At 39.3% G+C, this 72,089-nt stretch overlaps 2 pseudogenes; one reads left to right on the forward strand and one right to left on the reverse strand.

The window, feature by feature from the left end:
- Positions 1 to 9,914: 9,914 nt before the first annotated feature.
- LOC147004637 (AP-1 complex subunit sigma-3 pseudogene) lies at positions 9,915 to 11,192 on the reverse strand (annotated as a pseudogene).
- A 30,932-nt stretch (positions 11,193 to 42,124) lies between these two features.
- On the forward strand, positions 42,125 to 43,576 carry LOC110286295 (histone H3.3A-like; annotated as a pseudogene).
- The last annotated feature ends 28,513 nt before the right edge of the window (positions 43,577 to 72,089 follow it).

Genomic DNA, 72,089 nt, shown 5'->3' on the forward strand with positions numbered 1-72,089 from the left:
TCAGCAAATAGTGAAAACAGTCAGGTGCAGGCTGCTTTTCAATGGACCTCATTATGTTTGGGCCACTCACTTGAAGATGTCCACTCTGAATATGGATCTTCCCTCTTTGGTTAATTCTCCTTGAAAATCCCCTCACAGACATTCCCAGTCATACATCCTCTATGTGAGTTTTACTCAGTCAAGTTATCACTAAGACTATCACATAGTTGGAATTTGAATTTAAGTCAAACTCCAGAACCTAGCTCTTTTACCTATGTTCTGAACTTTTTCTTTGAAAAAAGTGAGGCTAACTATATCATTTCTGCATTCCTCAGAACTATTAAAGAAAAGTCTGCATTTATAGATGTGGAAAGAGCTACATAAATTTAAAAGCAGTGTCTAGACAGATGCTACATTGTTTCCATTGTCAGTTTTAGCATCCGTTTAGGCTTTTTCCATTGTACTCCCCTGCTGTATTCTAATCTAACACCTAGAAGTACAGTATATTATGGTTAAGAAAATGAACTCTGGGCTGGAGAGATGGCTCAACAGTTAAGAATGCTTACTACTTTTGAAAAATACCCGTTTGTTTTCCAGCATCTATATAGGGTGACTCTAACTCCAGGAGATCCAATAAAATTTTCTGACCTCCACAGTTACTTGTGCTCAAATGCACATACCCCCACACAAACATACACATATACAAGTAATTTTAATATAAAATAAATCTTTTTAAAAACTCAAAAATTGGATCAGATTTGCCCCAGTTTGGATTTCTGCTATGCTCCTCAGGCTGTCCTCACAAATAAAAAGAAGGACAAAATGTCTTATGCACTTCAAATATGTCTGACACAGACTACTTTGAGAAATCAGTGTCTTATGCTGTCTCCACCACTCAACCTAGATTAACATAAGTTAAAAAAAAAGAAGAAGATGGTGATGGTAAGCGGGGAAATGTGGTTAGATATATGGTCAGAGATGAGATAGCATGATGCTCAGCATTATATTCAAGCCAAACACTTTCAGAATCTGCAGTCTGGGAAAGAGTATATTGTTAATTTAGTCATTCTCACCTCCCTACCTTGGCTTTCTACTTTGAAGTAACTGTCTCTTCTCTTGTAGAAGATAGGTTTGAGATGAGACTCATCAGAGGCATTTATCTGTGATAAGTCTGTGAGCCTGGAACAAGCCATTAAGTTGAAGGTAGTTTAAACCCTATATGGTATAGATACCTGAGTTTGGAGGGCAGACAAATATAGATTTGAACATCTGCCATTCATCACTTTAGTGAGCTTACAAGATCCCTTTAACTCTTGTTGCCCTCATTTGAAAAGATGAAATAATACTGGTAAGTTCCATACTGGTAGGTTGACTAACAAATTGTAGGTATTCAGGACATGCTAACTCTTCATTTCTACTATAACTTGTCCTTTTCACCTCAAAACTGAAGTAATCAAGTACTAATATGTTTATAAGCATAGAACTCTTGGGGTCATTAGATTTAGGGATACAGCAGAGCAGACAATGATACCGTTGTCTTGGAGTTTGACCAACATTTAGGATTTAATATGAATGTTGCCTCTATTAGCTTTCCCACCATGGCTCTCTGCAAGCCTGTATTTTCTTTATTTTTGTAGAAAGTTAGGATGAAGGGATGCCCCTGGAACATGCATATTATGTTCACATCCTAGTTGTTTGAGATACCAAGACAGTATATAAGCTTGTAATTAAACAAGGTACATAGGTAGAAAACAGACCACCAAGAGACTGCTGGTAACAAGAAAATATTTTAAGCCTGAGTCTTGCTTTTTAATATTTTTTTTTAACATTGAGAAGAAGAAACTATGGGACTTTTGAAAATGGTCTTCAAGTACAGAATGAATGTGCATTTCTCCAGAGGCTAGATCAAAAGACCAATCACTGTTTTTAATATTAAAGATTTGAAATAAATATAAGGCAATGTTTCTTGGCCCGGTTCTTAGTAAAGATTTTTAGTATTATCTGATCACATTGAACTTGATTGAAAGAATGAAAGTACTTTTGCCCAAAGGTTCTTTCATTCTTTTCTAAAAAATCCAGAATTTTAGCCTAATCTTTAAGTATGTATTATGATCAAGGAGACAATTTCTCTAAGCATGTTGCTCAAATAGCAGGAGATAATATTCTCCATTCCTGGTGAGAGAATGCATAAGATGTTTAGATTTTTTAAAAGTACATTACTATCTGTGTCTTATAAATACATAGCATTGTGACTATACAGAACACACACAGTTACTTTGTGTGTTTTTGCTACATGGACTCATGTTGTATTATTTTTTGGGAGCCTCATAACCATACTTACTTAATGGTTCAGTTTTTAGTAGTATGGATCAGTCTATTAGTACTCATTTGCTAGGCACCTTCTGAATAGGGAGCATTGGATTGAAATTCAACTTCATGACAGAATACAAATAGTATAAGTTCATAACCCTCAAAGAAGGGAAAAATGAAAGTAGACATGACCAGAGAACATTTTTGAAAAATATTGTTGAGAGGGGACTAATTTCTGCACCCTCAAGTTTCACAAAATAGCTTTCCTAGTTAATGAAAAACATTATCTTTTATTTTTATTTCCTACTACAGGATAATTGTCCACAGGAAAAAAAGGACAGAACATCCATTAGAGAAAATTGAAGCACTCTCATCTAATTTGAAAGTATATGGAGGTCACTCTGGTAGTTTCTGGTTGAAAATTTCAAAATGGAAGGTTTCAGTGAGGTACTGTGTACAATATTAACCTCAAACTAGCTGGCTCAGGCAGGTTGTGTGGTATACTGGAGACTCAGATCACAGCAGACTTTGAATAACAAAAAGTACTGGCTCTTTCTTCAGCAAGAGGTTCAGAAAACTTCTTTCTTCTGCATATGGGGTTTTCTTCTAATTTATTCATTGTTCTAATTCTCAACCCATGAATGTTTCCTGCAATATAAGTTTTTAAAACACACATCACAGACCACATGAAGCTCAAGAAGACAGAGGACTAAAGTGTGGATGTCCTTCTTAGAAGGGGGAACAAAATACTCACAGAAGAAAATACTGAGACAAAGTGTGGAAACTGAAGGAAAGGCCATCCAGAGACTGCCCCACCTGTGGATCCATCCCATATACAGTTACCAAACCCAGTCACTATTGCTGATGCCAAGAAGTTCTTGCTGACAGAAGCCTGATATGACTGCCTCCTGAGAGGCTCTGCCAGTGCCTGACAAATACAGAGGCAGATGCTCGAAGCCAACCATTGGACTGAGCACAGGGTCCCCAATGGAGGAGTTAGAGAAAGGACTGAAGGAGCTGAAGGGGTTTGCAACCCCATAGGAAAAACAACAATATCAACCAACCAGCACCACCACCACCCCAGATTTCCCAGGGACTAAACCACCAACCAAAGAGTACACATGGAGGGATCCATGGCTCCAGCCATATATGTAGCAGAGGAGACACCCTTGGGCCTGTGAAGGCTCGATGCCCCAATGTAGGGGAATGCCAGGGCACTGAGGCAGGAGTGGATGTGTGGGTGAGGGGAACACCCTCATAGAAGCAGGGAGAGAGGGGCTTGGGGGGACCGAGAAAGGGGATAATATTTGAAATGTAAATAAAGAAAATATCCAATAAAAAATTGAAGAAAAAAAGAAAAATTTGTTACCAGACATTCTTATTTTTTGTAAAAATACTTAGAAGAAGATTGATCTCCAGTCCCCCACCCAAGCCCATCACCTGCTGAGGATCAAACCCAGGGCTTTTAGGCATGCTAGAAAATCTTTTTATAAAACAATGTTACTATTAGAGTCACAACGCAGCATATATCTCTTGAATTTTATTCTCCACATCCAAGTAAATTTTTATATACCTTTACTATTCTCTTACTAAATACTCTCCTCACTCTTAGTTAAAGCTCTGTAGAATGACCAAAATATACAGCTCTCACTTCAAGAGGAATAAAAGATACTTTATTCTGAAGACAAGTATGAGTGATCATGGTCTGGAATACAGATTTAGGTTACCCCAAATATTGTGTCCTAACATGACAATAATCTTACAATATTTTTTATAGTAACAGAACAAAGAACAGTAAACCAACATGCTTTTCTTTTCTTTTTTGTCTTTTAATTATGTTTTTGTTTGCACTCCAGATTTTATTCCCCCCTCCTGGTCCACCCTCCGACTGTTCCACATCCCATAGCTCCTTATCATCCCATATCTCCATGAGGATGTCCCCACACTCCACCCCCTACCCAACCAGACCTCGAAACTCCCCAGGGCCTCCAGTCTCTTGAGGAATCTTCTCTGACTGAACAGAGACAGACCCGGCTGTCCTCTGCTTTATATGTGTTGGAGGCCTCATATCAGCTGCTGTACGCTGTCTGTTTGGTGGTCCAGTGTCTGAGAGATCTTGGAGGTCCAGGTAAATTGAAACTACTGGTCCTACTACAGGGTTGCTCTCCTCCTCAACTTCTTCCAGCCTTTCCTTAATTCAGCCACAGGGGTCAGCTGCTTTTGTCCATTGGTTGGGTGCAAATATCTGCATCTGACTCTTTCAGCTGCCTGTTGGGTCTTCTGGAATGCAGTCATGATAGGTCCCTTTTTGTGAGCACTCCATAGCCTCAGTAATAGTGTCAGGCCTTGGGACATCTCCTTGAGTTGGATCCCACTTTGGGCCTGTCACTGGACCTTCTTTTCCTCAGGTTCCTCTCTATTTCCATCTCTGTAATTCTTTCAGACAGGAACAATTATGGGTCAGAGATGTGACTGTGGGATGGCAACCCCCTCCCTCACTTGATGTCCTGTCTTCCTGCTGGAGGTTGGCTCTATAAGTTCCCTCTCCTTACTGTCTGGCATTTCATCTAAGGTCCCTCCCTTTGAGTCCTGAGAGTCTCTCACCTCCTAGATCTCTGGTGCATATGGGGGGTGTCCCCCCAATGCATGTTTCCATTCTTTCTGCTGGCCCTCAAGGCTTCAGTCCTTGTCTTTCACCCAATACCAAATCAGGTTCCCCTCTCCATCTCCACACCCCCTGTCTACTTTCTCTCTCATGTCCCTACCTCCCTCCAGACTTGTGATTGCTTTCTTCTCCCTCTGAACTGGGTCTGTGGCATCCTCACTTGGGTCCTTCAGCTTGTTGACCTTTTTGAGTTTGTGGACTATATCTTGGGTATTCTGTACTTTCTTAAAAAAAAAAAAACCAATATCCACTTATTAGTAAGTACATACCATAAATGTCCTTTTGGGTGTGAGTTACCTCACTTCGGATCATATTTTCTAGTTCCATCCATTTGCCTGCAAAACTCAGGATGCCCTCGTTCTTAATAGCTGAGTAGTACTCCACTGTGTAAATGAATCATATTTTCTGTATCCATTCCTCTGTTGAGGGACATCTGGGTTCTTTCCAGCTTCTTCCTATTATAATGAAGGCTGTTATGAATATAGTGGAGCATATGTCCTTCTTACAAGTTGAAACATCTTCTGGGTATATGCCCAGGAGTGGTATAGCTGGGTCCTTGGGTAGTACTATGTTCAATATTCTGAGGAACCACCAGACTGATTTCCAGAGTGGTTGTTCCAGTTTGCAATCCCACCAGCAATGGTGGAGTGTTCTCTTTCTCCATGTCCTCGCCATTATGTGTTGTCACCTGAGGTATTGATTTTAGCTTTTCTAAAACATTAGTGGGCACATTGGGTAGGTGGGTTACAGCAAAGTCAAGATAACCTTTCTATAGTCTTCAGATAATGTCTGAGGACATTATTTGCTTTGAGTTTGGTGGAAACTAGGGGTTTGTTCCTACATTCCAATGGGTTTACCTAGTGGTCAGAAAGATGTTAGGGAATACACAGAGGGCAACAATAGCTATTTATAGGCCTCACAATGCCCATGGTAATTTGTAAGTAGACATTAATATTCCTATCTTGCAATATTCCTATCTTGACACAATCATTAAAGGTCTAGTCAACCTTTATAGGATGCACAATATAGATGTGTTTTCTTTCTGGAAACTGTAGTTCTCAGTGCTCCCTGATATCCAAGCATCATATTGTGAATGCAGAGGCTAAAATTAATTTTTAAATATTATTTAATGTTTCTCATTGCTAGAAATGGGCATATTCCTACTGTAGAGGAATTTTAATACAGCAACATGGCTACTCTGATCACATCTAAAGACGTTCTAGGTCTGTGTGATCTGGCTGGAATGCAGATATGCCACACACCTTTAATCCCTCTGGCTGGAATACCGGCATGTTTTTGATACGCACCTTTCATCCCAAACAATGAAAGTAAGGTTAGTTTATAGAAGGAAGCATATTTAAAAGTGACTTCTAGGGCTGGTGAGATGGCTCAGTGGGTAAGAGCACCCGACTGCTCTTCCGAAGGTCTGAGGTTCAAATCCCAGCAACCACATGGTGGCTCACAACCATCCGTAACGAGATCTGGCGCCCTCTTCTGGAGTGTCTGAAGACAGCTGCAGTGTACTTACATATAATAAAAATAAATAAATCTTTAAAAAAAAAAGTGACTTCTAATTTATGGGTAAACAAAGTAACAAGTCAAAGATGTGACAAAATAGAATACATTCAACTCTCAGGATAATAGCACAGGAAAGAGAGGCAACTTAAGACAGAGCAGTGTAGAGAGTTCAGTAGAGAAGAGAGCACAGTAGAGTTCAATAAAGTAGAGTACAGTACAGGCAGTTCAGTGCACTTCAGTTGAGTGCAGTTGAGTTCACATGAGTTCCAGTAGTTTGGTGCAGTTCAGTTTGTGAAGTTCAGAAGCAAAGCAATTCAGAAGAAGCCAGAGGAAGCCAGTTTAAATCCCTCAGCTTGGAGAGGAGTTTTGAGCCAGAACAGCTGAGTTTAACCAGCCAGCCAGAGTTCAGAAAGAGCTAGAAAGGGTGAGCTTATTCAGCAATAAGCCTCCAAGACAACAATTAAGTCAGGCAAATAAAAATTATTTTTATGTGGCTGGAGAGATGCCTTGGCAGTTAAGAGCACTATCTGCTCTTCCAGAGGTTCTGAGTTCAATTCCCAGCAACCACATGGTGATTCACAACCATCTATAATGGGATCTGACACCCTCTTCTGGGGTGTCTGAAGACAACTACAGTGTACATAAAATACATACATAAAATACATAAAATAAATAGATCTTTAAAAATTATTTTTACACATAGAATCTAATATAGATGAATCTGAATAGACAGGAAACAGTCTTTAGAAAAAAAAATAGTTGCTTGGGCCACCAAAGAAAAAACTCCCAGATCATATCAAATCCATTAGTCATCATTGCACGGCTTGCCTTGTAATTTATTCTGTGTTTCTTCTCTACATCTGGACAGCATTTACATGTATCATGTAATAGATGTAGTACTTCTAAATCAAAAAAAAAGCTTTCTGGCCTAATGAAGTAAAAGTAGCTGATTAAGGAACTAGATAAATAGAGCCAGGTTAAATATTATGTTGCTTTTAAAATAAATGAACTAGATGGTCTCCCTGTATCCAGAGTTGCTTGCCTTCTGTGAGATACTCTTGTTTTATATTTTTAGTATGTAAAACATTCCATTATCTTTTAATTTTGTTTTTTTATTTTTTGGTCCAGCTTGGTCTTATAGTCAGAGCATAATATAGAGTGGCTAGCTCTAATTCCAAGGAAACAATGGTCTTTTATGTATCATTTATTATCACTGTTATTTGTAAATACTGACCTGATCTATTTTATTATCTTGGTATTAATAATTAACAATAATTTAGTGGTATTTTAGTTTAGGAATAGAAATTTAAAAGTCAAAATATGTAAAAATTTAGATAACAATATAGTATTTAAAAAAAAAAAGCTTAGAAAACCCGGTCTGATCAGGGGCACAAGTCCCTTCTGGTCGCCTCCAGCACCAGGGTAGCTTGGAGGTGGAGTCTGTGGACACCCTCTAGGTACCCACAGGACCCTCTACGGGATCTTAAGACCTCTGTGAATGGATCACAACTTCTGCCAGGAGGCAGGTTCGAAAATGAGATATCTTGGCACCTTTCCTGCAAGAGGAGACCTTGCCTGCAGAGAGTACTCTGAACACTGAAACTCAGGAGAGAGCTAGTCTCCCAGGTCTGCTGATAGAGGCTAAAATAATCACCTGAGGAACAAGCTCTAACCAGAGACAACTACAACAACTAACTCCAGAGATTACCAGATGGTGAAAGGCAACTTAAGAATCTTACTAACAGAAACCAAGACCACTCAAAATCATCAGAACATAGCACTCCCACCCCACTCAGTCCTGGGCACCCCAACACAACCGAAAAACTACACCCGGATTTAAAAGCATATCTCATGATGATGGTAGAAGACATCAAGAAGGACTTTAATAACTCACTTAAAGAAATGCAGGAGAACACAGCTGAACAGGTAGAAGACCTTAAAGAGGAAGCACAAAAATCCCTTAAAGAATTGCAGAATACAAGAGATGGAAGAGAGAATCTCAGGTACAGAAGATTCCATAGAGAACATTGGCACAACAATCAAACAATCAAAGAAAATCAAAGAAAATACAAAATGCAAAATGATCCTAACTCAAAACATCCAGGAAATCCAGGACACAATGAGAAGACCAAACCTACGGATAATAGGAGTAGATGAGAATGAAGATTTTCTTTTTTTTTTTTTTTATGTTTAACCTTTTATTTGGGTGTTTTATACAAATTCACTATTGTTTTTTTTTCCTTTCACTTGGTAATTTTTCTTAGAATCTTATAATAATAGAGAAAACATGCATAATGGTTTTCCACTAAAACCCATGTAAGCTGTTCCCCAAATCCCCTGAACTTACTCACACAAGTATGATCACTTTCTATGAGTACATTGACAGGAAGAATTCTTGTGCAACCTAGACAAGATCAAATATGGAATTATCCAGAATATAAGCAGCACATTTAATGAAGCTCAAAAGACACTTTCCTTCGAAGACAACGGGAAGGAGCTGGAAAACCTCTGAAGTTACAGAAAGTTCAGTTTTACAAAGATGTTTGAAAAGCAAAGACTTTTACCAAACTTTTTAAAAAAGTTAATGTACAAAACTGAAGACTGCTGAAACAAAGATGTTCAGAAAGAACAAACCACCAAAATTATATTAATTTGAAGATAAATCAGCTATTAAACGCCCAGTTATTAGCTCATATGCAATCTGAATTATTGCTTTTAAACAAATGGTTATACTACGGAATGGGTCCATCTGTCTGTCTGTTCTTGTGCTCTCGTCTTGCCATCTTCCCTTAAGTATGTCTGATGAGATGAACCAAAGATGACAACCACATTCTCTAAGGGTCCACTGTATGAGATCTCCCTATTGTCTTAACCACAGGATTCCTAGCACTCAGGTACAACGGCCACCAAACCTCACCACTTACATGGAGAACACATATACAAAACTGCAGCCAGAGACACCTCAAAGAAATGCTACAATACAGGCAGCTTCCTACTTCATGTCTGAGCAGACTCAGTACCCAGCTATGCAGAACTTCTGTTTTGGAAGCATGAAGGTGACATGGTCACAGTGATTAGTCAGCAAAAATATTTTTCTGGGAAAGAGGAGGAGGAGGAGGAGAGAGAGAGAGAGAGAGAGAGAGAGAGAGAGAGAGAGAGAGAGAGAGAGAGAGAGAGAGAGTCACCTCCCATGAAGAGTATAATGAAATACACACAACCTAAGGAAGCCTTAAAGATTCATCTTACATTAAAATATTTTTTAAAGGCTCACAGGAATGAGATATCTGACAATAAAATATCTAAACTATCACAAGGAGTAATTGGAACATGAGATACAAAATAGTAGTAGAGATCACAATTATTACTATATAAATGTTGCCATAGCGCTTCCTCTCAGGATTATGGTAAAAGCAGGAGATGCTGTAACATTTCTTCGCCAGATCTCTGGAAACCTTAATAAATATATAGTTTGTAGAAACCACAACCTTACTGAAATGTCCCTTATATTTAATTGAAAGTAAAAAACTTGATCTAGCACCTTCTAAGACATCAAAATCTCTTATGAAGTTTTACCCCAATTCTTAAAAAAAAAAAAATAAGTTGAATTCAAGACATTAAAGTCATATACATTGTATCTGACCTGAAATTATAGTAGCATTGAACATGTTAAAAATATCTAAGCATCGTGTATGAAATCTGAGCTATTAACATAAACTTAATTTATGTACATTTTTAAACATTTAGGAAAGGCATTCATTATATAAAATATACTTTACATTCAAAATTGTGTGTTATTACAAAGCAGTTGTCAGTCTACAGGTAGAAGATCAAATGGCAACAAAAATGATAATATTGCAACCAATATTTGAAAGTACCTTAAAAATACCACAAGGGCTTAAAACACAGCAAGGAGCTATTCAATCTGCAGCAATTATGTGAAACACCTAGAGCCCCAGCAAGTATTGATACACAGTATAATACAGACATGTAGCAACCATAAGGACATATGCTAACAACTTTAAGTTTTGCTAGCTAACACAGAATCCCTTTAAGTAGTTTTTTGGCGTGGTGCCAGAGGCCGTGTGGAGACTGGATGCAAGAAGTTGCTTGTTTGTAGGTTCACAGCATGGAGCGCTCAGAATCTTCAAGTAGACTGTACACTTAAAACGTGGGCTTGTTCATGTATTCTTCCATGGTCTCTTGTAACATATCAGAGTCTTCAATGGCTTTGACTGCTGTTTTCTTGGATGTTTCCTGAATTTCTCCACCTATTATAAACTCATCAAGGATAAAATATGCCTTTTCAAAATTAAAGATAATATCCAGCTCACAGACATTTCCAAAGTATTTATCCAGCAACTCCACATAACGATGAACAATCTCTAGTGTCAAGAGCTCATTGTCTTGATTTTCTATTGCACAGCAAAAATATAAACTAGCATACCTTTTATAAACAAGTTTCAGCTCCTTCCAGTCAATGAAGCTGCTGGTCCTGTGCCCACGAGAGAGGACAGTCTGGATGATGTCTCAGGTGATCTTCTTCCTCTCCTTATCAGGGAGCGTGGTGTACCATTTCTGCAGCCGCAGCTTCCCTTGTCGACTGAAGAGCAAGATGAAATGTATCATGGTCCCGGGTCCCCACAGCAGCGATCGCCTGGGATGCGAGGGCCAGAAGAGACTGTAGCAGCCTGGGCGGCTGACAGGTGAGGCGCTAGCCTCAGACCATCGAGAATGAAGATTTTCAACTTAAAGGGCCAGCAAATATCTTCAATATCTTCAATATCTTCAATAAAATCATAGAAGAAAACTTCCCAAACCTAAAGAACATACAAGAACCCTACAGAACTCCAAATAGACTGGACCAGAAAAGAAATTCCTCCCGACACATAATAATCAGAACAACAAATGCACTAAATAAAGATAGAATATTAAAACCAGTAAGGGAAAAGGTCAAGTAACATATAGAGGCAGGCCTATCAGAATTAAAACAGACTGTTCACCAGAGACTAGAAAGCCAGAAGATCCTGGACAGATGTTATACAGACCCTAAGAGAACACAAATGCCAGCCCAGGCTACTATACCCAGCCAAACTTTCCATTACTGTAGACGGAGAAACCAAAGCATGCCATGACCGAACCAAATTCACACGTTATTTTTCCATGAATCCAGCCCTTCAAAGGATAATAACAGAAAAAAAAAAAAAAAAAAAAAACAATACAGGACGGAAGCAACATCCTAGAAAAAGCAAGAAGGTAATCCCTCAACAAAGCTAAAAGAAGACAGCCACAAGAACAGAATGCCAACTCTAACAACAAAAATAAAAGGAAGCAACAATTACTTTTCCTTAATATCTCTTAATATCAATGGTCTCAACTCCCCAATAAAAAGACATAGACTAACAGACTGGCTACACAAACAGGACCCAACATTCTGCTGCTTACGGGAAACTCATCTCAGGGAAAAAGACAGACACTACCTCAGAATGAAAGGCTGGAAAACAATTTTCCAAGCAAATGGTCTAAAGAAACAAGCTGGAGTAGCTATTCTGATATCGAATAAATTCGACTTCCAACCCAAAGTTATCAAAAAAGACAAGGAGGGACACTTCATACTCATCAAAGGTAAAATCCTTCAAGAGGAACTCTCAATTCTGAATGTCTATGCCCCAAATGCAAGGGCAGCCACATTCATTGAAGACACTTTAGTAAAGTTCAAAGCACACATTGCACCTCACACAATAACAGTGAGAGACTTCAACACAACAATTTCATCAATGGACAAATCGTGGAAACAGAAACTAAACAGGGACACAGTGAAACTAACAGAAGTTATGAAACAAATGGACTTAACAGATATCTACAGAACATTTTATACTAAAACAAAAGGATAAACCTTCTTCTCAGCACCTCATGGTACCTTCTCCAAAATTGACCACATAATTTGTCACAAAACAGGCCTCCACAGATACAAAAATATTGAAATTGTCCCATGCATCCTATCAAACCACCAAGGATTAAGGCTGATCTTCAATAACAACATAAAAAAAAGGAAAGCCAACATTCACGTGGAAACTGAACAACACTCTTCTCAATGATACCTTGGTCAAGAAAGGAATAAAGAAAGTAATTAACGACTTCTTAGAGTTTAATGAAAATGAAGCCACAACATACGCAAACTTATCAGTCACTATGAAAGCATTTCTAAGAGGGAAATTCATAGCTCTGAGTGCCTCCAAAAAGAAACTAGAGAGAGCACACACTAGCAGCTTGACAACACACCTAAAAGCTCTAGAAAAAAAAGGAAGCAAATTCACCCAAGAGGAGTAGACGGCAGGAAATAATCAAACTCAGGGGCAAAATCAACCAAGTGGAAACAAGAGGAACTATTCAAAGAATCAACCAAACAAGGAGCTGGTTCTTTGAGAAAATCAAAAAGATAGATTAACCCTTAGCCAGACTCATTAGAGGGCACAGGGACAGCATCCTAATTAACAAAATCAGAAATGAAAAGGGAGACATAACAACAGATCCTGAAGAAATCCAAAACACCATCAGATCCTTCTACAAAAGGCTATACTCAACAAAACTTGAAAACCTGGATGAAATGGACAAATTTCAGGACAGATACCAGGTACCAAAATTAAACCAGGATCAAGTTAACAATCTAAACAGTCCCATATCCCCTAAAGAAATAGAAGCAGTCATTAATTGTCTCCCAACCAAAAAAAGCCCAGGACCAGATGGGTTTACTGCAGAGTTCTATCAGAACTTCAAAGAAGATCTAATCCCAGTTCTTCACAAAATATTCCACAAAATAGAAACAGAAGGTACTCTACCCAACTCATTCTATGAAGCCACAATTACTCTGATACCTAAACCACAGAAAGATCCAACAAAGATAGAGAACTTCAGACCAATTTCCCTTATGAATATCAATGCAAAAATACTCAATAAAATTCTAGCTAACTGAATCCAAGAATACATTAAAACAAACATCCATCCTGACCAAATAGGTTTTAATAAGGATGCAGGGATGGTTCAATGTACGGAAATCCATCAACGTAATCCAGTATATGAACACACTCAATGAGAAAAACCACATGATCATCTTCTTAGATGCGGAGAAAGCATTTGACAAAATCCAACACCCATTCATGATAAAATTCTTGGAAAGATCAGGAATTCAAGGCCCATACCTAAACCTGATAAAAAGCAATCTACAGCAAAACAGTAGCCAACATCAAAGTAAATGGTGAGAACCTGGAAGCAATCCCACTAAAATCAGGGACTAGACAAGGCTGTCCACTTTCTCCATACCTATTCAACATTGTACTTGAAGTCCTAGCCAGAGCATTTCGACAACAAAAGGAGATCAAGGGGATACAAATTGAAAAAGAAGAAGTCAAAATATCACTTTTTGCAGATGATATGATAGTATATATAAGTGACCCTAAAAATTCCAACAGAGAACTCTGTAAACCTGATAAACAGCTTCGGTGAAGTAGCTGAATATAAAATTAACTCAAACAAGTCAATGGCCTTTCTCTACACAAAGAATAAACAGGCTGAGAAAGATATTAGGGAAACAACACCCTTCTCAATAGTCACAAATAATATAAAATACCTTGGCATGACTCTAACTAAGGAAGTGAAAGATCTGTAGGATAAGAACTTCAAGTGTCTGAAGAAAGAAATTAAAGAAGATCTCAGAAGATGGAAAGATCTCCCATGCTCATGGATTGGCAGGATCAACATTGTAAAAATGGCTATCTTGCCAAAAGCAATCTACAGATTCAATGCAATTCCCATCAAAATTCCAACTCAATTCTTCAACAAATTAGAAAGGGCAATCGGCAGATTCATCTGGAACAACAAAAAACCTAGGATAGCAAAAACTCTTCTCAAGGATAAAAGAACCTCTGGTGGAATCACCATGCCTGACCTAAAGCTGTACTACAGAGCAATTGTGATAAAAACTGCATGGTACTGGTATAGTGACAGAGAAGTAGACCAATGGAATAGAATTGAAGACCCAGAAATGAACCCACACACCTATGGTCACTTGATCTTCGACAAGGGAGCTAAAACCATCCAGTGGAAGAAAGACAACATTTTCAACAAATGGTGCTGGCACAACTGGTGGCTATCATGTAGAAGAATGCGAATCTATCCATTCCTATCTCCTTGTACTAAGGTCAAATCTAAGTGGATTAAGGAACTCCACATAAAACCAGAGACACTGAAACTTACAGAGGAGAAAGTAGGGAAAAGCCTCGAAGATATGGGTACAGGAGAAAAATTCCTGAATAGAACAGCAATGGCTTGTGCTGTAAGATCGAGAATTGACAAATGGGACCTCATGAAACTGCAAAGCTTCTACAAGGCAAAAGACACGGTCAATAAGACAAAAAGACCACCAACAGATTGGGAAAGGATCTTTACCTATCCTAAACCAGATAGGGGACTAATTTCCAATATATATAAAGAACTCAAGAAGGTGGAGTCCAGAAAATCAAATAACCCCATTAAAAATGGGGCTCAGAGCTAAACAAAGAATTCTCACCTAAGGAATACCAAATGGCTGAGAAGCACTTGAAAAAATGTTCAACATCCTTAATCATCAGGGAAATGCAAATCAAAATAACCCTGAGATTCCATCTCACACCAGTCAGAATGGCTTAGATCAAAAATTCAGGTGACAGCAGATGCTGGCGAGGATGTGGAGAAAGAGGAACACTCCTCCATTGTTGGTGGGATTGCAAGCTTGTACAACCACTCTGGAAATCAGTCTGGCGTTTCCTCAGAAAATTGGACATAGTACTACCGGAGGATTCCGCAATACCTCTCCTGGGCATATATCCAGAAGATGTTCCAACTAGTAAGAAAGAAACTTGCTCCACTATGTTCATAGAAGCCTTATTTATAATAGTCAGAAACTGGAAAGAACTCAGATGCCCCTCGACAGAAGAATGGATACAAAAAATGTGGTACATTTACACAATTGTGTACTACTCAGCTATTAAAAAGAATGAATTTATGAAATTCTTAGGCAAATGGTTGGACCTGGAGGGCATTATCCCGAGTGATATAACCCAATCACAAAAGAACTCAAATGATATGTGCTCAGTGATAAGTGGATATTAGCACAGAAACTTAGAATACCCAAGATATAAGTTACAATTTGCAAAACACATGAAACTCAAGAAGAACGAAGACCAAAGTGTGGACACTTTGCCCCTTCTTAGAATTGGGAACAAAACACCCATGGAAGGAGTTACAGAGACAAAGTTTGGAGCTGAGACAAAAGGATGGACCATCTAGAGACTGCCATATCCAGGGATCCATCCCATAATCAGCCTCCAAACACTGACACCATTGCATACACTAGCAAGATTTTGCTGAAAGGTCCCTGATATAGATGACTCTTTTGAGACTATGCCAGGGCCTAGCAAACACAGAAGTGGATGCTCACAGTCAGCTATTGGATGGATCACAGGGTCCCCAATGGAGGAGCTAGAGAAAGTACCCAAGGAGCTAAAGGGATCTGCAACCCTATAGGTGCAACAACAATATGAACTAACCAGTAACCCCCAGAGCTCTTGACTCTATCTGCATATGTATCAAAAGATGGCCTAGTCGTCTATCACTGGAAAGAGAGGCCCATAGGACTTGCAAACTTTATATGCCCCAGTACAGGGGAATTCCAGGGCCAAAAATTGGGAGTGGGTGGTTAGGGGAGTGGACGGGAGGGTATGGGGGACTTTTGGGATAGCTTTGGAAATGTAAATGAGGAAAATATATAATTAAAATATATAAAAAATAAAAGCTTTCTCTTCTCATTTACCAAATATTACAGATATCAATGTTAGAAACAATAAATCAAATGTTTTGGATAGAAACAAGAAGTGAAATGTTGTAGAAATCAGAATGTCACAGGACTTTCCAGTACAACTAGATATTATATTTTAATTTTAACAGTCCTAAATGGAAATGGGATTCTATTAGAAGTCATTCAAATGTTGACCATTTTTTGTTAGCAGAATAAAAATACTACCTGTTAATTTTTTCCAGTCCTGAGTACTTACATATAAGACACTGAAAATGATCATCTAATCAGAAAATATCTGCTTTTAAGATATAATGTTCCATGAATATTTTTAGCACTAGAGATCAATGTCTTTTGTATAATCTGGATAAGTAGAATTAACTAACATCTCTGAGTATCTTTAATACAAATGAATAGAATTAAACTTAAATTATTTCATGTTTCTTATAGTTCATTGTTTACTGTTTTAGAGGTGGTGGCACCTGGGAGAATGGAGCCCATAGAGGTAAAGTCTCATGTAATAGCCAACTTTATTTGGAGCATCAGACAATGTATACACTGAAGGTTAAAAGGAGTCACATGAATAAATTATACAATCACAAGGGCAAGCTGCATTTGGTAGACAACCCATATGCAACAGAAAATGTTTTTCCATAAAGGCATGTAAACAAATAATAATGCCAGTTGTAATGAATAATATGAAGTAAACTCACTCCTATCTGCTACACTTTGGAGGGGCATGAGAACATATTCCAAGAACAATTCTTCTTCTTTTTCTTCTTCTTCTTCTTCTTCTTCTTCTTCTTCTTCTTCTTCTTCTTCTTCTTCTTCTTCTTCTTCTTCTTCTTCTTCTTCTTCCTCTTCCTCTTCCTCTTCCTCTTCTTCTTCTTCTTCTTCTTCTCTTAGTTTCCTGGAGAAGTCTCACAATCATTTAAAAACCTCACATGACTGAATTCTTAGACTTTGTTCCAGCATCTCACCATTTTTAATATTGATAAAAATCTAATATTCCAATTGTCTAGAACTAGAAATTTTTCTTCCCTTTTTTCATAGTAGGAAGGAAGGAATTTGTTTTGGCTGATAGTTTCATTTAAAATGGATGGAACTCAGAATGAAGTTTCCTTCAGAAGATATAAAATAATTTTTAACAACTTAAAACCTGGGTTGTCTCTGAGTCTTTTGCTTTTACTGGTTGCCTTGTCCATCCTTAATGTGATGGAAGGTCCCTAGTCATGTGGCAATTAGATATGCCATGTTTGGTAGATATCCCTGGGAGGCCTGCCCTTTTCTAAAGGGAAATGAAGGGAGTAGATGGGAGGGGAGGAGAGGGGAGGGGAGGGGAGGAGAGGGGGTGGAGGGAGGGACTGGAAGGAGATAATATAGGGGAAACTAGTTGGGATGTAATATATGAGAGTAAAATTAACAAAAAGTAAAAACTTAAAATTAAGTGGAAAAGGGGGAGAATTTGATAGAGAAGAGAAAAAGAAAAAAGGAAACCCTCTCTCTCTCTCTCTCTCTCTCTCTCTCTCTCTCTCTCTCTCTCTCTCTCTCTCTCTCTCTCCCCCCCCCCCGCCTCATGTGTGTGAGTGTTTCATGTTTGTGTTTGAAGATGTGATCTTTCAGCTGCCTGCACATCATGCCTCCTTCAACAACAGAAAAGTTAATGTGAAGCCCATATCCAGTTTAGAACATCACTGGGAAAAGGCATAGAGAGCTTCCTGCATGTCCTGATCTCCCTCCCTGTTTCTTGTGTGTGGGTGAAATGTGATCAGCCAGCTTTCTACTCCTGTTTCCATGTCCTATCTCCACTACCATGAGAACTCTATCCCTCTATAGCTGTAACTCAGTATAAACTTTTTCTTCCTTTAAGCCCATTTTGGTCATGTTTCTTTAAATATAGCAAACTAATACTCAGTGTTTCAACTTAGATTAGAAGAGTTCGTATAAATCTTTAGCTATTCCTAACTATAGTAAATAGAGGTAAAATTAGAAATGTAGTGACTTAATCATTTGCTCCCATTTTTTGTGGTGTGTGTGTCTGTGTGTGTGTGTAGAAATGAACCTTACAAATATAAAAATTTTGTTTAAATAAAGTAGGAGATATGAGTGGGTAGATAGCCCTATCAAGAATATGATTAATGGAAGCACACAATATCTTTAACTATAGACTTGGGGAATCCAAAATCCCAGTTTTTGAAGGTAGAATCTGGAGAATCAGAAGTTCAAGGTCATCCTTGACTACATAGAGAATTCAGGGCCAGCCTGGGCAATGTAAGATCCCGTTTCAGATGAGCATAAAAAGGAAAGAAAAGAAACACTAAGAACACCTTTATCATTTGAGGCTGGAGAGATGATTTAGTGGTTAAGAGCTCTTCTAGAAGACCTGGATTCAATTCCAGCACCCACATCTAGTGGCTCACAACCACCTGCAACTCTAGCTCTGGGGGATCTAATACCATCTTCTGACTTCTATGGGCACATCACTCAATGATACACACACACACACACAGTGAAGGGGGAGAGAAATAAGAATGAGAAATAAAATAGAAACAGGATTATTACTACTTTAATCAATTATAATATACCACAAAAATTCCAAATATCTTTAAGCCAAACAGGATTTAATTAATTTATGAGTACAATCTTTCCCTCAGGACTAGGTAGAATCTTCCCTTACTTAATAAAATCATTTAGTCATCTTCATTTTCCAGGAATTTAATGTTGAAAAACTCATTATTTATTATTGGTAGTGTATTTAATCATCAATCTAGAGGACTTAAGGCACAATATAATCATGTATTCATAAAGGTAAATTTTATAATTATTAGAAAAATTGTAATTGTCATACAATTCAGTACGGGTGTATCAGGTAGGAATAATTCTTTACATAGAAAGTTTTTTTTTTTTTACTGTTAATGCAGTGGCTATCTAGCAGGTTAATGTTTAATCAACAGTAAAACATATATTCTTGTTCTCAATGCAAATTTCATAAATATTATTTAGAGTGAAATCAACAGTCATAAAATCTTGTTGTAACCAGAAAATTACACATCAGTTGGAGTGTTGAATTTTGACTTTATGAGGTTTAACCTTGAATCATCAAACATAAATTTTAATAACCCTAGTGGTTGAACATGCATATAATCTTTAGGTTTTATACCTCACAAACCTTGAGCAACTTACTTGAATCTTCTACAATGTAGATATTACAACCCTCATCTACTTACTGGTTCCCTTTTACCTTATTTTCTCTTTTATATAGAAAACTGAAAACATATTCATGATTAGCATTATATTCTTTTTCTTCAACTATGGGCAGACAAGCAAGCAAATCATGTAGACTTACGTACAAGAAGCTTTGTTGCCAATAGAAATGCTTGATAGGCTCTTACCATCTAAAAGTAAGCAACTTGATAAAGAAGTTGTTTAACACATTTTCCCAGAATACAACAGAGAATTCTTTCTTATTAATTTTGTTCTTTGGTTATTTCACACACATATATAGTGCATTCTGATTATTGCCTCTCATCATCATCATCTTATCCCCATTATCCCCATTATCTTACTCCCATTCTAATTCCATCCTCATTATCCCTACCAGTCCTTCCCCAGCTTTCTGATTTAGGCTATATTTTGTGACCTGTTTAGTTTAATTGGGGCCACCTGTGTGAGCATTTGATTGGAACTATCTGTGTAAGCCTGGTGCTGTCAATAGCAGGTAGACAACTGCAAGCAATGGCCCCCTTATCTTTTTTAATACCATGAGACATAGAAGCATAACCAAATATAATTACTTTATTGAAAGATTAAAAGTTAATTACACACATGGCGTAACTTAACAAATTGAGGTTATCAGGTTTTATTCTGTTAAATGGTCTGGACTTTGTATGTCTCAGGTAAACTCTTTTCCACTTGGAATTTTAAAAGGACTCTTCTAAGCCCCTTGTCTTCTTTTTCTTTTAACCTCATCAAAGTATGATAGTTTTAGGATACACATTCTAATAAGAGTTGTAAAATAAGGGAGCTTCTAACTAACCTTTGAGAATAATTTATCTGGTTGCCAGAAAGGCAGAAGAAATGACATATTAACCCTGTGATTTCAGGGTTGAGCCCAAAGGCATTTGTTCTCCTGTGAAACCGTAGATCGCTAATGACTACTCATTACTCTTCAAAGGAGCAAGGGAAGTGTACTGGCTGGTTTTGTGTGTCAACTTGACACAGCTGGAGTTATCACAGAGAAAGGAGCTTCAGTTGAGGAAATGCCTCCATGAGATACAACTGTAAGGCATTTTCTCAATTAGTGATCAAGGGGGAAAGGCCCCTTGTAGGTGGGACCATCCCTGGGCTGGTAGTCTTGGGTTCTATAAGAGAGTAGGCTGAGCAAGCCAGGGGAGGCAAGCCAGTAAAGAACATCCCTCCATGGCCTCTGCATCAGCTCCTGCTTTCTGACCTGCTTGAGTTCCAGTCCTGACTTCCTTTGGTGATGAACAGCAGTATGGAAACGTAAGCTGAATAAATCCTTTCCTCCCCAACTTGCTTCTTGGTCATGATGTTTGTGCAGGAATGGAAACCCTGACTAAGACAGGAAGATAGTGAAAAGGATTTCAGAAATATAAAAATAGGTGAGTTATTTTCCTTTATTCTCAACAGAGTGATTTTGTTTTAGTTGATGAAATAATCCAGTTAACTTTATTTTCTAGAAACTCTGGAAATAATAAAATTCTTTGTTATTCAGATGTTTTGGAATTAATATGTCTTTTTAATGATAAATTACACCAAAAGGTAAGATATGAAACCTCTTTTTAATAATAGCATGGTTCTGGCTAATGCACAAAAGGACACCAGTCTTGAACAGATAACCATGAAAATTTTACCAGCTTATGTAGGCATTAGGCTTATATATTTTACATACACATTTAAGAACAGCATCCTTAAATCTCCTTCAGGTCTAAGACCCAGGTTACACTTTGAAATATGAAACAGAGACACCATCCCACAAAGATACTTGCTCAACTATATTCATAGCAGCTTTATTCATAAAAGCCAGAAACTGGAAACAACCTAGATGTCCCTCAACTGAAGAATAAAGAATATGTAGTACATTTACACAATGGATTACTAGTCAGCTAATAAGAATAAGGACGTTTGCAAGCAAATAGTTGGAACTAGAAAATATCATCCTGAGTGAGGTAACTCAGACCCAAAAGGACTTGCATGGTATGTACTCACTTATAAATGGATATTAGCCATAAAATACAGGATGCTTACACTACACATGCCCAAAGAAGCTAAACAAGTAGAAAACCACAAGCAAAGATGCTTGAATCTCACTTAGAAGGGGGAATAAAATAGTCATAAGAGGCAGATGGAGGGAGGGAACTGGGTGGGAGATGAGATAGGGAGGAGAATGCTGGGAAGTTCAGGATCAGATATGGGGTGGGACAGGAAAGATGACCAGATAACCATGAAAATGAATGGAAATCTGCATCTTATGGTGTTGGGGGGTTTGGGGAGTTGGGGAGCATCTCTAGGAAGAGACAGACTGGGATAAGGGAGGCACCCAAGAATCAATGAGGGTTACCTTAGCTGTAACTCAAAGCATTGGGAATTTGAAACTTGAAGAGGCCACCTCCTGTAGCCAGGCAAGAACTCCAGTGGAACGATAGGGACCCCAACCCACCCACAATACTTTAAAACCAATATTTGTCCTGTCTACAAGAAATCCAGAGACTGGGAGATGGAGCAGAGACTGAGGGAATGCCCAACCAATAACTGGCCCAACTTGAGACCCATCCCACGGGCAAGCACTAACCCCTGACACTATTAATGATATTCTGTTATGCTTGCAGACAAGAGCCTAGCATGGCTGTTCGCTGACAGGCTCCACCCAGCAGCTGACTCAGACAGATTCAGACACACACAGCCAAACAATAGATGGAGCTCGGGGACTCTTATGGAAGAATAGGAGGAAGGATTGCAGGCCCTGAAGGGGTTAGAAACTCCACAGGAAGACCAACAGAGTCAACTAACCTGCACCCTTGGGACTCTCAGAGACTGAACTACCAACACAGGCTGGACCTAGGTCTCCCTCACGTAAGTAACAGATATGCAGCTTGGTCTTCATGTAGGTTCCGAACAACTAGAGCAAGGGCTATCCCAAAAGCTATTGCCTGTCCGTGGGATATATTCTTTTAGCTGGGATGCCTTGTCTGGCCTCAGTAGGAGAGGATGCACCTAGCCCCACAGAGGCTTGATGTGCAGGGGGGGTTAGGGGGGAGGATTATATCAGGGGAGTCCACCCACTCAGAGGAAAAGTGGAGGGAGGATGGGGGAAAGAATTGTGGGAGGTGACCAGGAAGAGGACAATAAGCAGGATGTAAAGTGAATAAGTAAAATTAAACTAACAAACAAACAAACAGAGACAGAAGACTGCAAGTCTGGCCACTTGACTAGATAGGAAATTTATGAAGCAAAGATGATGTCAGAATTATTTTTAAGTACATCAATGCTGTTCTTTATGAATAGCTGTTACCCAGGTTCATCTTGACCACCTACAGAATTATGCTTTTCCTGATAAGAGCACAGAAGTTTTAATGGCAGACCAGAACTTAATGACAGTTGTGATCCTGTGCTGCCTACTTTAGTGGCTCATTAGAGGCAAGTTCTTTTATGTAGGAATGGGCCTAATGGCTGTTTGTGAGTCAGGGTTGTCTCCTCGTGTTATGAAAATAGAGCTTAATTGGGAATCAATCTTGGTGAACAAACATTAGCAGAAGCTGTTTCTCAGCAACCCTAAACTTCAATTACTGTACAAAATTTTCTTTCCTACAATTTCTAACAAGCCTGGTCAGCATGCTACTTATCTTACACTTGTATTGGAGGCAGTGCTCCTATAGCTAAACTCTACTTTATGTAAGTTAATAATTCCTAAGCAGTTTATTAGTAAATCCTTTGACCTACTAATCAATTTAATAAATCAATTTTGTTTCTCCTATATCACAAAAGTATTTCTGGTGAATATTTCCAATCAAACGTGCATTTATATCATTATACCTCCCCTTTTTTTGAGACAGGATAACACTATGTAGCCCTGGCTGGTCTGGATCCACCTACCTTTAATCCAACCTTCTAAATGCCATACTTCTTTTTATATTTACTTGGTTTGTTTTTAAAATCCTGAAAACAACTTTATGTGAATAAGATAATTATATTTAAATGAAAGTTCATATGCAAGAAACCTGTGCATTGTGTCACAAAACTCTTGTCTGTAATACAGGTAAGAGAAATGCATTTATGATATAATTTTAAAGTATTTGGCATGTGTATACATTCTCATGCATATGCACTTGTCAGCATGTATATATCTTAAGTATAACAGGAATGGTATTATCTGCATGAGATATTTTATGCAGCAGTCATAAGTCTTATTATTTAGATCACATTTTATCACATAAAATGACAAGATACATAGAACAGCTCAAATAACAAGCTGGCCAAGCAACAGATGATTAAGTATGATAGTCACGTACATTTTAACAACCCTGAAATAACACTGGCTGAAGTACAAATTGTTGGAGCTTGTGGCTGAGAGCTGTGCAGGGATTTGAGCAGATGGAAGAGAGGGGTGCAGCTTTAGGGTGGGGGATAAAAGGGTAAAGGGGAACTCACTGTTGTAGAAAAGGCAATCCTTGATGAGTCTGGGCAGAAGCAGTGGAAACAGTGATGGGAACAGTGGCAGGTTTAACATTCTGGAGAGACTTGAGACTGACTCTCAAAGGCAGCCATGCTCCCTACGCCCAATTGGCTGGTGGGAGGAACACAAGCCATGTCCTGAAGGTAGTGGATAGGGTGGTGGTGGTGGCTGCAAAGCAGAATAGTTTCTGGGTTTAAAATCAAGGGATCGAATGAAACACATATCTTTTTTTTTTTAATACATGCCCAGCCGATTTCCTGTTTTTAATTAGATACTTTCTTTATTTACATTTCAAATGTTATTACCCTTTCCTAGTTTCCCCTCTGAAGACGCCCCTCCCCTCTCCCCTCCCCCTGCTTCCCAACCCACCCAGTCCTGCTTCCTGGCCCTGGCATTCCTACACTGGGGCATAGAACCTTCACAGAACCTCTCCTCCCATTGATGACCAACTAGGCCATCCTCTACTACATATGTGGCTAGAGCCATGAGTCCCTCCATGTGTAGTCTTTGGCTGGTGGTTCAGTCCCAGGGAGTTCTGGAGGTATTGGTTAGTTCACATTGTTGTTCCTCCTATAGTGCTGCAAACTCCTTCAGCTCCTTGGGTACAAGAGGAATTGTAAACACGTTTTAGTTAGGAGGGCCCTAGACCAAAAAAGAAAAAAAATAGTTTGGAAGAGGGTGGAGTGCTAATGGATTTAGCAATCCTGAGGGGAAGGGAAAAGAAAAGACCAAATATCACTGAGGACCATATTTGCCTTTGAGATTTTGAGAGCCAGGGCTAACAGATCAGCATTCTGAAATACCAGTGCATCTGGGGAGAGCCCAGAAACTGATCCAGTATTGTTTAAAGAGGTGATAGATTTAGGCAGACCCAGGAAAGGCAGAGCAGATATACCAGATGTAGGAAGGGGTGAAACTGGGGAAGCCTGGAGGCCAACAGAGCAAAACTGTCCAAGAGGAAATATTCAGAGTACAAGTTTGAAATGGGTAGGGTTCTCAAAGGCTAACAGCAAATTGCTAGAGGTGGAATTTTCTATGTTAAAGCCTAGGAGAAAGATAAAGCCAGAAGGAAGTGTGGGGTCATCAGAAAGAAGCCCAGAAGGATGAGATAACCTAGGCAGAGAATCAGATCAGATGGAAAGGGGGCAGAAGCAGATGCTCTGAGAGGCTGTCAGTACTCCAGTTAGCCTAGCAAGAGTGAGAAACAGAAGCACTGGCAAGACAATTTCTATTAGCGTATTTTTCTGTTTCTCAGGTGTAACATCAAATGTTAGAAATGTCATAAGAAAGAAATGTAGTGATTTCATGGAAAGGAGCTGAGAGGTTACAGAAGGTCTTCAGTACCTGATCATAAGGATGCCAAAGAGTAGAGGGAGCAAGGGAAACAAACACCCATGGCAGGTTCCTCTGATCACAACAAACAACCCATTCCTGGCTCCGAAGGAACTTTATTTGCTCTCTAGTGAAGATACATCAGAGGTTGTTCCCCCAGGGTCTTGCATGCCCTCAGGGTTGGATAAACATACAACATAACCCCCCAAGACCCAGTGAGAGAAGCCAGGGTGAGAGTGAAAACTGAGAGAGTTGATGCCAAGGGCAGTACATCAACCCAACCTGACACACACATACCCTACCTACCTAGCATAGATAGGCAAGTTTTTATAAATGGAAACAATGGGGAACAAGGTTTTCAAATAGAGACATCTGGAGATAAACTGCCATGTGGAGTTAAGCTGGCTTTATATGTGATAATTACTGACTTTCAACTTGCAAGTATTTGGGACAGAATGGGGAGATACAACTAAAGATAACCTGGCTTTCCCTCAATGAGGAACACTCACTAATTCCAAACTGCTTTTTTTTTTTTTACTGTTGTTGTTTTGTTTTGAGTTTAACAAAAAACTAGGTAACAAAATTTTTACAAATCAAAAATAGGTGAGATGCTTTAATTAAAATATAAAATGATTTGGAAAGAATAGCAAAATTGGCAATTCATAATAATAAAGAGCTCTAAAAACCCTACACATGAGTTCAAAGGAGATGCTAAAATAAAAAGTTTAAATTAATCAAAATTAAAGTGAAATGCTATAATAACTCCCTATTTATCTCTTTCTCTGACCTTGCTTCTTTATGTAACTCTCATGGGTACATTGTCTTTATTTTACAAATTAGTCCTTAAATTCCTTTTAGCCTTAAAGCCCAAAAATCTCAGTTTGGCTGCAGTGCAGGTCCCTGACACTTAGGGGAACTCCTTATACTGTTAGGGATAACCAAGTGAGGGAAGATCCACGTACCCCATGTACCCTAGCCAACATTTCGGCAATTTATACTGAGACCCATCCTAACTCACTGTTAGGGAGTTTCCCTGTCTGTCATGTATGATCATCCTGTTTAACATGGGTTCTCTGCCCTTTTCTTTCTTTTTTTCTGATCAGAGACCCACTAAATGTTTGAGTGCCACTTGGAGCCAATGTTTTGATACATTGTGGGTTATTCTTTCTTCACCTTTCTCTACCCCCTTCTCCCACCCTTTCAATCCTCTAACACTAAATATGAGGGGAAAAAGATAGCAGGGGGGGGAAAGGGGGAGTGACATTATAGTTAGAATCCTTCCTGCTGATTAGGGACATCAAGTTCCTTGGGACAAGCTTGATCTTCACCATCAGGATACCTAATCAATGCTTGTGAATTCTTCTTTGCATACTTCTTAACAAACCACAACCAACAGCAATCAACACCAACCAACAGCAACCCACAGCAACCAAACAACAACCCAATCCACCTCTCAGGGTCCTAGCATTTATACACCCTCTGAAAGTCGCCAGAATTCTACATGTCACACTGTTAGTCATAATCAGCTGTTGTGGACAATCTGAAGCAGCCCTGTAGCAAGAACGTTGGTTATTTTGGAAAACACAGAAATATTATGGAAATATGTTTTAATTTTAATCCCAGGTGTGGAATATGGGCAGGTGAGTATGATTTGCCTCTTGTTCTGACAAGGGTGTGGTTTTGCTACCTGCAGAGACTTTATGCTACTGTGTGATGTTTGGAGTTCTGGTAATTTTCAAAGAATATATAAATGCTAGGGTCCCAAGAGTGGAGGAACTATTGGCTGATTGGATGCTGTTTGTTTTAGTTTGTCAAGCAGTCTTGTGCAAAGAGACAAAAGAAGAAATTTGATATCCTGACAGTCAAGTTCAAACTTGGCCCAAAGAACTCAAAGCCCCTAATCAGTACAAAATAATCTAATGATATCATTGCCCCCTTTCTTACCCTGAAATTTCTTTGGGGATTTCTTTCTCTCTCCCCTCTCTATCCTTCCTTTTCTACCTGGTGTTAGGGGATTTAAAGGGAAGAAGTAAGGGAGTGGAAAGGGATAAAAGAAAGGAAAACCCACAAAGTTGTAAAAGTAACTTTTATTTTCCTCCTGTAATTGTCATCTCATATGCTTACTGCTGAATAAGCTCACCCTTTGCAGTTCTAACTCTGGATGGCGGGTTCAACTCAACTGTTCTGGCTCAAAACTCCTCTCCAAGCTAACTGATTCAATCTGGCTTCTCTCGGCTTCTCATTGAATTATTTCACTTGTCTTCAAACTAACTCTAGCAATCTGTTCTAATCTTCTGTCTTCCTCTGTCTAGCTTGTTTTCTCTGCAAACTGTCTCTGTAGAACTGTTCTGGTAAAGCCTGCCTCTGAATTTCATGAACTGAACCTGCCACCATCTGAACTGCCATGAACTCAACCCTACTTCACTCCTCTCCACTGACTTAATATTCAATCATAGCTGCTTCGTTCTACAAACTAACTTTACCTATATTGTTAGGGATTCAAGGTGTGTACGAAGAGCATGTCTGTATTACAGCCAGATCATACTGTGATGCAAATTGTGTCTGAATTCCAGCTGGATCACATAGACCTAGAAGGTCTTTGTATGTGATCCCTTGCCAAAGTAGCCATGTTGCTGGATTAAAATTCCTCTACAAAAAGTAGCCAAAGGCTAGCTACATAGCCCTGTATCCCCAGAAATCCAGAAATATGTAATTCCTAAACTTTTCCATACTCCCTTCCTGAGTCATACACCACAACATATGGCTTTTCTGGTGAATACCATTAAAACAGTTCTCCTGCATATCCAATGCCAGTTTCTTAGTGTTAATCCTACCAGGTGGGAGTAAGATCCCTACCACAATTTTTAAGCCAAATTTAAAGCAAGTTTTATTAAACCCTGGCCAGAACAATGGACACTGGCCAGGTCCTTATCTAGGATTCCCAGAGTAAGCCATCACATTACATTTGTCAAAGGCTTATAAAGGCAAAACTCTCAAGGTTATATACTCTCCACCTTCGTCTAATCAGAGGCAAGCATACATCCTGCCATACTTCCTGCCTACTGACCACCCTGCCTATGTGTGAGCAAAGCACACATCCTGTGCCATTGGGACAACCAAGCTTGTTTACAGAAGTAAAAAACTATGGCTGTTATCTTACATGAACAACAGGCCTCAGAATTCCCGGGAGTTATCTGTCCTTGGGCAAGTGGGGCTTACAGATCAGAGGCGTTTTTGTTTTATAAATCTCTTAAGCACAGTAATCTCAACTTAAAACCTAACTTTAGCCCTTACATTACCTACATTACTATCTAGAAAACAGACTGAGACATGGTAGAAAACTACTTTCCCCTCAACCATTTAGCTAGAGAGAGAGAGAGAGAGAGAGAGAGAGAGAGAGAGAGAGAGAGAGAGAATAATCTTAATTCTCTGTGATAAATTTCACCTTTTGATCTGTTGTGCTACTAAGCCTTTCTTAAAGACATAGCCATATAAACTTTCTACCTTCTCCCTGACCCCCACCAACAAATAGGTGCACCTAGAGTTCATATAACATGTCATGTGTGCCTCTAATAATTGTTTTAGTATGTTTGTTTGTCATCATTTTCATTTGTTGTTTATGTAAAAATAACTTCAAAAAAGTATGGACAACTAGTTTTTTAATTCATTTTGTTGTGTGTTTAAAAAATTTTGACATGCCTTATTAGAATACACAAGCAAATGTATAAATTTGAGTATTGTGATAGTATATTAAAAGGACTTATAAATACATAATTCCTTATAAATTTAGATAATATAAACATTATTAACCTATTAAAATTATATCTTTGGGTATATTAATATTTCATGAAACCTTAGAATGCTAATTGTTAGTTTATACCAACAATTCATTTGAACAACATTCATTTGAGAGTATCAAGATAAAGATTTCACTAAGCTATAAAATATATATTTATATATGTATATATATGTATATATATACAGAATTTATCTCACCTACATATTATGTAACATAAGATTTATATGATTTTCTTTTCCAAGTTATATTTAACATAAAGCTATTAAGCACAAAATATTGCTAAGACAAAACTGTATATAAATTAATACACATGTAAATTTAATAGAAGTCTCTATGTTAAGTTTTCCTTTCAGAATGAGGATTATGAGAAGTATAGTCTCAATGAAAAATTACATTTAAAATGTGCTTTATAAATAAATATATGTCATATATGACTAGGTAGATAGATTGATAGATAGATACCGATAGATACACTACATATGATTATTTTTCTGCTTTGATTTTACACAGTGTACTTAGTAACAATTTGGGTTATAAGTATGTGCTCATGTAACTAAAGTTGTTAACATGGCTCAGCTTTCTTCTCTTTTCCTCCTTTGCCTCATAGCAAAATTAAATTTTAAGGAAAAAATAAAAACAAAGGACAAAAAGAATACATTTAATCAATATAACCACAAAAATAAAAACAGAGATGGCTAATGGTACTAGATCTTTCTTTCAGACAATTTTCATGAAGGTTTATATATTTTTAAAATCTTTTTATACAGTCCAGTCACTTTATATTTTATTCTAATGTTTAAGTCTATTTTTAAGGACACACACACACATATATCTATATATCTATCTACATAGATATATCTAGATATCTAGATATATAGATACAATTATAATTCTGTTCAAGATGTTGTCTCCTTTCTCCCTATCCCAATTCTGGTTCTTCAGCATGGTTCCTATTGCTTAAAGGTATAAATTAATTTTAAGTGATGATTCCTTCTATAATCAGCTCTTAAAATTCAGAGATAATTAACTTTAATCATTAGACAAGTGCCTTCCTTTAAAATACTGTTTATATCAAACATTAAAAAGATAATTTATAAAAAAAATAAGCCGGGCAGTGGTGGCATACGCCTTTAATCCCAGCACTCGGGAGGCAGAGGCAGGGGGATTTCTGAGTTCGAGTCCAGCCTGGTCTACAAAGTGAGTTCCAGGACAGCTTGGGCTATACAGAGAAACCCTGTCTCAACAAAAACCAAACAAAAACCAAACAAACAAAGAAGATAACTTATGTTTGTATTTTTAGATGATGTATGTGAATATATATATTGTGGTTTCTTCTTTTTATCACTCTTTATCCTCCTGGTTTCACCCCCTATCACTAGATAGGAGAGAAAGAAGGAGAGAGAGAGAGCCTTGAATCTAATATCTTCCTTTTTGTTTCTTCTTTGACTATGGTTACTAACAAACTCTAACAAACTGCAACAAACCTCCCTGAATGATTAATAACCACTGACCCCACCTCTCGGGGACCTAGCATGCATATATAATATATAATTTTTTTCTAAAAAGTTCCCAGATTTCCAAAGGTCACACAATCACAGAAAGTATCTGCAGTTGACAAAACCACACCCCTGCTAGAGCACCGGCAAACCGTAGTCATCTACTGCAGACAGTCCAAAGCAGCCCTATATCTCCATACCTGGGATTAAAACAAAAATATATTCTTATAATATTTCTGTGTTTTTTTTTTAGAGAAACCAAAATTTCAGAATTTTCTAACATGTCACTACACAAACAAAAAATTAAACCCTTCATTTTATGTTTTTACTAAATTTAAAACCTGTGATCAGATTCTAGTTTTATGAGTTGTCCTATCAGACAAAGCCTTTGCTTTTGAGATAGTCAATTATTGCTTTAACCAAAAGGAAAAATTATATTTATTTATGTCTATTTAGAATATTCCTGGTAAATTGCATACTGACAATGAAACTCATATTAACATTTTTGGTTTACTTTTTAAAGATTTATATTTTTTTATTTTTTATGTACACAAGTACACTGTAGCTGTCTTCAGACACACCAGAAGAGGGCGTCGGATCCCATTACAGGTGGTTGGGAGCTATTATAATCCCAATGTGAGGGAGGAGGTGATATGCATGTCTCAAGCTCACTGCCCAGCCTGTGGTTTCTGGGATTTGAACTCAGGACCTCTGGAAGAGTAGTCAGTGCTCTTAACTGCTGAGCCATCTCTTCAACCTGTGAAACTCATTTTAACAAACATTTAAAGCTATTTACAAATTTTGGTATACTAAATAAATAACAAATAGTATCATAAAAGATTTTATAAATATGTTAACTAAAATTCAAGATTAGTTACATAGTCTTCATCAAAGGATAAAGCAAACAACATGATTCTATCAATGAGGAATGCTTTCAGGGAGTTTGGAGTTGTGAATAATGACTTTCAGTACTTAATCCGTTCTCTCTCTCTCTCTCTCTCTCTGTCTCTCTCTCTCTCTGTCTCTGTGTGTGTGTGTGTGTGTGTGTGTGTGTGTGTGTGTGTGTGTGCGTGTGTGTGTAATCCTGTGCATTTGTGCTGCTGTGCATGTGCTTGTTATTCCTCAGCAGCTAAACTGGCCAAGTGGGCTGGGCAGGCTGGGCAGTGAACTTGAGACATGCATATCACCTCCTCCCTCACATTGGGATTATAATAGTCAGGCAACATGCCCTGTTTTTAAGTAGACACTGGGGATCAAGTAAACTCAGGTGCTCATGTTTTCACAGCAAGCATTTTATGACTGAATCATCTGCCACACCCCTAAATTAAAATTCTTAAATGCTTTTATTTTAGGAACATGGTCTTACTATGTAGTCCAAGCTGACCTGGAACTCATAAGACTCATGCTTCACCCTCTCTAGTATTAGAATTATTGGCTTGTACCACCAGCCACAGCTCTTGACTGAACTTTCTACTTAACGATGACTTCATGGGATTTAATCAGGTGTGGCCCCATTATAAATCAGTAGCACTATGTTGTATTCATGCTTTCCTAGGCGCTGTTAGCAGAGGGTCAGTGAGAATTTTGTTCCAGGTGTTTGATAGTTTAAGTAACTTAATTTCCCAGCTCACAATTCTGAGGAACCTCAACATCCCTCCCTATAATTGTCTCACTTTTCCTGTTTGAATAAAAAACCCAAAGGGACTATTAAAAATGGTTAGGGATATGCAAAAAGTCTTTAAGCCAGTTAAACCATTCTGTGAACAGCCACTAAACCTGCTCAACTGATTTGAGGGGAGGTTATAATACAGGGCTCAGCATAAAATTTGACCCAAGTATTGAAGGGAGGTGGTGGTAGTAAGACACATTCAAGTCCATTTAATCTAGAGAACTTTAAACTCAGAAACCCCAGACATCTAAGTGTACTCAGAAAGTAATGGTACCAGGTTCTTCTTTTCCTCCTCCTTTTAAAAAAAAGCTCCTCTATGCTATTATAGCTGAAAGATAAAGGGTATTCAGGGCACAGGTGTGAACTTTGTGAAGCAAAGGAGTCTTGAGGACATAAACAATGAAAAGCAATCCTCAAGAAATGAGGCGAAAAGCATGCATTATGACGCAGTGCCCTGCCTTAGTTGCAGCAGCATCTCATTAGCACTGGTAATTCATCCCTTGAATCCCTGTCGCTATCTGTGCTTTTCCAGTATTTGGATCCCAGGCTGTTCTAAATCCACATGAGCTTTCCAGGTCTAGTATTTCAAAGTGTTAGCTCCTGTTATTATTATTTTTGAACAAGCTTTCAAGATAGATTAGCATAGATGTAAGAAGAAATTTCCTTCAGGAATGCAGGCCCAAAATAGCAAAATAAAGAAGCAGAAGGAGGAATTCCATTGTCTGTACTCAAGGGCAGTTGAATACATGTATAATTATTAGAGAGACTAGCATCACAAAGGAAGTCCTTCTTAGCTTCTAGAGGGGAAGAGAGAAGAAATGTAACCATCATTCAATTTTTAGGCTAAAATAATAGTCACTCTCTCTCTCTCCCTCCCTCCCTCCCTCTCTCACTCTCTCTCCCTTAATTATCTTCAATGTTTTTTTTTTACAGTCGAATCATTATCCCCCTCCCAGTCTGCCCTCCCACAGTTCCTCATTCCATTCTCCCTTCCCCCTCCACTGACTCCAAGAAAATGTTCCCACTCTCCACCCTACCAGGTCTCCCCACTCCATGGGGCCTCAAGTCTCTCAAGGGTTAGGTGAATCTTCTCTCACTGAGGCCAGACCCAGCAGTCCTCTGCTGTATATATGTTGGGGTCCTCATATCAGCTGGTGTATGCTGTCTGGTTGGTGGCTCAGTGTCTGAGAGATCTCAGGGGTCCAGGTTAGTTGAGACGGCTGGTCTTCCTACGGGGTTGCCCTCCTCCTCAGCTTCTTCCAGCCTTTCCCTAATTCAACCACAGGGATCCCTGACTTCAGACCACTCGTTGGGTGTAAGAATTTGCTTCTGTCTCAGTCAGCTGCTTATTAGGCCTCTCCAGGGGCAGTCAAACTAGGCTCCTGTCTGTAAGCACACCATAGCATCAGTAATAGTGTCAGGCCTTGGAGCCTCGCCTTGAGATGGGTCCCAATTTGGGCCTGTCACTGGACCTCCTTTCCCTCAGTCTCTTCTCCATTTTTGTCCCTGCAGTTCTTTTAGACAGGAAAAATTCTGGATCAGAGTTTTCGACTGTGGGATGGCAACTCCATCCCTCCACTTGATGCCCTGTCTTTCTACTGGAGGTGGACTCTACTACAAGTTCTCTCTCCCCACAGTTGAGCATTTCATCTAAGGTCCCTCCCTTTGAGTCTCACCTCCTAGGTCTCTGGTACATTCTAGAGGGTCTCCCCACCTCCTACCTCCCAAGGTTGCCTGTTTCCGTTCTTTCTGCTGGCCCCCAGGCTTCACTCCTGCCCCCTGCCAATACCTGATCATGTTACCCTTTTCCCTTCTCTGCCCCCTCTCCCACCCATGCTCCTCTCTCCCTCTTCATCATCTCCCCCCTCCCCCGCCCTGTGATTGCTTTCTTCTTCCTCCCAAGTGGGATTGAAACAGTTTCACGTGGGCCTTCAGCTTGTTAACCTTTTTGAGTTCTGTGGATTTTATTCTGGGTATTCTGTAATTTTTGGCTAATATCCACTTACTAGTGAGTACATACCATGCATGTCCTTTGGGGTCTGAGTTACCTCACTCAGGATGATATTTTTTAGTTCCATCCATTTGACTACAAAATTCATGATATCCTCATTCTTGATAGCTGAGTAGTACTCCATTGCATAAATGAACCACATTTTCTGTATCCATTCTTCCATTGTGGGACATCTGGGTTGTTTCCAGCTTCTGGCTATCATAAATAAGGCCATTATGAACATAGTAGAGCATATGCCACTGTGGCATCATGGGGCATCTGGGTGGTATAGCGGGTTCTTCAGGTTGATCTATTTCCATTTTTCTGAGGAACTTCCAGATTGATTTCCAGAGTGGTTGTACCAGTTTGCAATTCCACCAGCAATAGAGTAGTGATCCTCTTTCTCCATATTCTCACCAACATGTGCTGTCACCTGAGGTTCTATTCTTATCCATTCTGATTGGTATAAGGTGGAATATGATCCTGAGGCCCGGTCTTTCTTTAAATGTGGCAGGGTAGCACATGCCTTTGATGCCAGCAATCAGGGGGCAGAAGCAGAGTCAGGTAGATATTTGAGTTCTCTAGCCTCATCTACATTGTGAACTCTAGGCCATCTTAAGTTATACAGTGAGACCCCTGTTTCAATAAATAAATAAATAAATAAATAAGAAATAAAAGAAGCCAAAATATTGTCTGTCTCCAGTGATTAATTTTGGCTATTTACATGATCTGAAAGCTCCAACAGGAAATTATAACTAAGACTAAAGTGATTGGTTTATTTATTTATTTATTTATTTATTAACAGTTTAAGTCCTCACATTCCTAGGTATTATATTTAAATACATAGGAGATGGCATTTAAAGAACTATTTTCACTGACAATTTTCTTCTTAATAAGAAAACATGCTACTTAGATATACAGCATCATATCCTTGGCTCAGTTCAACATTGCAGTGCCTACCTTCAGCTAAGAGATACACGTTCACACCTGTTTTAACCTAAAAATCAAAATGATCATTAAATTTCTTCTGTATCTCTCTCTAGAAGCTATCTGGTAGGGACTTTATAATATGACCCTAGACACTCCAACAACTATCAAAGTACCTAAATGCAGTTCCTGGCTTCATCACTCTTCAGCTCAGCACTGGAGACCAATATCACCTCACCCCAGAGACTGAAAGAAGCTATCTAACTCATAATAGTAGACAAGTCACTTGGACTATCCTACCCTAGGGATTTAGAGATAGCCACCCCCCCCCATTTATTTGCACTGGTCGATTCCCCATAATTTTCCTCCAACAGGGAGATGGCCTATTACCCAGAGTGACAGAGAATAAAATGTCTCAAGAAACTGAGGCCCTCACCAATGTTCTAGCCATATTATAGCCATATATACACATGCATATGTATATATATATATATATATATATATATATATATATATATATTTCTCTTGGAAAAAAGCCTAAGTGCCAATCTTGAGTGACATATTTGGGGATGTTATTAAATGGCGAAAGGTGTAGCATGATCTCTGAACAGGCCCAATGGTGAAACTTGGGCTACTCTTCAAGTTGTATACCTTGGCTCCCTGGAATGATGTCAAGGATCAGCTCCAGAGAAGTCCTCTCTGTTTCAGGATTTTCCCTGTTCAATTACATTAGGGTGGCAGGAGGCCTGTGATTGGACAGGGAAAAGGGAGATAGAGCTAAGAGTTGCAGAGAGAGAGAGAGAGAGAGAGAGAGAGAGAGAGAGAGAAGCAGAAAGAAGGGAAGGCAAAATGGAGGTGGACATGAATCAGCGTGGCTACAGCCAGCCACAGGTAGTAATTATATCATAATGTTAGAATAATTGGGATAGAGCTTTTATCATTATCAATTGGCCCTGGAATTGTTGTATTGGCATCTTTTAAATTGTGATTTTATTAATACATAAATCTGATTGGTTAACCATAATTATAAGCTTTAAGAGTTTTGATTCTACCAGGTAATTGGGCATAGCGATGGCTGACTGTGTGGGCAGTCGTTGCTTGGTAGCGAGAGGAACTTGGGCGCTCTGGCCCAGCAGGTAGGCGAGAGACTGCTGAGTTGAGATCACCCAGCTGGAGCCCTGTGGCCCTTTCGTGCTGGCTCTAAAGGAGGATTGTGCTGGGTCTCTTGTTAAATATTTTCCACTACACCTCTCACTTGGACTGATGCCTCTAGACTCTGCCCCTTCTCAGCATGAAGCAGGTAAAGCAGTCACCATCCCTTCCTGAAGTGAAAACTTAAGGGGTCTTTAGAAAGTCAGTTGTGTTGAATGGGGTTTTGCTGGGGCAAACACCTGAAGGAATGTTTTGCTGAATCACACAGGTGAAAGGCGAAGGCAGACTCATGTAGGAATGTTTCACTGAAGTAGACACAGGCAAAAGGATATTCTGCTAAATCCAGCACATGAAAGGACACATGTTGAAGGAGTCTTTGCTAATGACACACATGTGTTGGTCTGCCTTACATTGTTTTGAGCTCCATTTGTCATGACTATACAGAGAAAAACACACCAACAAACATCTAGTGGTGTACTGCAGCTTTTTGCCACTTCTAGTGATGTCAGCTGAAACAGACAAAGTGCTGAGGTAAGACACATGCTAAGGCAAGACCTGTGGAGGACACATGATGTTTGGAGGGAATATAAAAAGGACTCCATGGACAGTGAGGAGGCTGAGCTTGGCTTGCTAATAGAGCTAGCTCTCTCTGCAAGGCTTGTTGGTCTCTCATCTTTGCTGATCTTCACTGAGCTGAGAGAGGCACAGCCAAGATCCTCGTCCCTCCTGCTGACTCATGCTGAGGCCTGTCTGTCAGGTAGTGCTACTGCTACTGGTTCCTGTTTGCTATCCCAACTCTACTGAATTGGACTGCTGGTATATCCATGACATGGTTACTAGTGGATTGAGCTGCTGCTGCTAACCTGTGAACTGATCTGCCAATTTCCAGACAACATATGTGAGAATGGCTCCAAAGAACCTTTCTAAACAGGTTCACTTCCCTCTTTCTTTTCTTTTCCACTACCTCTGGTGGATGGTGGGCTAGAAGGGAGGTTAAAGCATTTAAGAACCATTATTAAAAGTAGGCCTTGAAAAAATTACAGTTACACCCTCCCCTAAGAGCAGTTAATGTTGATCTCTGAGAATAAGGACTTAAGGAGAGTTAGAGAGACAAACAGACAAAGAAAATAAGTCACCTCCCTAAAATGAAGCCTTTTTGTTCCAGAAGAAACTGTGATGAGAAGGGTAAGAATGTACAGGGACAAGTGTCTACACAGGATCTATAAGGAGAAACCAGATCTAGTGGCCCTATAAATTACCTAAGCCAGAGATCATTTATAGACTCCCAGCCTCAGGGTACCTCCCATCTCAGTGGATAAAGGTTTTAGTTTTAATTTCTCTGTGGCTTGATCTTCTGTCTTTTCTAGATGTACAATTATTTGTCTGTACCAGGAAATGAGCTCTGTGGTTCCCTAGATAACACCAGCATCCAGGTTACAACAGGGTACTACTGTTGTTTAAAAACAGTTTACTTGGCCTGAATACCAATTCTAATGGCTAAGTAATCATATACGCAAGCAAAGATAATGGATGATGGCTAACTGAAATGAGCTGTCTGTAACACAATTTTGTATCTATTAGTATGCAAAAATAATAACAAAATTGCTGACTCAATGGACTTAGGGAAATGTGCCTGCACTATAAATAGTGATAATAGTTAGCTAGCATTTATTGCATTCATTGTTTACTTAGTCAATATCCTATTTATTATGAACTAAATCATATTATAAGCAATTTTTGTGTTAACTTAATCACAGCAAGTAACCTATGGAGGTGGGTATATTTGCTATTAATCTCATTATGCACATGAAAAAATGAGACAGATGAGACATAGGGGGTTATATGTTATGTCTAAGGTACTGTGGAGTAGTAGTAAATAGTAGGATAAGAATTTTCTCAGGAGGTAAAAGTGCTAGCTGTTAAGTCTGATGAGCTGAGTTCAATTCCCAGGACAAACATGATGGAAAAAGAGAATAAACTTCTACAAGTTGTTTTCTAATATATACTTATGGTATGAGTATGCGTGTAAATCCCACATATAAAGAAAAAGAAAATAACACTGTAACCCACACATTCCAGCTCTAGAATCTAGTACTAGATGGCTTATTTATCAGATAATCCTACCTAAATATACTCACTAATATTTTCTGAAGGGAATTAACATTTACTGAGTACTATATATCGGACACCATGCTATAGTATGTTACAAATAAATGATTAATTTAATCTTTGTAATAAGCCCCAAAATAGGACCTAAGCCTCAATACAAGGGTTGTATGTTAGTGCTAGAAGAAAGCAACTAGAACTGTGATTGACATATGGGAAGTCCCAGAAGTCAGAGGTATAACATCATAAGGCTAATAAAGTTTGGGGGTTGTAATTTGAACATATCTAGCATTATAATGATATAATAAATAAGTCTCCTTAGTGTGACTATATATAGTTTCACTAGATCTGTTCTCTACCTTTAAGCCATAGTGATTTTTTTCAAAAAATAAAAGCATACATGCATACATACATACATATACATCAAACTATGTTAATGTCTTTCATTTGTTTCCTTGTTTTGTTTGTTTGAAGAAAGTCCCTCCCTACAGTGGCACACACCCTCAATCCCAACACTGAGGAGGCAAAGGCAGGTAGATCTCTGAATTTGAGGCCAGCCTGATCTACACTGTGAAAAAAAAAAAAACAATAACAAAAACAGTGAAATAAATGAATGGGTGAATAGATAATCAGGAAAAAAGAGAAATGTCCTTCAGGAAGGCCAGCTAAAGCTGGGAAGGGATGTGGTAGATACACTGCTTTAGGGCCAGTGTACAATTCTTTCTGTCATAAGGAGCTACTAGAGGAAAGGAAGGCCTTGAACTCTTCTTTATTCTTGTTTAAATCCTTCTCTGGTCTCCGAGTAAAGAGCTGTATGCCAGGCCAAGGAAGTTGGAAAGTCAAAGAGAAGACTATTGATTGTCATATTTAGAGAAGAGACGTTAGCTTGTACCAAGGTTGGTACATAAGCGACCAGAATCTGTATATTCTGTTTTTAGGAGGGAAACCCAAAAGGCTTTATTAACAGACTGATTAAGAAGATGAGAGGCCAAGGATTACTGCTAGGTTTTGGTTAAATCAACCAGCTTAGTGGTAGCACTGCAGTATATAGAAATGGGAACAGGTCTACTTGTCTGTCGTTATACCAGTACTGATAAGTGGATATTAGCCCCAAAACTTAGGATACCCAAGATATAAGATACAATTTGTTAGACGCATGAAACTCAAGAAGAACGAAGACCAAAGCGTGGACACTGTACCCCTTAGAATTGGGAACAAAACACCCATGGAAAGAGTTACAGAGATAAAGCTTGGAGCTGTGACGAAAGGATGGACCATCTAGAGACTGCCATATCCAGGGATCCATCCCATAATCAGCTTCCAAACGCTGACACCATTGCATACACTAGCAAGATATTGCTGAAAGGACCCAGATATAGCTGTCTCTTGTGAGACAATGTCGGGGCCTAGCAAACACAGAAGTGGATGCTCACAGTCAGCTATTGGATGGATCACAGGGTCCCCAATGGAGGAGCTAGAGAAAGTACCCAAGGAGCTAAAGGGATCTGCAACCCTATAGGTGCAACAACATTCTGAACTAACCAGTACCCCAGAGCTCTTGACTCTAGCTGCATATGTATCAAAAGATGGCCTACTCGGCCATCACTGGAAAGAGAGGCCCATTGGACTTGCAAACTTTATATGCCCCAGTACAGGGGAATGCCAGGGCCAAAAAGTGGGAGTGGGTGGGTAGGGGAGTGGGGGGGAGTGTATTGGGGACTTTTTGGATAGCATTGGAAATGTAAATGAGGAAAATACCTAATAAAAATTTAATTCTAAAAAAAAAAAGAAAAAGAAATGGGAACAGGACTGCTCTGACCCTGACTGGACCCCAAGACCTGGGACTGTAGTGAGAAATTTGGTTTCTTTAAAAACTCAGCTATGTTATGTAAATATATTTTCATTTTAATCCCCGGTGTGGGCTATGGGACTGCTTCAGATTGTCTACAGCCACTAACTACGATTTGTCTAGTGCTCTGGCAGGGGCATGACTCTGCCAGCTGAAGATAGTCTATGTTTGGAATTCTGGGAACTCTTGTGAGGATATAAAAATGTCAGAGCCCTGAGGCTTTGGAAGCTGCTGCTCTCCCTGCTGCGATTGGTTCCTGTTGCTGCTGTTGGTCAAGTGGAGCAGGAAGTAGTCTAAGGAAATCAGAACACCCTTTCCCCTCTAACCTTCTTTCTCTCCTACCTAGTGTTGGGGGTTTGGAAGAGTGGCAAAGAGTGGTAGATAAAAGAATCCAATAAAGTAGCCAGAAGTACAGTTACAAGGGACAAGGAAAGAACGCCCAGCCGCTGACTTGACTCCAAGCCCAAATCATAGGCCAAAGGGAAACTTCGTGTCCCTGACTTGATCTGGAGCTCTAGACTTGGAAATCCCTGCATTAACTGTCAAACAATGCTCCTATACTACTACATTTTCCCATTAAGCTCATTGCCTGTGCTCTAAAACCCTCCATTCAGCCCTCTGCTGTCTCTTTCCATTGAGGCAGCTGCCACTCTGTTCTCCTCCAATAAATCTCTTGTGTGAGGATTATGCATGGTGTGATTTTGTGGCATAACTCAGCTCTCCACTGCCTAGATGCCCCACCCCCAACACACCAACTTACTAAAAGCTATGAACTGACAAATCAATTTTTGAAATATGTATATATGAATGTGAGTGTTTGGAAGATGATATTTGGACTGTATAAATAGCCTTTGCCGCTGTCTGTTTTGTTTCAGTTTTGTTTTGTTTTCTCTCCCTTTGAAGATGAAATCCCCTAAACAAAGGAATTTAGAAGATTTGAATTTGAGACAAAAGTTTCCAGAACTTGACTTCAGACGAACTTATCCCAAAATGCTAATTGAAATGTTAACTTGGAGTTTCCTGGAAATTATTTGGCTCATGATGGAGAAAAGCAAGAAAGTTATACCTTTTGAGAAAGGGTCCAAGAAAGCAGTCACACTTAAAATGGAAGTTCATATGAAATTGCATGAATATGTTTCTCAGAGAGTGAAACTACCCAGTGGCAGGGCAGACAGGTGATAGAAAGGCAGATGGGCAACAGGAAAGATGTGTAGGCAATTCCATTAAATGAGGAGAAAATTGGTTTTGATTTTAGAGTGTGTAGAACACATTGTAGCATTATTTTTGACTGTGGGATATAGCTTTCCCTTAATGGGCCTGAGCCAAATTCTAATATTCCACCTTCCTTCATTTCATATGGTGCTTTGGATCTTAATTAGGGGTACTTGTGAGGCTTCCCTTTCTTGTGAGATGCCAGGAAATAGGAGATGGGGTCCAAGCTGATGATGATGGAAGAGTCTGTCAGTGTACAGTGTAAAATTTATCAGATAAAGCTGGTATCTCTTGGACCTCCAATAGGAAAGACTATTGAGTTCTCTCTAATAGCATTCTAGAGCTTTTCCAGCCTGAAGTTCCATATTCTTCCACATTCTTCCCCAAAACCAGTTACACCTGGTCAGATGCGTAACTGCAATAACTCCACTTCTGAGTACATTGATTCTTAAGGGAAAAAAAAAGAAAAATTGATTTTTAAGTTATTTTAAGAATTTATTTTTAAATTACATGTATTGTGTAAGCATGTGTGGGGTGTGTACACACAAGTGACCTTGAGTCCCCCTGAGTTGAAGTTACAGGCCATTTCGAGCCATACAACATGGGTGCTGTGAACTACACTCAGATCCGCCAGAAGAACAGTGTGTGTTCTTATTTACAGCATCATCTCTCCAGTCCTGAAAACAGAATTTCAACAGATGACCCGGTTTTACTAGAGTACCTGATTCTGCTTCCACAGTCCAGGGATCCCTCTTGGAGCTCTGGCAAGGTAGTTACCATCCGTTATTTGGAAGAATGCAGGAAGTCACAAGGAAGGTCAAAATCAATTTGGATAGGGGCTTTGTTGTTAAGTTACACAAGAGATAGAGATTGGATGCACTTGAGGATGATAGAGAACATGACAAATCAGAGAACGCATGCTCTGTCTAAAGGAGGAAGCTACTGCCTGGATTGGTTCCAGTCATTCTGGTCAGTTCTAAGGTTTTCCATGGTATAAATCCAGATTTTCTTGTATAATATTCTACTTTTTAAATGTTGAATTAAAGTTATCTATTTTTAATTATGTAAAGCAGAATACAGTTCCAGGTTTCTAATATCAAACTGGTATAATAAAAAGAGCACTGCACTGAAATATCAGGGTTCTAATCTAAGATTTGCTGTGTAACCATTTGCACATATCCTTTTCTCTCTGTACTTCAAATTTACCATCTTTTTCTTTAGGACATTTGAGGAGTTCATGTCTTTGGAGTCTCTAAACTCTAATGTCATTTTCCTATATAATTGCCAAATAAAATATTGATTTTTTTTTAATTTCCTAGAAGCTATTTCAAATTTACTTTTCAGAAAGCCAGACATAGTGGCACATGCCTTTAATCTCAGCACTTGGGAGGTAGAAGCAGATGGGTTTCTATGAGTTCCAAACCAGCCTTTTCTACATAATGAGTTCCAGGCCAGCCAGCGTTTCATAGTGTGACCCTGTCCTCAAAATAAAATAACATTTAAAAATCAATTAATTAAAAACAGGTGTTTGCAGCCATCGCCTCACCGCCTCCGCAGCTCTCTAAGGCCAGCCCTGCCTCTCACTTGCCTCGCTCCAGCCAAAGGAGAAGCGGGGTAAGCAAGGAGGTGTCCCTACCACGGCTTGAACAAAGCAGACTGACTACGCACAAATCTACAGGTGGTAAAGCACCCAGGAAACAGCTGGCTACAAAAGCCGCTCGCAAGAGTGCGCCCTCTACTGGAGGGATGAAGAAACCTCATCGTTACAGGCCTAGTACTGTGGCACTCCGGGAAATCAGACGCTATCACAAGTCCACTGAACTTCTGATCCACAAGCTCCCCATTCAGCGTCTAGTATGAGAAAGTTGCTCAGGACTTCAAAATAGATCTGCGCTTCCAGAGTGCAGCTACTGGTGCTTTGCAGGAGGCAAGTGAGGCCTATCTAGTTGGCCTTTTTGAAGATACCAACCTGTGTGCTATTCATGCCAAAATTGTAACAATTATGCAAAAAGATATCCAGCTAGCATGCCGCATATGCATAGAACATGCTTAAGAATCCACTGTGAGGAGAAACATTTCATTCCCCCCAAATTTTTTCCTCTTCTTCCTGTTATCAGTAGTTCTGAATGTTAGATATTTTTCCCATGGGGTCAAAAGGTACCAGAGTATATGATTGAATGGAAACTCAAGGAGCAGAAGCAAGTATTGGCAGTATCTCCACTTTTATTTGTGTGTGAATTTTTAATATTAGTGCTAAATGCAAAACATTAATGCAAGCAAAATGTTTTAGTGAACACATTTCAACAGTTCAACCCGATAACAGTTATAAATTAACCTGTTAAATTTTTCTGGACAATGCCAGCATTTGGATTTTTAAAAAATAAGTAAATTTACAATTGATGGCAAGCAGCTAAGTGGTGTTTGTAATATTTTTATCATGCAGTAGATTCCATCTATTCACTATACTTTCTAACTGAGTTGTCCTACATGCAAGAACATGTTTTTAAAGGTTTTCTATGCTGTTCCTGTAAGTGTGCTATTAAAATACATTAAACTAAATAATAATAATAATAATAATAATAATAATAATAAACAAAGTTTACTGTTCAGGAAACATTGTATATTTCTTCTCTATGTTTGGATTCACCATTTGGAAAGACAGGTACTTGGCTATGTATCTTAGCATTTGGGACACAGAAGCAAGAGGACTGAGATGAATCTGAAGTCAATCTGGTCTACATAGTGAGTTCCACACCAGTCAGGTCAACATCATGAGACCATGTTTCAAAAACTAAAAAAAAAAAAAAAAGGAAAGATATCTATTTATGTACTTACTGTTTCTGATGAAGCCTTCTTTGGGTAGAAATTACTTGCTGTAAGAATTTTAAGACCACTGAAGGTACTACTTCAGCTTTGAAGAGAACTCTTCTCGGTAGTACTTAAACAAAAGTGACCACTTCTCTTAATTAAAACTCTTCATTGCCTGCCAGGACATGATATTCCATTAGTTTCACTCCTAATTTTCTGATTGCTTCTTCTTTGCTATTTTCTGCCTACTTTCTTTCCAATGTTGGAAATCTCTAGGGCTTAGTCTCTAGCTCTCCAGTCTCCCTCTGTGTTTCCTTCTTGGATCACATCTACACTAATGGTTTTAAATAACATCTATATTTTAGTGACTCCTCCCCAAATCATATCTCGAGTCTGACACATATGTATGTCAATTTAACATTTTCATTTGGATACCTAATATGCTTCTTTTTTTCTAGTTAGCTTTTCTGTTATGATAAAATGTTGTCCAAAAGCAATTTAGAAAAGAATTGATTTCATCTTATATCACTGACAGAAGTTAGGGCAATAGCTCGAGGCAAGAACCTTGAGCACTGAAGCAGAGACCATGGAGCAATGCTGCTTCCTGGCTTTCTACTTCTGGCCTGCTCAACTGTTGTTCATATACAACCCAGGACCCCCTGCCCAAGCATGGCACTGCCCACAATTGGCTGATTTCATCCATATCAATGAACAATTAAGAAAACATCCAACAGACCTGTGCACAGCCCAATCTGATAGAGACAATTCCTCAATCTAGGTTCCCTCTTCCCAGGTATCAAGTTTAGTTTGTGTCAAGTTTACAAAAGCTAACCAGCACACTCAAATTTACATTACAATTTGAAGTCTTGATATTAAAAAAATCTGTATCTGTTTCTCCTTTTACTGTTCCTGACACCAACTAAAGGTCACTTCCAGATACTTCCATATATTCAAACCAAACTACTAATGATTCATTTTCTTTCATTTCCCACATCTGATACCTCAAGAAGTCTTGTTGGTTCTACCTAAAGAATAAATTAAGAATCAGATGTTTCTCTTCATCTGCTGTCATGGTTAGCTTCTGTCAACTTGACACAGGCAAAGTCATTTGAGGAGAAAGAACCACAATTGAAAAATGCCCTGACCAAATGGGCCTGTAGGCACTTTTTTTTTTATTCATATGGGAAGGCCCAGCGCACCAGAGTGGTGCCATCACCAGATGGTGGTCCTGAGTTGCATATGTTGAGAGCAGGCTGAACAGCCATGAGGAACAAACCAGGAGGCAGAGCTCTTTCTGTTTCACTTCATGCCTCCATTTTCCTGGTCTGCTTGAAATCCTACCATGACTTCCCTCAGTAATGGACTGCTATCAGAAAAGTCCCTTTCTTACCAGATTGCTTTTGGTCACAGTGTTTCCTCACAGCAATAAAGACTCTAACACACCATTTCTACTACCCATTCTGATCTAAACTACCATGATCTTTCACTGGGAGTTCTACATAATTGTATATCCCCCTTCCTGTTCATTTCCTCTCTTAACTTCCTATTGTCAGTTCTCTACACAACTGCTAATGAGTGTAATAATACTGGTTAAATCCTGTCACATGACTTTCTTTGGCTCAGAATTTCAGTTGAATTAGATCTCTCTATGAACACAAGCCTAATCCTCATAATGATTTCTAAGACCCTGTTATTATCATGTCTCTCTTAACTCTGTGACTTCAAACTAGTGCTCAATAGACTCCAGTCACAGTGGCATTCTTACTTTTCTTCAGAGTCACTAGGCACACTCCAGGCTGTGCTAGCTATTCCTTTCATCTAGATCAAAAGATCTGGGTCAGTTTTGGCAACGTTCTTCATCATCCAAGGGTAGTTTCTTTCTCTGTCTCTCTATCTTTCTCTGTATATGTATGTTAGTCTCTATCTCTGTCTCTGTCTCTGTGTGTCTTTGTAGAGGCAGAAGGTCAATTTTGAATATTTTCTCAATTGCTCATCACCTTAATGTTTGAGATAAGGTTTCTCATTGGACCTGGAACTCATAGATTTGGCTAGACTCTTAGGGTACCAAAATCTAAAGATCCTCCTGTCTCTGCCTTCCCAGTGTTGGGATTACAGTTGTATGCCATGGTACATTTTTATTAGACATAGAGGATCCAAACTCGGGTCCTCATCTTGTGCAACAAGTCCTTTTTGTCAACTGAGCTATTTTGCCAGACCGAAGGGTCCTTTGTAAAATTACAATACCACATCTAATCATTTCCATGTGCCAAATATTACACACACACACACACACACATGTATATATAATTCATTCCACTGTCTATTCCTCACACCAACTTTTATACATAAATACTCTTAATATAATTTTTCAGATGAGGAACTTGAGACCCAAGAGGTTTGGGTGTCTGTTATGCTGTTAAAATAACATGTTTTGAACTGTGGTAGCTAAGAAATGTGTTAAAATATTTTTCAAATCATAACTAATGTAACAAATTAAAAGAGACTTCATGAAATAATAACCACACTATTTGAGAGTCTAAATTAACATTTCTGTTACAAAAAATAAAATTGGTCAGTAAATTCTTAATTGACTTTACCACTCACATGAGTTCACTTCATCATTGTAAATATTCTTTTTTAAAAATTACTTCAATTGGTTATATATTCCCCAGTTTAAGGCTAATTTAAAATTTCATATCTTCAAAATGTCTCTGGCCCCAAAAGGTGTCACTTTGTGATCTGTCATACATTAAGAAAGACATAAACCAAAAAAAAAAAAAAGAAAAAAGAAAAAGAAAGAAAGAAAGAAAAAAAGAGAAAGACATTGAAAGTGATGGCAGCATTTCTAGAAAGCCTCAGAGTGGTACAAATTGGGCCTCATTTTTCTTATTCATCCTCTTTTAAAACTTATCCAAAAGTATTACATAATACTCAGGGTTTTCTAGAGAAACAGAGCTTACATAATAAATGCATATTAAAAGGAAACCATACTAGTAGAATGTTTCCAATAATGAACTATCATTCTAAAGATTCATCTGTATTATGCACAGGTAAAGTAGGAGAGTTAAAAGGGGATGGGGGGGGGAATACTACTCCATCTTTCAAGTCTTTGTTGGTGGCACTCATTTCTGTAATGTCTCTAGTGATGAGATACCAGTTTGAGTTCACTATTTTCCTGGCAGAGGGAGTCCCAGTGGCTTCCATCCTCTCTCTCCAACCATGATAGCCCTTACCCAACTGAGTAGGGAACCAATGTGGGGATTTTGCCAACTTTTAAGTATATCTGTCCCAATTATGTATTTTGGCACTAAAGAAATAACCACAAGATGACTTCAGAGGCCCACTGAATCTACTGTTAGTTGAACTTAGGCTAAAACTCCATTGATGATCTGATCTCCTTAAGTCCTCATGTTAACTGGGGCACAGTCCATGGGTGAGATTCCCAGGATCAATGTCAACTCAGAAATACTGTCTAGTAAACTCCAAAAGACATATTTCCTTTTCTAGATGTATAGTTACCCTAGTAAAAGACCATAGGTCACGTTAAGGAAGAATGGAAGACATGTCAAAAGCAACAAGGTCCTTCATTAACGAAATCCAGCCTCCCTTCTATTGAAAGGTTATAGATATACAAACTGGCTCAAATCTGGAAATAAGTTGAAAGGATGTGACTCTGTTGCCAAAATTGAACATAGCCATTCATGTACTTGTTCTAAAATTGTTCTGTTTCTATAGATCAAGCAAAAACCTAGTTGGTTTCTTATCTATTTTTACTTTGAGAAACAGAATGATTAATTTGTCATTGTCAAATGTCAACATTAGTCAGACCATTATGAACATTATTTTCCCTACGCTGTCTAATTAAAGTGAAGTGAGAGGCTAGGAGTCAGACAAGTCCCTGGTAGAAAAAAAGAAAAAAAAAAAAAAAGAGTCTCCAGGTAGACCAAAGTACTTTTCTTTTAAACATTTAAGATGGTGAGAATGAAGTATATGTGAGGGTTTGGGAAGAGGGAAGGGAGAAATGTAATTAGATTATAAAAATAAATTAAAAATAGAGAGATGGTGAACTTCATGATTATTTCCCCTTTCTAAGACAAAACAATTGGGTTGGCTTCTCCCCTCCCCCATTGCCTCGTCCCCACCTCCCTCACAAGATGTAACTAACTCTTCAACAAGACTTTCATCTCTCCCAGCAGGATTTGGGTCTCTTGTGCTTCTGGCAACTAAGTAATCTGTTTTCTTATGGATGAAACCCTCTATGCCTCTATGAGAGCTCTGTTCTCTCTCTCTCTCTCTCTCTCTCTCTCTCTCTCTCTCTCCTTCTGGCTTCTAGAAAGCCCTGGTACTAGGCACCAGGCAGTGAGTCTCTCCTCTGGCTTAGCCAGGTAAACCACTGACCCCCATTGAGTTGTGGTGATGACCCACTGAATGGCTTGGTCTTCATTTTTCCTCTCTGAGTTCTGGGGATGCACCCATGACTGCAGGCTGCAGTGTCATTTCCCTTCCCTTCATCCACAGGAATGCTATCTTGTTCTCCACTTGGGATCTGTCTCCTCTACACTTGAAACCTGACCAAAAGGGTCCTAAATTTATTCTCCTAAACAATAAAATTTCTACAAATACTACGAGCAATCTGGGAAACAGAAAGAGATTCCCTATCTTTCTTTTCTCCAAACCCTGTTTCTTTCTTCCTGGTCTCCCTTCCCTACAGTACTTAAACATCCTGTCTGTAAGTTGCAAGGGGGTCAGGGCAGGGTGGGACTGGAGAGTTCAGTGCACGCACCTGTCCTTGACAAAGCTTCTCCTAGACAAAGCTGATCAAACCACTCCTGAGCTATGTGGGCCATTTGTCTGTAAATTTGATTCCAAATTATAGTCCTATTCCTTCAATTGGTTCTTTCTCTTGGCCTGCCCACACAGATCCCCACACCCCTTCCCCAGCCCTCCTCCTGACTTCCTGCAGATGGCCTGCAGGCACTCCCTCTCCATTCATGGACTCAAATTTTTATTACAAATTGGCACATCTGATTTCCAGATTCTCTCCACCACAGACAAATGATTTTCAAATATCTTATATGTAAACTTGCCCTTTCTGCTCTACATATAAAGTTCTACTTCCCCACTCTTAAAAATCTTTTATCTCTGATTTCTTTGTATTCTGCTCTCAAAAGAAAAAATATATAGCTTAAGATTATACTGTTCACTCTTATCTAAGGATTTCTAAGTGGCTCTTTGGGTATGGGTTAAAATCTATATAATATGTAACAATATTTGGCTTTATTCAGTTCTTGTTAAGAATATGTATATTTGTGTGTAACTCAAATTCAACTCCATGTGTGTATATGTCTGCATGTAATTTGGATACAACTCATTTAAGCTCATATTTTAAGTTGGTATGGAATTTTTATATCATGATGACAAAAATTCAAAGTTGTATGTTTTACAAATACTGTGTATGTGATTCAACCCTGGTTTAAAATAGTATTCATATGATAATGAAATTTCAAGGTCATAAAGATATATTCAGACTAACAAAAGCTAATTTAAAATCTATGTCTAACCACTTATGTGTGAATGAATGGTATTTATTTCACTGGCTGCCAATTACGTAGACCCAAGTCATCTCTTGTTTTGTTTGTTTGTTTGTTTGGCCACTAAATCTAATACAGTAAACATTCAGAGGTTATTAGATATGGTTAAAACTCATAAATCAGAGTTAGTAATTGAAAGTTTGTCCTTAGATAATCTTAAACCATGTGACATGATTCCAGTCTGGGATATAAACAACACATGGCTAGTCACCATCTTTACTACGAGCTGGAAAAGGTGGAGGAGTCACAGCTTCACTGCCATCCTGCTAAATGACAGCTAAATGGCAGGCAGCCATCTCTGTTATGGGAAGTCATGGCTTCACTGACATCTTGCCTAAAATACATGACATAAGCAGATGAGGGAAGCAGGTCTCCAAAGATACTTTTAAATTGAGACCGATTTTTTTTTTGTATGATTTTTGTCCTGTCTTGATAAATGTTCACCATTGTTGTATCTTTACTCTTAAGAAGGTGCCTTATTTTAATATTACTAAAACCACAATTGATTTATTTTAAAGTTCTTTAAAAAATCTTTTGGAAGTTTACAGCATTAAAAAAAGGTTAAAAATCGCCCTTAAAAAGATGTTTAGCCGTGGTTTTGCTAATGTTATTAAGCTGTTATTATAGCCTTGGATCTTTATAAGCTGTAGGATTTTATAATGATATACCATATAAAGGTCAGAAAAGCTCCCAGTTTCTCTATGAACCATATTTATAGATTTAAAAGTTTTATTTTTATACTAGAAGAGCTTAAATTCAAAATAATCATTTTTAAGGTTCAAATCTAACAGGGATGGAACTTAAAGTTCTAGTTTCATAACACCTACTATAATTAATACGTGCAAGTTGACAGTCAGTAACCTTATAAATGATCATATCTTTTAATATGTTCAAATATTATGTTTGAAGTTATGCTAAGACTGATGCAGCTAATTATAAGATTAAGCTTTATTTAGCTCCCTGTTTTATGGTGTGATTTCTCAGGGGGAACCTTGGCATGGGCCTACCAGGTACCCCTTACAGTTGTATTATATTTCATAACATACCCCAAAACAGAGACCTTGATTTTCTGCCTTGTTATTCTTTAAATCAGCAGAGAAAGAGAATTGGTCCTGCAAGTCTAGACAACCTCATCATGATGGCCATTCTACCAAGGATAGTATTTGTCATGTCAGACTATGAAGAGATTAGGGAGGGTGGTTATGAACTCCAGTTTTCAGAAATGGGAAAATCTTGCCAAAGTCAATGTAGCCAAACCCTTTTCCTCTCTAACAAGAAAGGTGCCCTAAGACACCTCTTCTTCTAACCCAATGCCTATGTGTTAGAGACGACAAAATTCCTTCACACTCTTCTTGCTGAAATACCCTAATGGCAACCAGTCTTGATAGTTAAGCTTGATGACTTCCTGGGTTCCTCTGACATCTGGTTCAAGAAAGACTTCATGAATTTTATCCCACACGAGATTAATTTTATGATTTTATCCTTGTATTTATAATCGTTTCCAATTAGCCCTTTTGTGTTCTATTGTCCTTCCATATCTTCACTTCACCTGTTCGAATCACAATGAAAAGGACCATTAACAAGGTATTTATGAATGTCCAAAGTTCTTTAGGCAAGTTAAGCCACTTTGTGATGTTGATGGAATTCTATGCCTCCATTAAACACTTGTAAGGCCTTCCTCAGAATCCTGACCCTACTGGAAGAAGAGAAGCTTATACTTAATTCAGATAAAGGGCTACATGTTAGAGAGCTAAAAAGGCACATTGCCTACTTTATGAAAAGTCTCAATGCATAAGAAATTGGTCAGGAAAAAAGGAAGCTCCTTTTCTTAGAAAATGAAAGGCAGAACATGTTGCCCAAAACCGTTCTGGACCACCTTCTTCAGAGACATATGGAAAGTTACTCTCAGTCAGGCAACAGACAGTAATCCTTGCTTTCTTGTCAACTGATTATCTCCCTTTTCCTTTTCCTTTTCCTTTAGCAACCCTTAAAAAAGGTGGGCATGTTTTAGTCGGGAGGTTTTAGAAGAATAGAGATGTCAGTGTGTGTGTGTGTGTATGTGTGTGTGTGTGTGTTGGTGTCTGAGTCTGTGTATAAGGGGGATTTATTAGAATGGCTTATAGCCTGATGTCCAGGTAGTCCAACAATAGCTGTCTACCAACACAAAGTCCAAAATTTAGTAGTTAAGTCCATAATGAGGCTGGATGTCTCAGCTGGTCTTCAGTATATGCTGAAATTTGGAAGGATTTGCTCTAATGCCAGTGAAGAAATGGACTTGCCAGCAAGAGTGAGGGCAAGCAAGGAGAGAGCTTCCTTCTTGCATGTCCTTTATAAAGGTTGCCACCAGAAGGTGAGGGCCAAGTAAAAAGTGAGTCTTCCCACCTCAAATCATTTAATTAAGAAAAAAAAAATCTCTCATAGGTGTTCTTAGACATGTGACTTTTAATTAATTCCAGATCTAATCAAGTTGACAATCAAAAATAGCCATCCCAGAGCATAAGATCAGGGAGACCCTGGGAAAGAAGAATTTATCTCCTTTTGATGTTACCTGGGGTACTACATACCTTCTTTATCCCTCCTCCTCTATCCATCCTCTAGGTCAGCCAAAATGTCTCAAGGTTTATGACAGACTGAAAATCGGGTACTTCCTTATTAGCCAATCATTTGTTCAAAATACACTCTGAAAGATGCTGGAGTCAAACTCTCCTCTGCCAAAATGAAAGTTCACTTACTGTAGTGGTTTGACCCAGGGAGTGGCACTGCTAAGAGGTGTGGCCTTGTTAGAGTAGGTGTGGCTTGTTGGAGGAACTGTGTTACTATTGGGGTGGGCTTTAAGACCCTCCTCCTAGCTGTCTGGAAGCCAATCGATCTTCTCCTGTTTGCCTTTGGAGCAAGACATAGAATTCTCAGCAATTCCCACATCTGCCTGACTGGATGCTACCATGCTCCCACTCTGATGCTAATGGACTGAACCTCTGAACCTGTAAGCCAGCCCCAATTAAATGCTGTCCTTATGTTGCCTTAGTCATGGTGTCTGTTCACAGCAGTAAAACCATAACTAAAACACTTATATATCCTTCATACCAAGCAATAAGTCCCTAAGCCACTATATAGCCTTTGTGAAAAGAGAAAAGGTAGACTTTTAAAGCATCAGCCTTTGCTTACCCTGATCTGCTCTTTCAAGAAATAGATTAGGAGGAAGTTAATATATAATCAAGAATGAAGGTATCCATCAGAATTATTTAGGCCATGAAAAAAATTATCAGGCTAGATGAACTTCTCAGAATGATGCAAATATCAACAGGAAAGAAGCACATTCCTCATTCCCTGTACCCTCCTTATATCTGGGCTATCATGGGAAGATGCTGACCACATTTAAGGTGTGTCTTACCACTTCAATAATAATGAAGAATTTTCTTCATATCTTACAAATTTGCCTTTTGAATGATTCCAGATCCAATTTTGCACACAAAAATCATGTCTCACCTGTTGTAAAACAGTTCCCTTCCAGATTGAAACATTCCACCATACAGGAAAGCTCCTTAAATAGGAAGGTTAACAACTCAAAATAGCTTCAGGAAGTCCCTGAAACTGATCAGATTCACTAGGCCTCTCCTTCCTAGAGTGAAAAAGCCAAGCTGCAAAGCAGATTTTCAGATGAGCCAAGCTATAAAGAAGACTCTTAGACCAGAAAAGCTACCTGTAGGCATCGGAAATGAGCTGAGCTGCCTGAAAGAGTTTTAGATGAACTGAGTCTCAAAGAAAGGACACTCTTCAGCCACTTGAGCTGCCAGCAGGCCATGCAGTATGCTCCAGGTTCCCAGTGTTTGTGAGCTGTTACCTGTTCTGGGATGGATTTTGTTGATGCAGTTGTCCTTGAGTCTTTTCTGTTCTTATAAGTGACCCTCTCACCCATACTCACAAAAGTAACCCCAATAAAACTATTGATTCTCCAAGTTGAACTATAGTGGTATCTATACTTTGGTCTGTTGTGGGCTTTCTATCTGTAGTGAGTAGATATGTGTGTTGCCTCTCCTCAGGAAATACCTTGTAACATAACATCACCTCAAAGCAAATAAGAGATAGTTTATTTTCATGCCAAATTTGAATAATGATTGTTCAGGAACACAGATTTTTGTTGCTCTGCATCCCATATTGCAATGTGGAGGCAGTTTTATAGTAATAGAACAAAACAAATCATGACACTTTTCAAATACATCGGTGGATATGCCAGAGAGATGGTTGAAGTAAGATAGAATTTTTTTTTCTATAGGTCTCTGGTGTTTTGGGGTTGGTAGAAGCTAGGAGTCTGCTAAGTTAACAGATTTCAAAAGGTTTTTAATTTTAAATCTATTAGTCACAGGATGTTAGTTCCAGCACAGGTGTGCATAGAATGGCCATTCCAGGGGCTAAAGCTAGCCCAAGATAAAGTAGCTAACCTTTGGACTTATAGCATTCCAACCTCTCCACATCGCTGCAGTTAAAAATCAATAAGTCTTTTCAGACACAGCTTCCTTTTGGGAGACCTCATTTGACATAGGCTGACAACCAAGGTTAACTATCACATAGAAGAAAAGAAATTCCAAGAGAATACTATTTAAAAGTCATTGTGAGGGGATAGGGATAGATCCTGCAGAGGCTGTTTCCACACAGGAACTGCTCCAAAAGTCAGTCGTATAATACAACAAGTTTTTCTTACAATTATTTGTTTTGACTAGGAGATTCTATGTGTATGACCTTGAGATTCTCATAAGGCTACTTACTCAGGACACGAGGATGCATCCCTCTCCCCTAGTAGTTTCTCATCCCTACTGTATTGCCTATACTTCTTTTTTAAATTATTATTAAATTTATTTATTCATTCTACAACCCAATATCAGCACTTCCTCTCTTCCCAGTATCCTCTCAGGTAAGTCCTTCCCCTGTTCCCCTTAGAAGGGGAAGCCCCCTCTGGGTTTCAACCCCCCACACTCCCCTATGCCACCCTCTACCCCCTCACCCCATACCCCACTACCCCGCACATCAAGTTGCTGTGAGACTAGACACATCCTCTCCCATTGAGGCTATCCATTTAGGGGTTCAGGATCCACAGGCTGGCAGACTCAGGGACAGCCCCTGCTCCAGTTGTTTGGGGGACCCACATGAAAACTAAGCTGCTCGTCTGCTACATATGTCTTGAGGGCCTAGGTCCAGCTCATTCTCACTCTTTGGTCTTTGAGAGTCCTCAAGGGTCCAGGATAGTTTACTCTGTTTGTCTTCCTGTGGAATTCCTGTTCTCTTCAGGTCCCTCAATCTTTCTCCCAAATTCTTCTGTTAGACTCCCAGAGCTCCATCTACTGTTTGGGTGTGAGTCTCTGCATCTTTCCATTGACTGGTGGAACTAATACTATCCCAAAAAAGTCCTTTTTTGATATAAAGATTTTTTAACGCAAATTATTTCTCTAAGACTATTAAGCTAATTAGTAGCTGTGCCAAACTGAGAGACTTCCTTTCATTATAACCAATAGGTTGAAATAAATAAACGCTTCCCCAGTGCAGATGGATAAATAGAATAGATGTTAGAACTGGGCTCAATTTTATTTATAAGGAGAAAGTATAATGACCAATCTAGTGAGCATTCATTGTTTCTCATTTTAGCATCCACATCTCCCTTTTCCTTCTTATGCTCTCCATATTTTTTCTTCTTTCAATTAAGTAGTTTGGGTTATTAAACTTCTACCCTCATGAGTGGATCTGGTCAGCATAAGGTATCAGAGCATAGAGGGCACAAGGTCCTGTGCTCACAGATAAGCACTAAAAAAATAAATAGGGGTTGCCTTCCAGACTCTCCCCCCACCCCCAGACCTTTATCTTGAGCATTGTTTCTCAGTCAATAAAACCTATCCCAACTACTTTACAATAGCCTGGATAAACTCCGAGCTGTCTGCGGGGCCAGGCCACACCTCACTCTCAGACTCTCTTTTTATTGGTTGTTTTCTTTATTTACATTTCAAATGCTATCCCCTTTCCTGGTTTTCCCTCCAGAAACCCCCTATCCCATCCCCCTCCCCCTGCTTCTGTGAGGGTGCTCTCCCACCCACCTACCTTACACTGGGGCATTGAATTTATCTCAGTCATTCCCCTAGATCCTTATCATGAGCATTGTTTTTGAGTCAAAAGAACTTATCTTTATGGAAGATGTCATACAGACTTTGTAGAGAGTTTCAATGTAAACATATCTTAAGTTTTTTTTTTTTACACACAAGATTGAGTTAATTATCAAGACACCTTCCCCCCAAAAAAATTGTGCTGTGCTTAAATTTGCCTAAGATAAACTGTCATACTTTTTTAAAAAGTCATTATGAGTTGTAAAACATACTGATGTGAAGAATTAAAGGTCAAAGATTTAAAGATTAATGTTACAAGAATATTGTATTAGTTTGCTGCTTTCTTGCTACAAGAAAACAGTGATCAAAACATGGGGAGGAACGTATTTTCAGCCTATCATATTTTACAGTCTACCATTGAGGGAAGTTAGGACATAAACACAAGGCCAGAACCAGTAGGCAGAAACTGAAAGATGTTGCCTATTGGATTGCTCAGCTTGCTTTCTTAGATAATCAAGGGATACCTTCCAAGGATAGCCCACTGTGATGGGCCTTCCCATGTCAATCTTTAATCAAGAAAATATCTCACAGACATGCTCATAAGCCAAAATTTGATGGATGCAACTCTTCAATTGAGGTTCCCTCTTACTAGGTGACCCTAATTTGTGTCAGGTTAGCAAAAACTAACCACTGCAAGCATTATACTAGCAGGTTGTTGATGCTTGTCTATATCTTGTTAAAGAATTGGTATTTCATCTTATTATCAATAGGGAGGTCATCTCAAGTGATGCTGGAGAGATGGCTTAATAGATAAAATGCTTGGCACACAAGTATAAGAACCTTATTTGGATCCTCAGCACTCATCAGAAGCTAGTAGGTATAGAGTCACCCACTTAGACTTCACTTACAATTACCTAAGGGATCCCTAGGTCAGGCTGTCTACTACCTGAAATTGGTGACCTCAGGAGTTCTCCCTCAGTAAATAAGTGGAGATCTGTCAAGAAAGGTACTCAATGTAAACCTCTGACTTCCATGTGTACATGCACACACACACATGAATATGCACACACACACACACACACACACACACACACACACACACATACACACACACAACACATGTTCATTCAACATACCTAGGTAGTGGAAACATAAGCTTGAGTATGTCGTCCCTGATACATTTTTAAAAACGTGGTAGGGTGCGTTGGGCCCATGCTGAGGCATCTCCCCCTCACCTCCAGGTACCAGCCATATGATGGGTCTAGTATAAAATGAAGTTTATTTAGGGGCATGGGGAGGGGGCGTTGAGAAGGGAGTAGAGGCAGAGAAAGAGAGGACAGAGAGGAACAGAGCAAGAGGAGAGAGAAAGAAGAGGCCGGCCACAAGAGAGGTGTTGGGAGGGAAAGGAGAGCAGGTCGGACAGAGAAAGTGAGAGGGGGGGGGGGAGAGAGAGAGAGAGAGAGAGAGAGAGAGAGAGACAGAGACAGAGACAGAGACAGAGACAGAGACAGAGACAGAGACAGAGATCAGAGAGTACTGCAGAGGCCAGTCTTTTTATAGGAAGCCAAGCTCCTACCTGACTGTTGCTAGGTTACTGTTGGGCAGAGCCTAGAAGGAATGCTAACAAGCTAACAGTTCCTGCTACTTGTTGTGTGAGGAAGGGGAGATAACCTAACGCAATCAGTGTTGGGTTTCAGACCCAGGACAAGCAACTGAGGTGCCTATTTAACAACTAAAGCAGACATACTCTCCAGGTTCTCCCAGCATAACTCAGTCACTACCTGTTACAACACATGGCTGGTATACCGAGCCCTCTACCCTGAACTTTCCAGTCCAGAGGCTGGGCTATTCACTATATAATTCAGACATTTTGGTGTCTCTCCGTCTCCATCTCCCTCTCTCTCCTCCCCTTACCCCCCCCCCCCCAGTTTCTCTGTCTCCTCATCTCCCCATATGCATGGCCTCCTTCCTTGGGACTAGTGAACTCTCCTGAGTGCTGCCCCCACCAATAAACCTGCCTTTATATATTTTTTAATTCACCATGAATTGCCTTATTTCATCAGTGCAGATAACCTATCAATCATGCCAGATGAAGCCAACTCATCCAGTTATCATAGGATTCAGAGGATCATAGAAAATTGGAGCTCATTAGATACTACTTTGGGGAAATCCTGCTGTAAAAAAAAATGGCCTGGTAAAAATTTAGGAGTAATATGAACAACTTTATGGTTACAATATACTTACAGTATCATCATTTGTTCAGGGATTTTTATGTGCTGTTGCTTTGGCTTTTGTGAAATTCATGAGCATGCCTAGTTCATTTATTAACAAATTTCTTAATGATGAGAGAGGGGGGAAGGAAAATGGGGTCTTGGGCTCAAGACTGAAAGATCCTCAACTATTTTCTGTTAAGTTTCTTTCTTTCCCCTCCTCCATCCTTTCCATTTCCATCCTTTCCCCTATTCTTTTTTCCTGATCTCTTTCCTATTTACCCAATATTTTATCCTTTCTTCTTTTCATTCCAGCGTCTCCTTTTATTCTGGCTTCTTTCTCCCATTTTTTCCTTTCCTTTTATTTTCTCATCTTCCTCTTCATTTACCTTCCTCCATACCCTTTATCTTTTCTTTTATCTCTCTGACTCATTCTGTCTCTTTAGTAAGTAAAGAGATGGCCATTGGAAACTGAGATAGAAACCAAGCAGTCATCAGAAATGACAGCAGGTCCCTTGAAGCAGCACCAGTTGTCAATAATCATGCAGTACAGGGTTTATTAATAATGCTTTGCTATTATTCAAGACTCCTGTGGCTTCTGGATTCTTTTCCTGTCTTTTTACTACCTTCCTGGAGAAGGGCTTAGTTAATCTACTGTTCACAATGTTTAGTGATTCCCTGTCCCCAAAGAAAATCAGTGAAAACTAGTGCCAAGGACTGTAACTCCTGGCTTCCTTTCTTCTTTCTTTTTTCTAATGGTCTATCAATTCTGTAAATGTGTACCATGGACCAACATCATCACCTATTAAAAATAAAGCATCTGGGACTGGAGAAATAGCTCAGTGGTTAAGAGCAATGGCTATTTGTCTAGAAGTCCTGAGTTCAATTTCCAGCACCTACATTGCTGTTCATTTATTATCTGACTGCAACCTCATGGAATCTGGTACCTTCTTCTGTGTAAATGTAGACAAAATGCCCACATGCACAAATAAGTAAATCAACACAGAGACGGGGGAGCACATCAAGTATTCACTCCTAGTGAATCATAATTTTCATTGGAACAAGAATATTAGTCAACAGTATAAGAAGTTTCAAAAACAATGTAGTGCATTTGGTAAAATGCCCAAAGTCCTGGGTTTCATCTCTAGCACCAATGAAACCAGACTCAGATGTAGTCGAACAGACCTGTATTTACAGCACTTGAGAAGTAAAAAAGGGAAGATTAGAAGTTAAAGTCATCCTTAGAAACACAGGAGTGTGAGGGCAACCTGTGCTACATGAAACTCTGTCTCAAAACAAACCAAGTCTAAGAAGCTCTGGGTTAGATAGTGTATGACTAACAATAGTAAAGAAGCCGAAGGTCATAGAGCCTTTGAGAGCACTGGGCACCATTTAAATACAGTCACAGAAACTCAGTTGACTCCAGCTGTTGGTTGCAAAATAGGCTTTAAAGCCTAGGCTTGCCAGATATTTTAGTATTGCATTTTATATAAAATATCCTGACTAAAATATTAATATCCAATAATCTTTGAATACTTTGTAGAGAAAAATAAAATGGGAGTTATTATCCAGATGTTCTGTTTGTAGCTTCTGATGTAATCTAGCTTTGGTCAGATCACAGAAGCTCTAGCTGCCTCTTGTTCTTCCAAAAATCTGGCTATGCCCACTCCTAGCCATCACATCCCTAGAAATGACAGCTCTGTTGTGACAGATAGAGCACACAGATTTTAGAGGAAAAAAAGAACCTTTTGCAACAAAGTAAATTTATGGTTCTTCCCAGTGCCTGGTTCATTTGCATCTAGATTTAGTCCAAACTCAGTCATAAAAGTCAGTGTGAAACTTTTTGCTGCCTTCATTTTTTATTGGATATTTAATGTATTTACGTTTCAAACGTTATCCCCTTTCCTCGTTTCCCCTCCAGAACCACCCTATCCCATCCCCCTCCCCCTGCTTCTATGAGGGTGCTCCCCCTCCCACCCACCCACTCCCACTTCACTGCCCTGGCATTCCCCTATACTGGGGAATCACAGGGCCAAGGGCCTCTCCTCCCATTGATATCAGACAATGTCATTCTCTGCTACTTATGTGACTAGAGTCATGGGTCCCTCCATGTGTACTTTTTGGTTGGTGGTTTAGACCCTGAAAGCTCTGAGGGGCCTGGTTGGTTGATATTGTTGTTCTTCCTATGGGGTTTCAAACCCCTTCAGCTCCTTCAGTCCTTTCTCTAACTCCTCCATTGGGGACCCCATGCTCAGTCCAATGGTTGGCTGTGAGTATCTGCCTTTGTATTTGTCAGGCTGTGGTAGAGCCTCTCAGGAGACAACTAGCTGTATCAGGTTCCTGTCAGCACTTCTTGGCTTCAGCAATAGTGTCTGGGTTTGGTGTCTGTATATGGGATGGATCTCCAGGTGGGGCAGTCTCTGCATGGCCTTTCCTTCAGTCTCTGCTTCATGCTTTGTTCCCATATTCCCTTTAGACAGAAGCCATTCTGAGTTAAAATTTTGGAGATGAGTGGGTGGCCCCATCCCCCAACTGAGGGCCTTGCCTAACCTCTGGATATGGTCTTTACAGGTTCTTCCCTCCCCTTTGTTGGGAATTTCAGATAATCTCATCCCTGATGGGTCCTGGGAGCCTCTTGCTTTCCTGGCATCTGGAACTTGCTGGTGGCTACCCCCACTTCCCTATCCCCCATTGCTACACACCTCTGTTCAAATTCCTGACCCTCTGTATATCATCCCCATCTGCTGCCTTCTTAAAACCTTTTATAAAATGCCTTATACTTACTTTTATAAAAATAAGACATTTCCTTTGTTTCTGTGGAATTCAGGGGCCCTTATCAACTTTCAGGGCTTCTATCATGCCATTCACTATACATGGCAGCTGTCTTTCCTAATACAGCCTCTCGCTATACCTGAGCATCTGCTCTCCTCCTCCAGTACCCTGTCATTCCTAATGCATATCTTCTCAGGCTTAATTGTTTCCACTTGCTTTCCAATTAGTTCTTTAGAATTTTGTACAACGTTTCACACCCTCCCTAAACTCCTCCCAGATCCACCTCCTCTTCCCTACCCACCAAACTTTGTGTCTTTTGTTTAAGTCCATCAAGTCCAATTTGTTATTTGTTTAAGTCCATCAAGTCCAACTTATGCTATGCATATATTCATGGTTATATGGATTTCCATTAGAGTGTGGTTAGTTGACCTGCTAAAGGGTACACTTTTAACAGTAACTGTCATGTCTCTTACAGAAGCCATCAATTGTGAATCTCTCTTTATCTATCATGAATTGGTGGATGGACTTATACACATCTCCCCATTCCATACTAGATTCAGTTTGGGTTCAGTAGTACAGGTTTTATGTGGGTCCTGGGATCTGCCTCTCTTCACCAGCAGTGTCTAAGCACTGCCAATACACTGGCTCAGAGAGAATGTGGAGTCCACAGCCCACATTTCCCTTTAGGGCATCAGAGCAATGCTGCTAGCTAGACCAGAAGGTTTCAGGATTGAGAAAAAAAATGCTGTGGTTCCTGGTCTCCTCTTGGGGTAACTGGATACCATTGGAGTACTACTCAGAGAAGAAGTCAGGAACTGGAGGTATCTTTGTTTCCCTTAGGGGTGTGAGAGAGCTCCTGCATGCAAGACTTGAAGGGGAGAGGAGGGCCCAAGACAAACAGAATCCTGCCCAGTTGGAAATGAGTGCCAAGTACCAGAGGGATGGAGAAGAAAAAGGGTCTTCTTGGGAGTCTTAGTGCTCCAGCTCCTTTAGGCAAAGGCCTTTCTCATGGAGATCCTTAATGAAACAGCTCTCTGAGATGACCTTAGCTTGGTTGTATTTTTTTATTGGGGGTGGGTGTGGATGCATATGCTTTATTTAGGGTGAACCAGGAATTATATAAATTTGTGGAAGGTCATGAGAATATCCACAAAGAAAAGGTCATTGACTGAAGGCTAAAGTTATTAAGATACCTCATTAACATAAAGAGGCATTCTAGGTTCAGTGTTACTTGACTGAGTGTTCATGGTTACCTCAGTTGGAGGTCATGGTTATGCTCCAGAGAAGGCAAAGAGGCACAGAGAGCACAACTCCTTTCCTGCCATCTCAGATCTCTGAGATTTCGGGATTGAGCATGCCCCATCTCATCAGTTCTTACGTCCATCTGGTATCATGGTCCACATACCCTACAGTCTTATACATATTGTCAAAGCTGCTATGAGTTCACATGTACAAAGTAACCTCAAACTTCATAGGAAAATACAAATGACCCATGATATCCAAAACAATCTTGAACAATAACAACAAAAGTCTGAGCTTCCATGTACTGTTGAGTTACAATAATAAAAACAGTATGGTACTGGCATAAAAATAGACTCACTGATCAATGGAATATAGAATAGAATTTTATACCTACAGACAGCTGGTTGTTTTACGAAAAGGCTAGTAATACAGACTGTAGAAAAGATAGCATCGTCAACAAATAATGTTGGTCAAACTGAATATATGTAGAAGAATAAAACTAGTTCCTTATCTCTTACCCTGAACAAAACTCAACTCCAAATGGATGAAAGGCCTCAACATAAGATTAGGTATCTTGAATCTGATAGAAGAGTAAGTAGTATAGCTAAAGGCTTTCTGAGTAGGACCTTGATAGCACATACAGTAAAACTATTACTAAATCAGGCATCATAAAATTAAAAATGCTTTGTACAGCGAAGGATACCATCATTTGAATAAAGAGGTATCGTGTTTGTTTGTTTGCTTATTTGTTTTGAGACAGGGTTTCTCTGGACCTCACTCTCTAGACCAGGCTGACCTCAAACTCAGAGATCTACCTGCCTCTGCCTCCCAAGTGTTGGCATCAAAGATGGGCACCACTCTGCCTGGCTTCAACTTGGGTTTTGATTATAATGATCTCTCTTTCCATTCAAAGCCCCATCATAGTGCCCTATATATGTCGCCTGTATTTCTCTTAGTGCCCTATCACTTTAAGGAGTCTCTCTCTCTCTCTCTCTCTCTCTCTCTCTCTCTCTCTCTCTCTCTCTCTCTCTCTCTCTCTCTCTCTCTCCACAAACATGGTTGAGAGGCATTCTTTCCTGATAAAGCTCATGCTAAAGGGTACTTTTATATGACTACTTCCCAAAACCTGCCACTATGACTTGCATTTTGTTATGACAATTTTTATGTTGCTAAAAGCAACAGGGATGCTTTACTCAATCAAAATTTTATCTCAAAGCATAATGTATAAAATGAATGAAAGGAGAACTAACTACTCTGCCTCCTTCTCAGCATCCAACATGGCCTGTAGGACAAGACATGAGCTCTACAGGACAGGGCAGACATAAACTCTACAGGACAAGATACTCGAGGACCTTGTATACACTGGAAAAAAGTGCAGGTCAAAAAGCATTGGGAAATTCTAACCACATATGAAGAGACTAAGTGGCTTATTCAAGGTTGAACAGAAACTCAACAGTCAGTTGACTGGTCCAGAACCCTTTTCAGGTTGGCTTATCAAATTTTTCCAGGTCAGAGACAGTAGGCACAGGTTCTCAGTGTCACCACCAACATCCTGAGGAATTCCCCTGAACGTTGAGGGACCTTGAGTCAGGATAAACTGGGATTTGGGGTTACAATGCAATAAAGAATTTTAGGACTTCAGATTTATGAAGTAGAGTTTCGATGCAATAATGGTATTTTAATATGGGTTTAATCACTGAGGCTTAAGAGAAAGAGGTGCAAAAATGAAAGATATACTTGAGGACTTGGATATGGGCTTCAAAACACAGAGTAACAGAAAATAAGAACCAAGTGTGGGTGTGGGCTCCTCAACGGGGTCAGAGATTATTGTTTTTTGGGTTAGTTTGGTTTGGTTTGGTTTGGTTTGCTTGTTTTTGTTTTGGTTTTTTTTTTTTTTCAATCAGGGAAAAAGCATTTTAATGGTTACTATATTTAAGGACTGCTAAGAAACCTAAATGAGATCACAGGGTGTTTGCTGAGAGGCACCTGACAGGGCTGAAATTGGTAAAATACCCAGGATGCAGAAAGGTAATATATCTTCACTGCAAATAAAGTTAATAGGTTGAGATTCCCAGATGTTTGTGGAATGAAGCTCTATCCAAGGCCACACACATTCAGTCCTTAGGATTGGTTCCTTGTTACTTTAACATAAAATATTAACTCTATGTCAATAGGCTTTATAGTAAATGTTGTTGATAAAGTTGGAATACTTGACTTTTCAGATGACTTAAATCAGACTTTGGGAGTCATTTTCCTTCTCATGTTCCCATACTTTTACCAATGTTTCTGTCCTGCCTCAGGCTCACAGGATGACTCTCTAGCATATCCTTCTATCACTGGAGGATTCACTTATAGCATCTCTGGCAGGTACTGTGGCAGATTCTTTTATGGTATATTATGCCTTCTCGGTGAGAAATCACTCAAAGCACTTAGACATTAATAAAGGAGGATGCTTTAAAAATAGCACATGTTTGGTTCTAGCTGATGCCAAAAAAAGAACCAGCCCTAAGCTGAAACCCCCCTCAGTTTCTATAGGTTTGAGCTCTAATGTTACATATTTATCTCTGGGATACTTTTAGATTTATGGCCCCAAATTATATTTTAAGAAATTAAATATATTTTAAAGAGGCAGAAATTCTAAGGATTGTTTGAACAAATGGGGAGAGTTTAAATGTCAAAATGTTGTCACAGTTCTCTTGCAACAGAGTAGGGTTGCTTTTCCCAGGCAGCTGTTATCCAGGGTCATCCTTCCTGCCTGACAGAATTATGCTCTTCCTAATGAGAAGCATAGGGCTTAATTAGTGGCTGTCAGCTAGGATCATTTCTAAACTTCCAGGCAGAGGCAGAACACCTTTAGCTAATTTTTACTTTTGTCTAATTTAATATTTTCTGAGCAAGTTTACTGGTAAATCCTTTATAACATCAATTTATTACATCCATTTCTTTCTTCAACTATGATTGAATGCTTTCAGTGATAGGCCTTTATAACAGTAGACATAGATACGTGGGGTTGAATTGATAGAAAAGCTGCATACTTGTTGATGTTAGAGCACCAAAACCCACCCATATATTTTAACCAACACCTAGCTGGGTATGGGTTAAATCTGTTCATCTACCTGAAGGTAGAGTAGATTATTTCAGCTCCTCCCTTCCAGAGTATAGTGAATTGGAGAACAAATTCTTTAGGCAACATGATGCCAATACTGAAAGCATGGCATGGTATAGAGAGGAGAGGGAAGTAGAAAATGAAAGGTGTAGGTGAGAGCTAAAAATGATCTTAATGATTCCAGTACAGCGACAAGAGTTTGGTCTAGAGCTGAGCTGCTCACACCTTTATATGCATGTAAATTACTGGAAAATCTTGTGAAAATGTTAACACTTAGTCATAAGGTCTGGAAGTTTGCATTTGAAATAAGTTCTCTGAGGATGGAGGGTGCTGGTCTGAGGACTACACTTACATGAAGTGGAAACTTCTAGTTTCTTTGGAAAATTAGTTATTTCAAATGATGTTTTGCTGGGGCATACAGGTGAACGGATGTCTTGCTAAAGCCAACACATGAAAGACTATTTTCCTAAAGCAGACATGGGTGAAAGGATGTTTGGATATAGCAAACACATAAAAGGATGCTTAATGAAGGAGTATAAATATGATCCCACAGACAGTGGGGGATAAGCACTGAGCATTTGTTTAGTTTGTTCTGCATCACTACTCTTTGATAAAGACACATATGTATTGGTTTGCCTTGCATAGCATTGTTGAGCTCAACTTGTGCTAATGCTGCCATTGAGAGAAATGCACCCAAGAACTGCTCATGAGGTTCCTGTGGCAGTTTGCCACTTCAGCATCCTTGCCTCAGGCCAGTTGCCGAGCCTGGTGCTCTCTTCAGGATTGAACTACAGCTGCTGGTTCATGCCTGGTGTCGGTCTGCCTTGAGGACTGGATGTTTGCAGCTGCTAAATAATAGTTACTGTTTGCTATGGGACTGAACTGCTGACAAAGAAGATCAAGCTTTCCCCCAAAGAACTATTGCTGAATGGGTCCGATTCCCCCATATCCTAATAACTTTTCTCTTCTACTACCTCTGCTGGCTGGTGGGCTACAGGAGAGGTTGAACCATTATTAAAGTAGGTTGCAAAAAAAATGTATGCCTACACTTAAGAGTAATAAAAGAAACACTAGATGATATTAAGAACATATCCAACTGAACTTTTCTTTTCAAAAGTCTGAGATTATGTTTAGATGTGAGCCTATACCCACATTCCCTATTGTACCAACATCTTATTTTTAATTCTTTTCTGTATTTGACTTTAGGAGAATAAAATACATTATTTTTTGTGTGTTTTTTTTCTTTCTGCCTTCTTCACAACTGCTGGCCTCTTGGAATCACTTGGCATTACTCTCTGTCATGCACACATACTTTCTTTTTAATCTTGATTTTATGCCCTGTCTGATTCTCTCCAATCACCTCCCACTTGTACTTTAATGATTCTGCATCATTGGGCTTCTTCTGTCACTTGTATGTTTACACTTATTTGCAGCTCTAGACATTTGCAATTGTTTTACTTTTGTGTTTGGAAGGCTCTTTCCATATATATCTGGTTGATTAATTTCTTCTCACCATCTTAGTATCAACTGAAATGTCATCTCCTCAGAGTGACCATGTACATAAAAAAATGTCTTCCTTCCTCAGTCACATTCTAGTATGCCATTTGATATAACCTATGATTATACTGTTTTTGGTTTGGATTTCAAGTCTAAGTTCTTCCACCATAATATACATTCTTGAGGATAGAAACTTGGTTGTGTCCATTATTGCACTCCAATCCAGCATTCACAGTGCACCTGGCACACAGTAGGTGCTCATCAAATACTTTTGGATGGTAACCCATCTTTCTGTGAGATCTTCCTCATTCATTGGATACCGGTTCCAGGATTACCACTTGTCTTTATCATTTCTCCTATCTATCTGACCTCAGCATTTTTGGAGATGGCTCATTTATCTCTGGCTTCACCTTCAAGCTGCCTTTTAAATTACTTGACTCAAACAAAAACCTCATGTTGTAATAACATGCATCTTTTCAAAACTGGTACAAGTTTATTTTTTCCAGAATTTTGATTTCAAGATCCTTTCCTGTGTTACTCTATCCTGTTCTTCCCAGCTAACTTTGATACTTCTTCAATAATTTCTCTGGTAGCGTTGGGAAGTAGGCAAAGCAGTGTGATGGTGCAGCCTATAGGACCCAGAAAGGTTCTTTTATACATTCCTGCTCAAGTGAAGCTGGAAGTCCTGACTTTGCCATAGAAACTAATTCCAGGACAAGTCATCATGAGTCAGAGTTACAGTTTATTTTAAAATGATTTGGCATTGATTTCAAAAGAGGAATTGGAAGAGACACTTAGATAATAGACACTATATACCCCAGTGTGGATCTGAACTTTCAAGAAAAATAGACAGAGACACAGATAGAATTTTAATATTAAATATATTAACAATAGTTACATATATGTGGATTTTGTAACTTCTCATTTTACTTTGTTTAGAGGGTTTCTAAGAATTATTTTTTTTAATTTTTTAAAAATTCTGGCTAACGAAATTATGTAGTGGTTACAGAGATGCACTGGATCAGATTAAAGGCTAGAAAGATAAAACCATAGGTCATAAAGGTCAAAAGAATATGACTATGCAATGTCATCAGAATTGAGTCATATGATTTGATTAAAAACAAAGTCCATGTGGTGGTTTGAATAAGTAGGGCTCTCATAAACTCATGTATTTGAATGCTTGGTGTTAGCCTACAGGTGATTCCACTAGGTTCCTCCCAGGGACCTAAGCAACTGCTTGTTTTCACCTGCTGTCATTACCTGCCACTGCCAGGTATGGGCAGCAGATAAAAGGAGTGCTTGCTACCTCAGTTCTCTCTGTGTATTCCCATATGCTCCTAGTCAATCTCCCTCCCCCTCTTTCTCCCCTCCCCTCCCCCTCTCCCTCTTCATCACTGTCTCTCTCCCTCTTCCCGTTCCCTTTTTGTCCTCTGTCCTCATTTCTCTGCTCTAATGGCCATGCTTCCATCTGTATGCCTGTCTACTTGGCCACTCATCTGCCTTTCTCTACCCTTTCTCCTGGTCCTTACTCCCCTCCCTTCTCCCAAAATAAACCCCCTTATACAAGATCTGTTGAATGGTATGATTTCTCATAAGGACACCTTGGTATGGGCAAGTACTTCCTTGCTGCGTTATATTTCATAACACTTGGCCCATAAGGAGTAGCACTATTAGGAGGTATGGCTTCATTGGAGTTGGTGTGGCCTTGTTGGAGGAAGTGTGTCACTGTGGAGGTAGGTTTTAACATCTCATATGCTCAAGCTATGCCCAGTGTGGTACAGTCTCTTCAGATCAAGATGTAGAATTCTGAACTCCTTCTCCAGCATCATGTCTGCCTGCATACGACCATATTTCCCAACATGACAATAATGGACTAAGCCTCTGAAACTGTAAGCCAGCCCCAATTAAATGTTTTTCTTTATAAAAGTTGCTGTGGTCATGATGTCGCTTCAAAGCAATAGAAACCATAACTAAGACAGTCTATAATTCTATTTGTGAATGTTGTGTTTTCCTGGGGACACATTACTCATTCCAGTTCAGGTACAAATGAAAGACCAAAGTATAGATCTACTCGATTCCAATATTGTATACAAATGAGTTTATTGGGTTTACCTATAGGAGCATGGGTCAGGGGTTACTTAGGAGTTTAAGTAGCTTCAAAACAGCCTCATTGAAAGGAGCAAGTTGGCCTGAGCCAGGCTGACTCCATGACAAACTGCAAAGTAGCAGTTCAGGAGTCAAGTCAATTACTGGAACACTGCAGGCTTATGTAAAAGGGACCCTCCCCAGCTTGTAAAAGGACAGTTAGCCAACTTGCGGCCAAGAGATCAAGAGTTACCTCTCTCTGGCATGAAGCAAAAATAGTTCACCTGAATCACCCAGACACCCAAAGACAAAACCTACCAATCAAGATATAAATCACTTACCCCTCCCTAATGTTCCCCATTTTGGCTTTAAAAATGAATCTGTGTGTTCAGTTGGGGTCCAATCCATCCCGATAGAGTTGGGCCCCTGTATGCAGGAATTTGTTCAATAAAGGCTCTTTGCTTTTGCATACTATTTGAGTCTGGGGTATCACTCTTTAGCAATTGACAGAACCTAACATCAGCAAAAAAAAAAAAAAAGTCTCATCTAGTATGATTAACAACTTTTCCACAGCTACAAGGATGATGTCCTTCTTCAGTTAACCATATACTCTCTCTATATTCCACCCCATATGCCCAATCTTTTCATTTGTTTTTTATTTTTTTAGAACTTTATGCATATATACAATGAAATATTATCTGACTTACTCCTTATTTCTCCCTCCAGCTCCCCTTCAAATCTCCTAACACTCCCCTTCCAATTTCATTTCTTTTATTTTGATAACACACAAAATCCAGTTAATGCTTCCCCATATATTCATGGGTACAGGATTATCCACTGGAGCATAGGAAACCTACCTAATGATCACATCCTCAAAACCATATGATCCTCCCTCCCCCAGCAACCATCTGATGCCAAGAGCTACTCAGTAAGCAGTAAGTGGTAGGGCCTCTGGATTACTAATCTGTGTAGGTCTTGTGCAAACAACCACAGTTGCTGTGAGTTCATGACTGTGGTGGCTGTGCTATGTCCAAAAGATGGCATCTCATTGTACTCATCCCCATTGCCTAGATTTTACAATCTTTCCACCTTCTTCCATGATGTTCTATGTTTGGATGGTATAGGTATAGGTGATGCAGATAATCCCATTTAGGCCTGGGCATGTGATCTCTTTTATTCTCAACACTTTGACCAGCATGAATCTCTGCCTTGACTGAATTCCACTGAAGAAAGCTTTTTCTATTTATTGTTGAGAATTGCCCATGTTTCTGGATATAAGCACAAATATTTAGAAGGCAATTGACAACATGCACATTTTGCAAAATAGCAATAATAGGCTCTATTAGGGAGTCTACCAACCCAAGTCATTGGTTTTTGACTAGGATTACCATATCAGGCATTAAAGTCCTTCCCATGGAACAGGCCTCAAATCCAATCAGAAAGCCACTCCATGGTATGCAATTTTTTTGACAGGAATATCACCATCCTAAAAAGTTCAAGCTCAAAAAAATATATATAATAAGGTTGCAAAAAAGCCATTATATTGTCAGCAAGCTTATAGTTTTGTGTTGAGCTGCATTCGTAGCCGTCCTTGGCCATATATGACAGTTTAGATATGACTGAGAGGCCCTAGAACCTCCTAAAAATTTTTGCACCCGGGAAGGCGGTGCAGGAAAGGATGGCTGAAAGTGAGGATCTAATGACCCTTCCCATACCCTCTCCTTTTATGAAGTATCACCAGCCCAGCCTGATCTTGTCGATGGCTTCTTTTAAGTAATTAAAGTTGTTCTGATCAAGGTGATAACAGCTCTTATGCTTAGAGGACAGTGATATTCAATACTTCAGCTCTTTCTTTAGCTATTGTATTCCTTTCAGGCCTTCTTCTGCAATGTTCTCTAAGCCTTGCAATAGGTGATATAGAGGTCTGATTATTGTCTTCCATTTGTGCCTGAGAATTAGGCACCTATGCATAGCAACAGTCACTAATTCCTCAGCAGCTAGACTGGATATAATTCTCTACAAGCCACCACTCTCCTCTGGAGTAGGCCTTAAATACAATTGGAAAGTTGCACCATAGAATTTATGCTTCTGTGCCACAGCAGACATATGTGCATGGAATGGTTATTATAGCACACAAAGACCACAGCCTAGTAGTCCTATTGGTGACAATGCCCTGCCTGAAGCTGAATGGTACTTTCAGGTTCTAGGAACACCAACTAATAGTGAGAGAGCTTCTGACATAATTCCATCTTTCATGCTTTATCATATATAGTAAACCACACAATGTCTTCCCCAATATAGTTTTACCACCTAGTTCTTTTAGACAACAAAGGACAGCAGCCGTGGCCTGAGCTGTGTTGGAAGTCTCAGGTACCTCCATAGCCAACAATTCATAGGAAGGTAGCCAGCCATTAACAATGAGATGTTCATTTAATGACCTCATGGCTTCTGAGTGTGTTTTGTTAACTCTTCTTGCAAGTTACCTTTGTTCAAATTCTTGAACTTGCCCTATTGGCTATTATATCCTTCCACAAGGTGTCTTATGTTTATATGTAAATTGCTGTAGTCTTCCATTCCTGTCTAATGGCCTTTCTTACATTATTCAGTCATCTACAACCGGAAAGCAGTTGATTGCACCCATTCATGCAACTATGCCAGAGTACACACATGTTTTGGCTGTTGGTTCAGTTTCTAGGGAGGACTCAGGGGCCTGAAATGACACTGGCACCAGCACAACCTGCATGACATAAGTGACAATGCAAGTGACAGGACTGGTGTGTACCACAGCTCATTGTTATATAGATCTGGGACACATTTGTAGAGTTTTATTTTATATTACCTCAGAAAAAGGCTTAGCTAGAAAGCCTTCATTTGATAATCTGGTTTTACTGTTACTGTGGTGATGGTTTCCATCTATTACAATGCTTTCTGTATAGCCAGATAATGCTGTTCAAGTGTTATATACAAATTTTCTGTTCCTTTAGATGATTAGACTTGGGCTGCTTGTTCAGGTAATTTCCTCCAAAGCCCCAAGCTCCAGATGACTGAGAGTTTAGTAACCTTGAACACAAAAGGGCATTGAGTTATCAGAATACACAGCTAATTGGTCTGTCTGGTACGGATCTCATCTTTCTCAAAAAATATTTTGAGCTCTTTTGTCTCAACCTCA

This window comes from Mus caroli, unplaced genomic scaffold (genome assembly GCF_978045245.1).
Source record: "Mus caroli unplaced genomic scaffold, Mus_caroli_1 scaffold_5, whole genome shotgun sequence".
Classification (NCBI taxonomy): Eukaryota; Metazoa; Chordata; class Mammalia; order Rodentia; family Muridae; genus Mus; species Mus caroli.